The following is a 72089-nucleotide window of genomic DNA, read 5'->3' on the forward strand; positions in this document are numbered from 1 at the left end:
CGGAAGTCAGAACCAGCAACCACCAAAATCAAAATAGACGACTCCTAAACATACGCAATAAATGCATCATTTTATACTGTTAGATGAAAACAATATATGCACTAAGTAGCAATCAAAGGTGTAACCAGTGTAGTCAAAGGCATAGCGCTTTTAAAGCTAAAGACTTTTAGTGCCTCGCCTTGACAAAGGCGAGAGGTAATATATAATGCGCGCTTTTTATGCTTTTTGTCAAATACAAAGGTGGCTTTATCAACTTTTACAGTTTTTTCATTTTTTTTACAATTTTTGCTATACGTGACACATTTACACTCGATCCAATTGTTGTATGATATAAGAAATTGTACAAATTTAGTAAGTTTCATTGTGGAGTACACTTTAAACTTAATTTTGACTAGTTTTTGTTAAGTTGTATGGATTGAGAGAAGACACAAAGATGGATTAGATTTTAAATGAAGTTTTACGGGATTCTAAAATTGAATCACGTGTTCTATTTTATGAAGAACTCATTTGGCTCAATTCGATCGGTTTATTATTTTAGTTTATTGACGTTGAGCTAGATTGTATTGAGAGATACGAGCTTTATTTTGCTCTTTACTTATTGCTTAAGATTTTTCTTTTAAATGACTAAAATGGTTTTATATTTACAATCACATAAAATTAATTTTAAAGTTTGGCTAAGCAAATAAGTGATAATTCATGTCATATTTAATATTTATTTATTTTTTATTTGATATATCTTTTTTTTTTATTACTACGCCTCACTTCAATCAGGCGCGCGTGCCATGCCTGCACCTTGTGCCTAAGGCACAAGAGGGTGTTTCGCCTTAGGTGCACTTTAACGCCTTTACTACACTGGGTGTAACATATATCAATTTATTAATTGTGCCTATATTGGTAGCAGCGTAGCTATCAAGGATCAGGAACAAATGCAACAAAATATAAGTTACTTGGTCAAGCGGTTTGATCTACAAATCGTGTAAAGTTTCACAGCAGTGCAAGAATTTTTTCCAAGCAATACACTATGCCTTAAAGAACAACCAATAATATGCCTCATTTCCATGAATAATTAAAATGAAAAAAATGGGAAAAATAATATTTGCCATGCAAAACAACGCGTCTGAACCTTAGCAAGAAGCAAGAATAACAAAAACCCAGCAATATGCAAAAAAAAATCCTATTAAAGACCATATATGATTCTTACTATGCAAAAATGGAATAACACATCCTTGTTAACCTACACAACTTTCATCTAATCGTTGCGTGTGTAATGTGCTTAGCTAAGATAGTCTTGACTAAAACAGCAATGAAATGCTTATAAATAATCATGCCAAGTATACAGGTGTCTTGGCATCAATAATGTTAATTTGATGAACATAAAATCAGTGCACATTTGCAATTTGGTCAAGAGTGGCTTTGTCATACCACTATAAGTGTACGTTTTTCCTAGGCAGTACAACATTTTTTTATGTATTTACACCTCCATTTTAAAATACAACATGAAAATAAAATAAAATACCCGAATAAGGTGTACCTTTGTAGCACCTCCTAATTGCTTATAGAGCCTACAATACAAACTCCATTCGCCGGTGAAAGAATTATAAAGTACCATACAAATGGAAAATAATAGTAATAGAAACAACAAACATAGCAAGTGCAAAACTTAAAATGAAAACAAAAATTGCGAAAACACACAAATACAAACAAACAACGGTTCCTCGGTTGGGAGGACAAAGAACTAAAATTAAGTACATAGAACTTAGAGTACTTTTAGAATTAGTGTGGAATGATTGTTGGGTCCACTTGGGATTGGCTAAAGAAGTTACACAATTGGATGTAACTAAATGAAAGAAACAAAAACATATAAAAAACCTACAATGTAAAACTATTACAGTGTAAAAACAGAGATGAAGAAACAAAGTGCAAAGTTAAAAGAGAGGCTTTAATAGCGTGAAAAGGATATTACATTGTCGCAGTTAACCCAAATGAAAGAGATGTGACTTCAAAGTTCTGCAATTGGCAATGAAATCATATTCACCTAAGTGGCCTAAAATGAGGGTACAATCCGTTAAGCGCGTGTATAAATTTTAAAGGGATTACATAAAGGTATAATACCTCAAGTGTAATCAGTGTGTACCTCAATGACATAATTGAAAGCCAAACAAAAATATTGACCAAATTGGTATAAATCTTAACACACACGATTGTGCAATAAGAAATTAAGTTTATTACAGTCCAGGGAACAACATGGATTTACGAATTTCTTTTTTAGGAGGGGAAGGTATCAAAAGCTAAAAGAGAACAAAGTGATCGACATGGGTAGTTGGAGAATATTTCAATCCAACAAGAATGTATATGCAATATTAGTATAATTATACCACTTTGTAACGCCCCAAATCTCATGCAATTATATACCTAAGATACGTGACTTTCCTAATAAAATTTCGACAGAGTCTCTTTTGTATATTCGACATTTCATAAATATAAACCCTCATAACCTGAAAATTTAAAAAGAATACATCCAAACCAAATATAAAACCTCATACCTCCTCAGTCGTAAATTCAACTACTAAAAGATATATTGATTTGTAGAACCAGCTACTTAACCATCTCAACTAATGCCAGTTAAGTCAAGTAACCAATCCTCGAATAAGAAGAAAACTATAAATATACAAATATCCCAAAACCCTAATACGACTTATATAGTGCAACTAACACATATACATCTCCACGTTACAGATACATTCAAATCTTACTGAAGCAAAATAAAAAAAATAAAAATAAATAAATCACAAATTACAGATTGCGCTGAGCACATATTACACTTTATCTCACTCGCTAACTAACAATTTTACTATTAAGATTGTGCTAGCAGTATCTGTATAGATTACTCTATAAATTAATTTCAAAGAGGAAGTAGATTTTCAGATAGCAACGGTAGTACTAGCCCCAACACCAACACTACTTCCAATGCCGATTCTAATAACTCCATCGCCAACGGCAATGTGAGAGGTGTAACAGTCAAGTGAATATATTTGATAATAGTATGTCAAAGTACAAAAGTACCTAAGTCAGAACCAGCGACCACCAAAATCAAAACAGACGACTCCTAAACATACGTAATAAATGCATAATTTTAGACTGTTATATGAAAACAATATATGCACTAAGTAGCAGTCAAAGGTGTAACATATATCAATTTATTAACTATGCCTATATTGCTAGCAGCATAGCTATCGAGGATCGGGAACAAATGTAACAAAATATAAGTTACTTGGTTAAGCGGTTTGATCTACAAATCGTGTAAAGTTTCACAGCAGTGCAAGAATTTTTAAGCAACACACTATGCCCCAAAGAACAACCTATAAATATGCCTCATTTCCATGAATAATAAAAATGAAAAAAATGGGAAAAAATATATTTGCCATGCAATACAACGTGTTTGAACCTTAGCAAGAAGCAAAGAGAACAAAAACCCAACAAAATGCTAAAAAATTCTTATTAAAGACCATATATGATTCTTACTATACAAAAATGGAATAAACATCTCTGTTATCCTACACAACTTTTCATCTAATCGTTGCGTGTGTAATGCGCTTCGCTGAGATAGTCTTCAGTAAAAGAGCAATGAAATTCTTATAAATAGTCATGCCAAGTATACATAGATTGGTGTCTTGGCATCAATAATGTAAATTTAATGAACATAAAATCAGTGCACATTTGCAATTTGGTCAAGAGTGGCTTTGCCATACCACTATAAGTGTACGTTTTTCCTAGGCATTACAACCTCTTTTTTTTATGCATTTGCACCTCCATTTTTAAAACACAACATGAAAATAAAATAAAATACCCGAATAAGGCATACCTATGTAGCACCTCCTTATTGCTTATAGAGAATACAATACAAACTCCATTCGCCGGTGAAAGAATTATAAAGTACCATACAAATGGAAGAGAATAGTAATAGAAACAACAAACACAGCAAGTGCAAAACTTAAAACGAAAACAAAAAATAGCGGAAACATACAAACACAAACAAACAACAGTTCCTCAGTTGGGAGGACAAAGAACTAAAATTAAGTACATAGAACTTAGATTACTTTTAGAATTAGTGTGGAATGATTGTTGGGTACGGTCAACTTGGGATTGACTAAAGAAGTTACACAATCGGATGTAACTAAATGAAAGAAACAAAAACAGATGAAAAACCTACAATGTAAAATTATCACCCTCTAAAAACATAAATGAAGGAACAAAGTGCAAGGTTAAGATAAACAAAGTGCAAAGTTAAGAGAAAGGCACTAGAGCGTTAATAGCATGAAAAGGATATTACCTTGGCAGCAGTTGACCCAAATGAAAGAGATGTGACTTCAAAGTTCTGCAATTGACAATGAAATTATATTCACCTAAGTGGCTTAAAATGAGGTTACAATCCGTTAAGCGTGCGTATAAATTTTAAAGGGGTTATAGAAAGGTATAATACCTCAAGTCTAATCAATGTCTACCTCAATGACATAACTGAAAGCCCAACAAAATTTTTTACCAAATTGGTCTAAATCTTAACACACACGATTATGCAGTAAGAAATTAAGTTTAATACAGAGTCCAAAGAACAACATGGATTTATGATTTTCTTTTTTAGGAGGGGAAAGTATTAAAAGCTAAAAGAGAACAAAGTGGTAGACATGGGTAGTTGGAGAATATTTCAATTCAACAGGAATTTATATGCAATATTAGTATAATTACCAAGAAATTCCCGAGAAGATTTAGATGAAATTCAATAAGAAGATACCACCAAGCAAAACCCAAAAAACTCTACCAATTATTAAGCTTTGTAGCCCATTTGGTATGGACTACACACTCAGAAACAGTGTTTAGCCGACTGATTGAAAGGGTCATTAAAAAATGACAAAATAATCAACATATTGGGTTGTTACGTTTGAATGGCACAAATGTTGGAAGCATATCAACATCCTTATGGGTGTTGCTTGTGCCAAAAACTTGTTAAAAAACAGTATGCAATAATTATTCTAGATAGCCTTTTTAATCATTCGTAAATGGACCTTTTTTTTGTGAAAAGGCATTCAATGAGTTGTATCATAAGTACATCCAAGAGGCTAAAAAACTATGTCTTTCATTACCAAATACCAAGGGGAGGTCCCAAAACAACTACGTGAAATGTCATTAACAAAGAATTTGTCCACAAAGTTAAAAATGTGGTCAAAAACAAACAGGAAAATGTGGTATCACCATACGAAGGACCAAACATCAACAAAAAAAGGGCAAAAGAAACCGATTTATAGTAACCACCAACCAAGAAGAAAAGAATCCCTGGTGGCATCAATGTCACATGAAAGGATTGAATTGTTCAAACTAATAACAAAGTAAGGGAAAAAAAATTGCACCGTCTATGGTATACCTTGATTTCAAGAACCTTGTGCCCTTCAATGCTGTACTAAACAGAAAAATGTAATGACAACCGTAAAACACGCTAACAAACAAAGTTGTTTGAACACACAACAAATCTAGGGGGAAAAAACACACTCAAAGGGACACCTAGACTTAAAAGGTAAAGAGAAAGAAATCATAGTTATCCTAAAGTTTTAATAGAATCAAAACGTAATGTAAAGAAATTTGTCCACAAAGTTAGAAATGTGGTAAAAACAAACGGAAAAACGTGGTGTCACCAGATGAAGGACCAAACATCAACAATAAAAAGGCAGAAGAAACTGATTTGTAGTAACCACCAACCAAGAAGAAAAGAATCCTTGGTGGCATCAATGCCACATGAAAAGGATTGATTTGTTAAAACTAATAAGAAAGCAAGGGAAAAAAAATTGCACTGTCTACAATATACCTCGATTTCAAGAACCTTGTGCCCTTTAATGTTGCACTCAACAGAAAAAGGTAATGAGAACCGTAAAACACGCTAACAGACAAAGTTGTCTGAACACACAACAAATCTAGAGAGAAAAAACACACTCAAAAAGACACCTAAACTTTTATGGCCGTGTGCGCTTCCAATCAATCCAGCGTACATCTATGAGGAGTCACAAAATAAGAATGAATGCCAATGAACCAAAAACTGATAAGAGAAAAAAAAATAAGAACGAAGGAAGAAAGAAATGAAAATTGACCGAAGCCCTTAAGTAGCACATAAATTAAATGAAAAGGACATCTAAGAATATGTGGTTTGAAAAAGAACAGAGATCAAAAAACAGTATAATACTTTTTGTTGTCTAGTTAAAGTAGGGTACAGTTGTTTTTTGCATGGTGTGGTACAGCGTCCTAAAACAATAGCTAATGCAAATATCTAATATCAAACTACATATGCAAATAGACCTTAACTTAATTAAACACTCTGATTTGATCTGTGATGTTAAAACTACATGAGGTTAACCCAAAATTGATGAGAGGAGAAAAAAAAGTTTCATAAAGCAGTATGATCAAGCTTTGGTTTCCAATGTCCTTAACAGAATAAATTGACTGCATAGAAACAATAACAAAAAAAGAAAGGGTAAAAATGATAGAATATGAGAGCGACCATACCCGATGTAGTTTTCCTTCTTGCAACTAGAGAGGACGAGAACTGATTAAGATATAATGGTCTCTGCAAGTGATTAGGAGATGGCTAATTTAGAGGAATTGATTGATGAGAGAAAAATAAGTACGAAGATATAAACAATTGTCTGGGAATTGAAAATAAAAAGAAAATACCACAATTGATGAAGCCCTTCTAGATAAATCAGAAATTGACCTGCAAAAGCCACCGTTGTATCATGCTCTTTTTTTTTTTTTTTTCCTTCGTTGAGAACTTCGAGCTTTGGAGAACGAAAGGTTTTTGTGAGCTTTGGAGAATGAAGGGTTCTTTTGTTCATTTTCATGATTAAAGCTTTGGAGAAATTAACCTAGGGGTTCCTTAATTTCACAATTAAGCTCTTTAATTAATTCCTAATCCACACCTTTTATGTAACAAAGAGTGGCCTAAATTCCTATTCGATGCAACAATATAAGCAAAGAATTAGGGAAATAATCATGAAAAGTTTAGGGCAAACAATGTAAGTAGAGAAATAAAAGAAATGCACTGAAGTGAAGGAACTTAATAAATTAGGTGGTCAAGGGCTCTTACTTTTGAACTGTGGCTGGTTAGATGAAGTGCAAGAGATTCCAAGCGGTGCGACACATGCCTGATGATCTGCTCAACAACAAATGAACTATATGTCAGGTCTTCTTGCAACTATGAGCCCTATCGAGCCCATGTGAACAGCCAATCATCTGACTATTTTGAAACTCTGGCCTTTGGCCTTTGTGGCTATTCACCATGCTCTGCTGTTGGGACACGTCTTGATACATTCACTGTACGAAAACTGACACTCAGAGGACCTGCATTGGCATGGACCTCTCGAACATCAATCTATCTTAACTTCGAGGGGTTTGGTTCGCTTTCGTCGGGAGCGGCTATGTTATCACCATCGGAGGAGCAACAAGTACTTCACCTTCTGCATTGGTTGGGTGTTCATCAGATGACTCTTGTGCAGCAAGTTGAGGAACTGGGGACACTTTGCTCAGCATATACTGGTGAATCTGCAAGCAGTCTAGTAAGTTCAAAGCATACAGGTCACAACTTATAAAAGATGTTTATGGAGGATTCAAGTATAGAATTTAAACATACCTCATCAATTAGTCTTTGGCGTTCAGACGTTCCAAATTTTGGCGCTGCCCCACACGATTTAATTGCTAAACAACGCCTTTCTTCTTTCTTGTAATCTTTTTTTTTTTGGTAGGCACCATTTGGATTTGTGGGCATGAATGCAATCAATGCAACTAAAGCTGTTCGAACTGCCATTAAAAGTGGTGGATCAGGATATGAAAAGCATGTCAAACTTTGGCAAGACAGTAACATACTCATTCAATTGGAAATCTTTATCCAACTCAAACATCCTTGTATTTCACAAATTGCAAGGAACCACCACATAACAACTTCTTTACATATTGGTTCCTTTAGAAAACAACCACATACCAACTTCTTTACATATTGGTTCCCTTAGAAATTGAATACCGTTAAGCTCAGCTCTAGCGTGTACCACTTTTGATTCCTTTGCTAAACAAACATTATTATAGCATCGGTTTGAAAATGTATACTGTCGAAAGGTCAAACAATCAACTTTTGCTACAAAATATATGAAAAACTTTGGTCGATCTAATTCTAATTCTTGGTATCTAAAATTCTATGACCCACATATTTTTCAGTTTAAAGCAACTGAATTTGAAGTTTGTGTGATCCTTTGAAAGATAATTCTTGCACCACCCTTCTCAGATTACACGCAAAAGCAAAAGAGAAATATGCCTTAGGAAAACGCTATTTATATTTAAGGCTTCAAATACATAAATATGCACACATGCAAAATAATGAGATCAAATAAAAAGAATGAAGAGATAAAGTAATTAAAATCTACTCTTGGCATAAACAATTGGATAAGTACAGGCATGTATACTTGTAAATTATTGGCGTACATAACATAGACACTTTAGTAGTTGTTTCACAGTCTGAACCCTATTTTGTACCTTTCATATCGGCCTCGAATTATCTATTTTTCCTCTTGGTAGCATGAAGTTGAAATGAAAGAATGATTGCAAACATCAGGCAACCACATACCAGGCTTAAGAGTTCATTACAAAGAGATAAATAACCATGACACCGTGATGTGCTGGTTAGCATCCTAACCTGGCACTTCAATTGTATTCTCTTCCGGGGTGATCCTAAAGAAAGCTTGTTGTTGCATGATCATAAACCATTTCGTTCATGCTCTTTTCATCTCTATATAAAAGCTCCATGTCCATGCTGAGTGCTACATTCTTATCAATTGTCTTGAAGTGCTAAGCAACTTATCAATAGCAGCTTCTTCACTGAATATAAGTATGGCTGCAAATTAAATCACATACAAAAAGAAGAGAGCCATGAATCAGGATGTTTTGCAATATTAATAGAACATCCACCTACAACAAAAACAAAAATTAAAAATGCAACAGACGGAGTACCTCAACAATTTCAGAAAAGATAACATAAAAAAACTTTGTAATTGTTAAGATGAACATGGCAAAGAACGATATTAGGATATTCAACCAAGCAAGAGTAGTATTGAAAGGCAAATCCTTCATTTATGCAAGTACGTTTTGAGTGAATATTGTGTGAGCACAATAGGTCAAAAAATCATCCAACTAAAATACACTGTTCCGCTAATTGCACACAAAGATTTGACCATTTTCCTTAAATGAGTTGGACCTGAAGATCGCCCATTCAGCAGTTTAGTACTTTAGTTCGTTATAATTAAAGGATGTATATCAAATGTCAATACCTTGTAGACATATAGAAAGGAAATACAAACCAATAGATTGTCAAAGATAATAAGCCAAAAAGAAAATTATACATGCAAACAATATAAAAGAAATGCATAAGTTGCCTACTTAAACTGAAATTCTAAGTTCACAAAGACGTCAAGAATCACAGTACCTTGGTACTCCTTCACTGGAAATGAAATATTGTTCTTCCATGGCCGGGAATCTAAAATTTGTTCCTAATAGTATCATTAAGATAGAACACTATAGCGACTTGCCGTAAACTGGTGAGATTAGTATTGCACCATCACCTACTTGTCTTCATTTTGTGACGGTCATGTCGATTTCAGTTGATTTCAGCCGTGTCATAGGCCACCATCATTGGTCATAGTTACAACTACACTACATGAAGTATTTTTTGGGTTTTATATTTCCAACTACGTATAGGTCTGAAACACTGAATTTAGACTCCAAAAGCAACTAATAACTCAGTACATTACGTACCTATCAAAAAATAATATTCTTTACTTCATATCGACTTAAGTAAAACTATTTTCCTGTTTTCCGTTCAACAAAAAAAATTGAAAATGTAAGGGCAATGAAACTCTAAAAAAATCAGATATATACATGCCTCTACTAAATCATGCATTTGCATCCCTTCGTGGATGACCAAGGGATGAGACTATCTAATCATTAGCTATTGAAACAACTTGTGATATCCAAATACACCATTGTAGACTTGAAATGAGTTTTAAATTACATGAACAAAAAAAAAAAGTATACACGCTTTTATGGAATATAATCCTGCACAAACAATTAACCAAGCCTGCCTATTGCTTTGTAATCCATTTTACTACGTATTTTTTTGTGAGAAATATGCATTATAAGGCATACCTCAGATAACCACAGGGTTGACGAACAACACTGAGAGTTTCAAAGAGAGACAACCAAAGTTACCGAGTACTTGTTGAGAATGTGAAGTCCACTGCTGGCAATGTCAATGAGCAAAGTAAGGAGATGAGTGAAACAACCACGCTCAAATTACATAAATTGTTCAGCTTCCTTGGCAAAACCGAAATCCACTTGAGCGGGGGTAGATGGAGGGGCAGAAAGTGGGAGATGGAAAACGAAGAGTTTAGACTGGTTAAATTGGTGGGAAGTTCGGTGGGCATTTTAATAGCTGGCATTTTTAATTCTAAATGGTCAAGGTGCCTATCCAGGTGTCTTAAGTCTTGACCCTCGATTTATAGAGATTTAAACAACAAAGATTTGAATCCCAGCCCTCTCAGAAATTTATAGTAATTTGAGTTCATTCTGCTTTTTTTGGGTATGTTATCAGTACTACATCACCTTAAAGAATACCATTGAAACCTTTTAACAAATCAATTGCAATGGTTTAGATTAGATGAATATCCTAAGGTTAGAATGAAATTCTAATTCTTATGCATTCATAAATAAAAGTTGGCATTCCCACTCTTCCATCTCAATACCATGAAATACTTAACCGGTGAATTAAGCTAAAGACAAATCTATATCCAGAAAAATAGATTAATGATTGAATACCAACACACATCAGGATCCTCAGCCATCCGTGTGCAAATCTGCTCTAGCATCCTTGGCCAATTCATTTATGTTGCATACCATTGTACCCTGGTGATTGTACATTCAAAATAGGAAAATGTATATTAGACTGGGATAAAGAGTTCTAAACGTGTAGCAAGTAGCAACAAACTCAGAAGCTAATACAAAGCTAATAAACATATACGACCAGTTGCCTCTGTAAAACTATGTGACACATTGGTGATATTGAATACAATTGTTCCTAGAACTTGTTCCTAGAAGTTTCTTACATGTGGTTCTTCTGATTTTAAGTGTCGTCGATGCAAATAAGGAAAAATGAAAAAGTGAGAACAATAGCATACACATAACGATAACAGAAAAGACAAACAGAAAATTATCAATTACACCATGTTCGTAAAACTTCACATCTAAAAGGAAGAACCTAAAACTTAAAACTTAATGGCAAGAGAGTCAACTATTAACAGTCTCTCCAATTTAATCTTTAAAATGATGGAAAACATTGTATGAAGCTTACCGCTCCATGATGGCTGCCAATGCTCAGGATGATAATTTGATATGCTAAGACAGATCTTGGTTTGTGTCTCAAAACATCCATTTGGCTGCAAAAAAAATAAATAAAAAAAAATAAGCACACAATATATATAATAGATCAGAAAAGTACTGATCAGAAGATATGTTTTCCATCTCTTGGAGAGAGAGGAATAGGAAAGATGGGAGACCAAAGGATTTTGGAAAGAAAAATGCTAGAGTGAATGACAGCACACCAACACGATGTGGGGAAGAAGAAGAGGTAAGAGGCGAAGGGTTTTTTTCTGTTTAATATTAAAACTCCTAATTAATTTCTAATTAATCTCTCTCATATTGTGGTGCATTGGGGACCATCGATTTATCCACCCTTAGATTGAATCTCAGCCACGAGTCAGGAAAGCGAGCTGTTTTGTTAAGTTGATTGGTAATTTTTTTTTCGACTGCTAGCATTGCGGCTCGACCTGTGTACATGTCTAGCTCTGCCTAGTGCCAACATGAGACAAATGTGTAATTTGGCTCCAAACCATAAGCAATCATTCTGGTCCTTGAATTTTAAAATTGGTAAGGAAAAATCTCTAAAATTGATAAGAATATACAAAATTAATTCTAATCGCATGTGCCTTAAGAACCCTAGAGGTGGATATATATAACACAATTGAAATTGAAGATAACTTTTACATTATATTGCAGTTTGCTCCAACTTATCCTAGCGGTAAGTGACCCGTGCTCCTTTTTTGTGTATGTAGATGGTATATGGATGGTGTAGATAGATGATGGTCGTTGAACAAAATAGAAGCGTATCAAAACCTAATTATCTCTCAATAAGTAAAGGATGAGTAGGGTATCGTTCCACTTTTAAGTGAATGTTTATATGAAGGACAGGACTGGAAAGGGAGTTTGAGGGATTAAAAACTATGATTATAGATATTATAGATTATAATGCTAAACTAAACTAAACTAAACTATTGAGAATTTATAAGAAAGGGAATTCAAGATATTAGAATCCACCAATACTTTTGATTCAATGACATTCTGCTTCATTGTTGTTCTCACAAGTAGACTACAATTAGGCAATCGAGCGAGTGTCGATGCCCTCTTGGACAAAACATCTTTAACAAATAACTCTACTTAATGTTGTTCCTATTTTCATGTTACTAGTATCTTCTTTCCTTTTATGTGAGCTTGGGCTGCTATTCAATGAATCACCATCTAAAGCAAACACAATGAATACTTCTCTTACTCTAAAACACTACACAACCAGAAGAAAAGTAGAGAATAATAGTATAATATTCAATTACAATAAATAAAACCATATTCTAGCATTATATTCAATTGCAATAAATAAAAGCATGTAACTAACAAATATTCAATTGCAATAAATAAAACCCTAAACTAGCATGATATTCGATTACAATAAATAAAACCCTTAATTTATACTTCTATCCCCAGGTCTGGGCAATGGAACTAATAACTAAAAACATAAAGAACTAACCTGATTGAAAAACACCATGAACCAGAAGAATTATTAAATCATAAGCACCGACTTCATCTCCTCCCTTGAAGGAGAAGATTAGCCTTCCATAAAGAAAGAAGAACACGAAGAACGAGAAGAAGAAGAGTTGAAGAACATAAGACTAGAAAAGACTAATTTATTAAGACTAGGCTAGTTAAAACCGAATCTTTTATTATTAATCTCTCTCTGCCTCAAGTTCTGGAGACAAGAATATAAGTGAATTGGCAAATTACATGAGGCACTTAGGTCCTCTATTTATAGGGGTTACAATGAGTTCTAGAAGCATTCCAAACCGCCATTTGTTTCCTAATACAAATAGACTTCTTCTAGAGTCCAACTTCATCTACAAAACTGAGAAGGAATTGGCTACAATGCCATTTCATGCGTCTGGACGCATGATTCATGCATCTCAGACGCAAGCAATGCATCTGGACACACGATCCATGCATCCCAGATGCAAGAAATGCGGCTGGACGCTCGATCCATGCGTCCCAGACGCGAAAATCTATTTTGTCTCTTCTGCTCTATCCTTCTATCCTCTTTTGCGGGCTTTGGTGCAAGCAACGAATCCTTTGTCCTTGGGCTTCCAAATAGGCTTTAAAATAGGTCCAAGTCGCATCTTTAATAGCTTTAATTCCTTGGCCTTCTCTATGATTGTCCACGGGCTTCCCATGTGATCCTTAATGCTCCGAATTGCTCCGTTTTACCCCTTTTTCTCTAATATTCAGGTGATATGCCCACAAAATCAATCAATAGCATGTTCAAGAATGATAGTATTTTTCAGAGAGAGAAATTCCTTACCCACTTAGTGCTTACTCTAACAGACGGTCTCCATTGCTAACTACATTGCTGTAAAAACTCATAGATTATGATGGGAGATAGTAAAAATTGACAAAATTCTCAATCAAAGCTTATGTGTGTACTCAGTCAATCTCATATACTCTCCTATCCAAGAACCGTAATCCCTAGTTCACCTTTAGACAGATAATCTCGACTTTCAATCCTTACTGGTCATACTCTCAGAAAAGAATCTCTCAGAAGATGGTATACTATTACCTCATGTATGTGGGGAAAAGAATAATGAATATGAACATCCCACATACTACCTTAAAAAACAGACTTCTAGATGACAGTAGTCTCATGGAAAGAATGTTAATCATATATGAAGTGTCGGGTCCTTCACTTTAGCATCTTCTCACCTATTCTAGACTTCATATCATACTATAGTGATAAGTCATGGGTTGTAACTTGGCTTGGGTATTGGTTTATGAAGGAAAGGTAAAAAGAATTCTAAGGTTGTTTCTGAAAACACTAAAGGTTTTGCTTCATTCTTTGGAAGATTTCTTCAAATTCTGTATTGCAGAGAAAATTCTTCCTTTGTCTTAGCTTTTCCATCCATTTTGTTCAACTTTTATTTATTTATTTATTTATTTATTTTTTAACTCAGTGGTATATCCTTGATTAGTACTGGATATGCTTGTTTTCCACTAGCTTCTTTCACTTAGAACAGAATGATGGTTTTCATTGTATATCTCTGATATTTCCTTGTAATCTTCCTTTTGTGCTCTTTCTTCCTCCTTGTTCCCCTCGTATTCTCAGAAACATATGGGTATGGCTGATAAAGGTTTTTGGCTATACTCCTTGCCTGGAGTTGGGTAAAGGGTAATGGGTTTTATGAAAGAAAATGGCTTATTGTAAGGCTCAAAAGGGTTTAACATGATGGTCCTACTAGGTGGGATAAAGGCTAAATGGGTTCACTACTTGACTTATCAGTATGATACTCTGTTTCGAATAGACTACAAGACCTAATGGCTATCTCCCCAGTTGATGTCACTTCGTGATTAACCAAATCAACAAATAATGAGACTATATTACAACGACATAAAGAACTGAAAGATGTTGAGTCACTAAGACTCGGATTTTTCGTAAGAACTCTCCAAAGAATGGGTATAAAGCTCAAGTCTCACGGGCTAAGTCTAAAAATTCTACTTCCAGTTTACTAGGGGTTTAAATCTCTCTTCTAGCAAAAGTACACAAAACTGACCAAGTACTATGGTAGTGCCTTTTAAAAAGAATTTTATCAACAAGAACTATGTCCGAGCATAATAAATAGTCTAAGTGGTAATGAAATCAATAATATCAACTATCTATCAAACTCAACACTAAGCAGTATAGAATATATATCCCAGACTCATCATTAAAATTCATTTTTCTCATGTTGCTGATATAGAAACAAAAATATTTTCATTTTTGAAAACTAATTTTCAAAATTCATTTATCAAGTACACCCTCCCCCAACTTAACATATGCATTGTCCTCAATGTATAGAAATTAAGTAAATGAAATAAATGAGAAAAATGGAAGATGTTACCATTGATGCCGAATATCAAGATTAATCCCAAAAATAAGAACATTTCCTTTTACCAATTTTTTTTTTTTTTTAGGTCTTTTTAAGTCAGATCCCTAAGACTATATATCATGCATTATCAATTTAGAGTGAGGAGATTAGATTTTATCTTACCCAAATTTGACGAATGTTTGGAGGACGAGGAGGTCTCACCTTGTGGGTTGTCAAAAATACTCCTTGATATGCTGGAAAGATTGCTGGTGAAGTTGATTCTCTACCTTGAACTATTTCAGGTCTAATGATTGTGTGATAGGCCTTGTGGTTCCTCTGTGTAGAAGATTGATGAAAATCTTTCTTTCTAACAGGACAATAGTATCTGATTTCCCCTTTACCACCACAGTAATGATAATGAATGTCTAGCTGACTGCGCTCAAGGTGGGCGGTAGACTGGTTCACATACTTCTCTTGCTCAGACAATGATGGTGTAGAAGAGGCTTCAACAGTGCAATGCTTCTTATCAAGATGGTCCACTTTCTGCTTCAGAAGACTCATTTCAAGCTTCTAGATTCTGTTGTTTTTCCAAAACTTCTTTAAAAGCCGATTCTATAGTAATCGATTTTTCGGGTAGAAGTCCGTTGTTCATCCTTAAATGTAGAGTTCATCTTCTCAAGATATGATACTCTCTCATCAATTTTCCATTACGCTTCACTTAAATCCTGAATTTTCTGCAAAGATTCCAAGAACATGGCTAGCAATGCCTCTGTGGTGGGGTTCTCAGGTTCATCACAGTTTTCAGTAGATTGAGCACTCTCAATTGTATCTTCGAATGGAAAGGATTCTTGTATCATGCTATCAAGGAAGTACACCTCTCCACCTTCGGTGTCATCACAATCCTTATACAACGGGTGAAAGATATTTATGTCCATGGACATCTTACCAAAGTTGATCTTCATTTCACCATTGTGACAATTTATCAAAGCTTTTGCGGTAGCGAGGAAAGGTCGGCCTAGAAAATTGGAATTTTATCAAAACCGGGTGCCTATCGGGAATCTTGGATAGTAGAAAACGGCTACTTGAACAAGAACATTCTCAACTATTTGAATCTTTGTACTAACTTCTTTAGGCTTTAGGTTCTCCAGGCCCAACGCTTGGTACACATGATATGGCAAGAGATTAACACTAGCACCAAGGTCTAAAAGAGCATTACCTGTGAATTTTTCTCCTATCTTGCATGATATTGTAGGACTTTCTGGATCTTTGAGCTTGACTGGAGCTTGCTGATAGATAATAGATGTTGTTTGTCCAGCTAGAAACGTTCGCTTTGGAACATGAGTACTTCTTTTTATGTTGCATGCATCCTTCAAGAATTTGGCATATGATGGCAACTGTTTGATGGCTGTGAGAAATGGGATATTGATGTTATCTTTCTCAAATGCCTCTTTCATCTCTAAAAATTGCTTGTCCGTTTTGCTTTGAGCATAAAACATAGGAAAAGGTGCCTTTGGTACAAACACATCAACATGTGTCTGCTCTTCTTTCTCTTTGGCATTCTTGCATATCTTGTCTTGGTCATCTTGACAAATGCGAGTGGAAAGGATTTCTCCCACTTCCTTTCGATCTTCATTTGAAATCTTGACTGATTGCTCTGTAGCAATGTCATCATGAGAAGGTAAGTCAACCTTGTTGTCTATCTTCAATCTTGATCTGAGAGTAGTAACTGAGCTGACATAATCATGGAGGTGATCAGTACTAGAAGTTGTCCCAATGTGGCATACATCTTCACTCTTCGATATTGGTTCCAATAAGCTAGGTTGAATGGCTTGTGTCTTTACAGACAAAGCAGTAGTGAGTTGGTCGACCTTAGCCTCTAGAGACTCCATTCTAGAACATTGACTTGCCTGAGATTGCTGGAGATTGAGCTGAGACTGTGTAAGAAGCTCTAAAACACTTTCAAACTTCTGATTTTTCTGTGATAGGAAAGTAATTGCATTCTTCAAGTTGGCAGGTGTGGCATAATTTCTCCTAGGATCAGGCACTAACTCTCCACTTGTATTGGAATTCTGTTAAGAGTATAATTGTTGTTGAGGAACCAACTGCGGAAGCTTGACTTGTCCGTGGAATATAACTTTGATCTTGAGAACACGGGGGTCCAGCCGCATCTCCAATAAGTACCTTGAAAGTTATTACCACCTTGGTTGGGCCTCTGAAATGAGTTTATATTGTACTCTCCAACTGATGCATGTTGATAGAAACCAGGACATTCTAGAGTTGCATGAGAAGTGTCCGAACATACTTCGCAGTATTAGCATGACTGGGAGAGATTTAGCTTGAGAATTGTTGATCTTCGGAGGGATTTATGGAGAATTGGTTGAATTTCTTATTTAGAGTTTCAATGCTAGTGGCCAGGCTTGCCAATGTAGACTTCAGTTCTTGATCTGATTGTTCATGTGCTTGGTAACCAAATTGCTTTGGCTCCCCCTCCATGCTAGCGACATCCTCGTTGCTAGTAGTCCATTGTTGTGTTTCTTCAGCTAAATTCTCGAGAAAGTTGTAAGCTTCTGTTTTGACCCACATACGTGGCAAACGTCCATTATTACGGGTCTCTATTTTATTCATTTAATCGACAGGGCTAAAGCCCAATTTGCAATACCATGGATCAATGTACAGGCCCATTAACACATATGTCTAAGGCTAAACCTTAGCCACATGGCTTGCCACTAATGTACAGTGATTTATGTCTAGATTCATTTCTTATCAAAGAGATAACTATCAGTTGAGAGTTATATTCAACCACAATTACTCAAGCTACAAGATTACTTGAGCTATAAGGACTCTCTACTCTACCTATATAAATACCAATTTATTTTTCATAAGAAACTACGTGGAAACTTGATCCCTAGATAATAGATCTTGGGTACGTAGGCAGCCATTATTTGGTTCAGTTTTATCTCCCCCAATATCAAATTCCTTTGTTTCTTAGTGCATTCTTTATCATTGCTCTCGTTGTGTTGAAGCAGTTTACTGCCGAAACATAATTGGCGTCGTCTATGGGTTTTTTGAATCCATTATCACTTGAAACAATCAAGATGGTAAGCACAAGAACCAGACTGAATAGTCAACATATTCCTCCTGCCAATAGGAATCGCAACCTTTAAAATTCAAGTCAGGCAATGCAAGAACCGTTGAACAATCGAGTTGCTCCTAATGGTAGGATCAATTCTCAACATCCAACTGCAGCAGCACCGCCGCCGCCGCCGCTACCGCAAACGGCGGTACAAACGCCCGAAAGAAGGCGTCACGGAAGAAAGTATAAGGAAAACCTTCATCCCAGACTGGACCGACCTGACAGGGAAGGCCAACCTCGCAGATTTGAGGAAAATCGCCATCCTAGACAGGTCCGACCAGACAGGGAAAGAAGGCATCACGGAAGAAAGTATAAGGAAAACCTTCATCCTAGACTGGACCGACCTAACAGGGAAGGCCGACGTCACAGATTTGAGAAAAATTGTCATCCCAGACAGGTCCGACCAGATAGGGAAAGAAGGCGTCACAGAAGAAAATATAAGGAATACCAATATCCCAAACGAGACTGACCTGACAGGAAAGGCCGACCTCGTTGACCTGAGGAAAATCGTCGTCCTAGACAGGTCTGATCCGATAAGGAAGGAAGGTGTCACAGAAGCAACTAGAGGGAAGACCACAATCCCAGACAAACTACCAACCTAGATAGGTTGGTTACACGCAAAGCAAAAGACAATCTCCAGTCGGACCCGAAAGTGTGTACCGCCTAAAATCTCTAACTCTTGTAAGAGGTAATGGCAGGTGTCATCTTCCACATAGGCTCGATTGGGGGCGTCTGTCTGTTTAAATCTTCTGGATGAAATGGATTTCACCCCACTTAACACGAAGTCCCTTGGATGTAACTTCCCACTCATCATAAAGTTCATCTGAACCTTAACGAAGCTTGTCCGATTCATCCATATCCGTTGCCACGAATTTTTGAATTGGTGGACGCCACTTCAGGCTTCCAACGCATATCTTTCATAGTGTTTCTTCAGGGTACTACCAGATATTTTTGAATGTGGATGACCAAGAGTTCACCGCCTTCATAACCGACCAAGGCATTTTCTGCTACACTGTTATGCCTTTTGGTCTGAAAAATGCCGGTGCAACCTACCAAAAGCTTGTCAATACAATTTTTTCCGATCTGCTGGGAAACATAATGGAGGCTTATATTGATGATATAGTCGTTAAATCGAAGCATACTGGTGATCATCTTTCCGATCTTCAACTTGTTTTTGATAGGCTTAACAAGTATAACATGAGACTCAGTCCCGCCAAATGTTCTTTTGGCCTCTCTTCTGGAAAATTTATGGGATACCTCATGACTCGTAGAGGTATTGAGGCTAATCCTAATCAGATACACGCCGTTATTGATATGCCATCACCAAAAAATAAGAAGGAAATTCAACGACTTATTGGTCGGCTTGCCACTCTTCATAGATTTATTTCTAAATATTCATATCGTTGTCATCCCTGCTTCCATACTTTAAAGGGGCGGCAACTTAGAACGTTGATTGTGAGATGGCATTGCAACAACTGAAAAAATACTTGGTCAGTCCTCCTATATTGACAAGTCCTTCAACGGGTCAACCTATTGGCATATACCTGGCAGCTACAACTCAAGCTATTAGTGTTGTTCTTTTCATTGATGATAGTAGACCCATCTTTTTTATCAGTAAGACTTTAACTAAAGCTGAGTCTCGTTATTCAAAGATGGAAAAAATTGCACTTGCATTGGTTCTTGCCGCTCGCCGATTGAAACCATACTTCCAGGGGAGGTTGGTCATAGTTTATACTGAATATCCCTTACGCAAGATCTTTCGTAATGCACAGGAATCAAGTAGATTAGCCGAATGGGAAAGTTATCTTAGTGCATATAGCATTGTCTTTGAAAGTCGTAATGCTAAAAAAAGACATGATCTGGCTTCTCTGATAGCTGATTTTCCGATTGATGATTCTCCTATTGATGATTTCTTGCGCCAGGAAGAATCTATGGAAGACATTTTTCCGCCAATAAATGGGGGCGATGAAGACCAACATGAAAACGCAATTCCTAATCCCATTGACCTATGGATTGTTTACTCAGATGGCTCCCATAATAAATCTGGGTTTGGAATTGGATGCGTTTTTGTTAAACCCGATAGAGAAAAGATTGAGAAATCTATGCGACTTGGCTTCGCTGCTTCAAATAACGAAGCCGAATATGAGGCTGCCATTTGTGCCTTGAGAACACTCGACCTTTGGATCAATCGGGGCGAAAGCTCCAGTTATACACAGATTCTCGCCTTGTTGCCAATCAGTTTGGTGGGTCTTTTGAAGCAAGAGATGAGCGTATGGCAGCTTATCTTAGTTTGATACATAGCCTTGCTTAACAATTTGATAGCATCTCTATCACTTAAAGCCCCGAAATGGCATACGTCATGCATATTCATTGGCTTATCTCTCCGCCATCATTAGAAGCGAAGGGTCAAGACACATCACTGTAGAGTTCTAGAAAGAGCCAAGCATTGACTTTACCGAAAAAGAATTACATGACTTGTGTGTACATGAAAGCAATTTCTTGTTTTGCTTATACGCAACAGCGAAATACGACCCACATATAATCGCACCAATCATGACTTGGAAGCGGAAAAGGGAGATGGAAAATTCACAACATGACCATACTTTGGATCTTCCATTAGAATATATAGATCCATTTGTTCCTCCTGAATTCGCTCCCGAAATAGATAGTGAGTTAGTACATGAAGCAGATGATAGTCCTGAAGTTCCCGATATGATACTATCAGAGCCAGTGATGATCTCCGATGAGCAAGATTGGCGTCTTCCTTATATCCATTACTTGCAAGTTTCTTTGCTTCCGCCAGAACCAAAACTTGTTTTTACGCTCGCTTGTTTCGTTACTATCACTATGACAAAATCTAATGAAGTTACCACGTTTAATTTCGTCAGTTTAAGTTTGAACACTTTTACGCTTGCTTAGTTCGTTACTATCGCTACGACAAAATCTGACGGAGTTACCACGTTTAGCTTCGTCAGTCTAAGTTTGAACGCTTTTATGCTCGCTTGTTTTGTTATTATCGCTACGACAAAATCTGACGAAGTTACCACGTTTAATTTCGTTAGTCTAAGTTTGAACGCTTTTACGCTCGCTTAGTTCATTACTATCGCTACGACAAAATCTGACGGAGTTACCACGTTTAGCTTCGTCAGTCTAAGTTTGAACGCTTTTTACGCTCGCTTCATCCGTTACTATCGCTACGACAAAATCGTGAAGTTACCATGTTTAGCCTTCGGGCCTAAGTTTGAACGCTTTTACGCTCGCTTAGTTCGTTACTATCGCTACGACAAAATCTGACGGAGTTACCACGTTTAACTTCGTCAGTCTAAGTTTGAACGTTTTTTACGCTCGCTTCGTCCGTTACTATCGCTACGACAAAATCTGACGAAGTTACCATGTTTAGCTTCGTCAGTCTAAGTTTGAACGTTTTTACGCACGCTTAATCCGTTACTATCACTACGACAATATCCGACGAAGTCACCGCGCTTCTTTTCGTCAGTCTAAATTTAAATATTTTACGCTCGCTTAGTCTACTTTTTCCAAGTTAAGTTAGCATTTGGGGCATTTTGTTTTACATGGGGGCGTATCGTTCTATTTCATTTCAACTACATAAATCAACAATATTGTCAATTTTCCACAGGTATGTTATCTGACATCACAACGACATTCAATTACCAACACATACTTTATTTTTATTTTTATCAAAAGAATTTTTGGCTTTATGGTATTACATTCACACAATCACATAATAATTGGTTTGGGAAAATCCAATGGTTCTTTACCAATTTTCCGCTTATACAACTCGTACAAATATTTGTAATTCATCTTTTCACGTTCTAGTTGATCTCCCGTATCTGTTATCGTCTCTGTCAATTGTCTTACGGTCGCTCGATTAAATCTTCGTTTTCTTCTTCGAAATCTGCATTCGCTTCACTAGCGCTTTCGGTTCACTCTCTTCCGACTTCATTATTTTTTAAACATTGTGCCGATCTTTCTACGAGAAACTTGCCGAGCGAAAATTTTCGACAGCTTTGTTATTCTTTCTAAAGCATTGTGCCGATCTTTCTCCGAGAAATTTTTCGAGCAAAAATTTACGTCAACTTTATTATTTTTTCTAAGGCATTGTACCGATCTTTCTACGATAAATTTTCCTAGCGATAATTTTAGTCATCTTCATTATTTTTTCTAAGGCATTGTGCCAATCTTTCTACGAGAATTTTGCCGAGCGAAAATTTTCGACAGCTTCGTTATTTTTTCTAAGGCATTCTGCAGATCTTTCTACGATAAATTTACCGAGCGAAAATTTTCGACAGCTTCATTATTTTTTCTAAGGCATTCTACCGATCTTTCTACGAGAAATTTTCCAAGTGAAATTTTTTGACAGTTTCATTATTTTTTTTCTAAGGCATTGCGCCGCTCTTTCTCAACGAAACTTCTATCAACTTCTTTAATTCTTCTTCAGCATTAATTGACACCTTTCTGTGTGAAACTTTTCTCCGTCGACTCTTTCTGAATATAATTTGCTCGTAATACCGCCGTTTCTTCGTGCAATGAAATTCGCATTACGTCAACTTTCTTAGCGAAAGCTTTCCGACGGCTTTATTATTTTTTCTAAAGCATTAAGCCGATCTTTCTGAGCGAAACTTTCCGAGTTGAAATTTCAGACAACTTTATTATTTTTTCTAAGGCATTCAACCGATCTTTCTGAGTGAACTTTCCGAGTACGTGAAACTTTCCATCCGCTTCATTATTTTTTCTATGACATTGGGCCGATATTTCTGAGAGACACTTTTCGTCGGTTTTTCTGAGCGAATATTTTCTCCAGCTTCTTTATTTCTTATACGGCATTGCAACGCGATCACCCTGAACATAACCTTATTTTTTATAAGGCATTAAGATCTTTCCGCTAGAAATTTTTCGTCAATATCTTTTGCTCGTAATTCCTCCATTTCAACATGCGACAAATATACAAATATTTTCATCAGTCTTTCTGACTTAACCAAAATTTTAAGATAACTGATAAAAAAATATTAACATACCTGTTTTATGCTGTCGAAAATCTTTGACACTGCTTTGTCATATTTTCCGCACTTTTCTCCGTCTTCTTCGGCAACACAAATTCAATTTTGATCGAAACCTTGTCATCTATGGCGGTTTCTTCCCCGAAAGCAATGATACCAGCCGCGGCGACGAGGATGCGATCGAATTTCTTCAGCATTTCTTCCAACCAGTCACAATCTTCCAAGTCAAGATGATTTGAAGGTTCATCAAGGAGAAGTATGGTCGGATTCATGAACAAGGCACGTGCCAATGCAATTCTCATTCGCCTTCCACCAGAGAAATCCCGAGTTTTTTTTAGCTTGCATCTTCTTGTTGAACCCAAGTTCAAACAAAATCTCAGGCGCCCGCTTCTCAGCAGTCATTGCATGCACCTTCTTTACTGCTAGTATGGTAACTTGAATTCCTTCAGTTCGGGATCTTCCACTTGTAAATTGATGAAGAGGTAACACTGATTTTTGGCAGATCGTCCGTGGACCGTGGTTCAGATGAAGGATAACACATTCTTCTTGTGAATTATTCAAATGCTTGAGATATGCATGCGTAAAGTAAGGATAAGATATCAAGTTGGACCAGAGTTTGCATACGTACTTCAATTTGATGATGGCCTTTGGGGGAACTCTTTGTAATATGGTTGAGACGATCTCTTCTGGTATGCCTTGCATATCATCTGCCATTAGATTAACTTCCTCCAAGGTTTTAGGATAAACAAACATGGTCGATGGTAAACTTCAAGGATTGTAATTAAAGATTTTAGGAAACTGCTACTAATAAACAAGGTTTCGGTAATTAAGCAGTCTAACTGAATTAGGAAACTAAAATTTAATTTAAAGAAATAAAGTTGCATGTCGAAACCAACTCAAAAGCTTTGAGCCCCCAGAGATGACTAGACTATGTATGGGGCGAGTATTGGACTTATTGACCTCATCAACATGTTTGTGAGCCAAAGACAACGTTTGGCTTATAGTCACGTAAGTTCTTGCTACCATGTGCGCTCCAAGTCAATTTGCTTATATAACACTCCTCCTGCATGTGCGCTCCAAGTCAATTTGCTATTAAGTATTTTGTTCCCTTATTTACTTATGAGGACTCTTTACTTATTTATTTGTCACTTCATCCTTCATAATTCATTGCTACTATGGTAGATACATCAATTTAGTTATTTTTTTTTTATTCTTTTCTCATTATTTTTTCTTGTTGATTTTCTTTTCTCTTCTTTGCCATATGAACTTCGTTCACATGGCATAGTCCCTATAATTCACGAATTTTTTCCGATTGTCCATTTTCCTATCGTTTACGTTCACGCGACACTTTGTTATATATTCCGCTTACTCTTTTCTTATTCAATTTTTTTCTTGCTTTTTCTTCTCTTCTTTGCCATGTGATCTTTGTCCGCATGACAAAGAAGGGGCAGTGTTTCGACCCACACATACGTGGCAAACATCCATTATTAGGGGTCTCTATTTTATTCATTTAATCAACAGGACTAAAGCCCAATTTGCAATACCATGGATCAATGTACACGCCCATTAACTCATGTGTCTAAGGCTAAACCTTAGCCACATGGCTTGCCACTAATGTACACTGATTTATGTCCAGATTCATTTCTTATCAAAGAGATAACTATCAGTTGAGAGTTATATTCAACCACAATTACTCAAGCTATAAAATTACTTGAGCTACAAGGACTCTCTACTCTACCTATATAAATACCAAATTATTTTTCATAAGAAACTACGTGGAAACGTGATCCCTAGAGAATAGATCTTGAGTACTTAGGCAGCCATTATTTAGTTCAGTTTCATCTCCCCCAACATCAAATTCCTCTGTTTTTTAGTGCGTTCTTTACCATTTCTCTCGTTGTGTTGAAGCAGTTTACTGCCGAAACAACTTCCTGTCCATCCATCGATGTAAACTTGCCTTTGTGCATTGATTGTATCGTCTGCTTGTTCATCATCGAGAGTCCTTGATAGAAAAAATGAGCCAGTGTGCTCTTATCATAACCATGATGTGGACATGAGACTAGCAGATTATTGAATTTCTCCCAGCTTTGATGATATTCTTCAGCCACCTTCCCTTTGAAATTGATGATGGCTTGCTGCATGGCATCTGTCTTCTGGGGTGGGTAGAACTTGTTCATAAACTTTGTTCTCAACTTCTCCCAGTTATCTATTGAATTGATCGACTGTGCAGTTAACCATTCAGAGGCTTTACCTTCGAGTGAGAGCGGAAAAAGAATTAACTTGATACTCTCATCTTTGATATTCTGGTTCTTGAAAGTTCTGAGGACTGATAGAAATTTGTTCATGTGAACATATGGTTGAGCATTGTCTGAACCATTGAACTTTGGAAGCATGGAGATTACTGATGCTCTAAGTTCAAACTGGTTAGCTTTTGTCTCTGGAAAAACAATACTGCTAGGTGGGTCTCCAATGATTGGCGAATAAAAATCGCTCAGCTTTTTCCTTTGTGGTGTTTGCATGGGTGGGATAGCTTCAGGATTATTCAGGTCCACAACACCTCCATCATTGCATGTGGCCATTGTATCAATCTTGTCTAGTATTCTTGATATGCGAAAATGATGAAAAACTATCTTACTATGCTTGAATGCAATTAAACTAATATGCAACTATTCTAAATTATATTAATATGCAAAACTACTTTTCTTCAACTGGGTTGGGCTTTGCAGCTAGTATCTCGCTTGTTGTCTAAAGTTGTCTCTTCTAGGGTTATGGTGAATCACTTGAATTGCTTAAGTACCACGGCCCACAGACGATAGTCTGTTTGTCAAGATTCAGACAAGAAACACTAGAGTTTGATGTTTCGCTGTATTGGCTTACAACTTCAATTGTTGAAAAGGTCCTAAATGCAATTATACTATAAAGCAATAAAACTAAACTACGATGCAACTATACTAAGAATAAAATAAAAAGAATGAAGATTCGACTAACCTGGATGGTAGATCTTGTCTTCGAGATGTCTTTCAAGCTTCTCTCTTTCTCAAAAGGATGGATGATGTGGCTAAAATTACCTCAAGATCCAAAGTTTTAATCTTGAAAGAAAACGTTAAACATGAACAACTTAAACCGGCAGCGGCACCATTTGACCCGCGCTCCTTTTTTGTGTATGTAGATGGTATATGGATGATGTAGATAGATGATGGTCATTGAACAAAATAGAAGTGTATCAAAACCAAATTATCCCTCAATAAGTAAAGGATGAGTAGGATATCGTTCCACTTTTAAGTGTTTGTTTATATGAATGACAGGACTGGAAAGGGGGTTTGAGGGATTAAAAACTATGATTATAGATATTATATATTCTACTGCTAAACTAAACTAAACTAAACTAAACTAAACTATTGAAAATTTATAAGAGGGAGAATTCAAGAGATTAGAATCCACCAATACTTTTGATTCAATGACCTTCTGCTTCATGGTTGTTCTCACAAGTAGACTACAATTAGGCAATCGAGCGAGTGTCGATGCCCTTTTGGACAAAACATCGTTAACAAATAACTCTACTAAAGGTTGTTCCTATGTTCATGTTACTAGTATCTTCTTTCCTTTTATGTGAGCTTAGACATCTATTCAATGAATCACCATCTAAGGCAAACACAAGGAATACTTCCCTTACTCTAAAACACTACACAACTAAAAGAAAAGTAGAGAATAATAGTATAATATTCAATTACAATAAATAAAAGCATGTCACTAGTAAATATTCAATTGCAATAAATAAAACCCTAAACTAGCATGATATTCAATTGCAATAAATAAAAACCTTAGTCTATACTTCCATCCCCTGGCCTGGGCAATGGAACTAATAACTAAAAACATAAAGAACTAACCTGATTGAAGAACACCATGAACCAGAAGAATCATTAAATCCTAAGCACCGACTTCATCTCCTCCCTTAAAGGAGAATATTAGCCTTCCATAAAGAAGAAAGAACACGAAGAATGAGAAGAAGAAGAGTTAAAGAATATAAGACTAGAAAAGACTAATTTATTAAGACTAGGCTAGTTAAAACCGAATCTTTTATTATTAATCTCTCTCTGCCTCAAGTTCTGGAGACAAGAATATAAGTGAATTGGCAAATTACATGAGGCACTTAGGTCCTCTATTTATAGGGGTTACAATGAGTTCTAGAAGCATTCCAAACCGCCATTTGTTTTCTAATACAAATAGACTTCTTTTAGAGTCTAACTTTGTCTCCAAAACTGAGAAGGAATTGGCTACAGTGTCATTTCATGCGTCTGGATGCACGATTCATGCGTCTCGGACACAAGCAATGCATCTGAACACACGATCCATGCATCCCAGATGCAAGAAATGCGGCTGGACGCTCGATCCATGCGTCCCAGACGCGAAAGTCTATTTTGTCTCTTCTGCTCTATCCTTCTATCCTCTTTTGTGGGCTTTGGTGCAAGCAACGAATCCTTTGGCCTTGGGCTTCCAAATAGGCTTTAAAATAGGTCCAAGTTACATCTTTATTAGCTTCAATTCATCGGCCTTCTCAATGATTGTCCACGGGAATCCCATGTGATCATTAATGCTCCGAATTGCTCCGTTTTACCCCTTTTTCTATAATATTATACTAAACTCTCTCTTTCACCTGTAGAATCATAAAACATAACTTAAAAACACTATTAATCTACTAAGACGGCTAAACAAGAGGCATAATCGAGGGTTAAATTGTATTTTTTGAACACTTATCAGTAAGGTAGTATTAAATGAACGCAAGAAAGAAACAAGTTTAGTAATGGAATTATCTTTTATCGAACAATAAAAACACAACTAATTAAAACTCAACATGTGTTTGAAGAAACCACTTGAGGTTTTACAAAACCACTTTTGAATTCTAAATCTAGGCCTATTTTCAGACAAGAAAAATATCTTGGCATTGATCCTAGGCACTACTAAAAAATTGACATTTCTTGACAGATCCAAAATAGATATGCCTACGGATCCAGTCCATACTTCTATTTCTGATGCACAATATCCGCCAGCAAAAAAGCCCAAGCCCGTCACAGCCAACTTTTTACATATTCCAACCCAGTGACGGTTTTCTTGGGAATCTAATCCGTAGCAAAACTCAACCCTAAAATCCCAAATTTCTTCTCGGTGGCTCTATTGTTATTTAGGCAAAAACAAATTTCAGTAAACCGTCGGCTTACATTTAGGTGCCAAGGTGAAAATCTCCCCCCAAAAGTTTTGTACTTAAAGAAAAGAAAGTTTTTTAAGACGGTGGTTCCTTTGTGAGCTTGAAGACGGTACTTTTCAAAGCTTCAATCACAAACACAAAATTTCCTTTTTGTTTGTAATTTGGTTTTGCCATTCTAATATTCCGCAACTTATTTTCTATCTAGGTTCGAGTGATTATTCAATTGACCAGGACCTTCTCTCTCTGCAATTGTGATAACCTTCTCACTTCTTAATTTGGTTTAGCATAATAAAATCGATTATTTGTTTTTCCTTGGCATGTTTTAATTTATCGCTTCAGTTATAATCTATGTGCTTGATTTTACTAGTTATAATCTATGTGCTTGATTTTAATGGTTTCTTTCCCGTTAATAATGGGTCAAAATCTTGTGTTTCTCAAGTCTCGCTTTTCTAAAGAAAGAGGGGGATGGGTATTTCCTTAGCTTCAAATAACAAACCATGTACAAGCTAGCCAAGTAAACAAAAGGTAAAGATTTTTAAAGCATCCCCTTCACATGAACACCTCTCAAGGCCTCAATAATGTATTTTGTTTCTCTTATATATCAAATTCAGAACATAAATAACCGAAAAAAAAAAGTGGTTTAGAAATAGACCGTTTATCAAACTGATGTTGATTCTTTAGCGTTGATGTTGTAAATATCACCTTCGTAACGGATTTCATACTTTAATGTTCTACTAATTAAACATACTATATAAGACTTTGCTGAATCAGCATCAGATCTAGGTGAGTATGTTGCCATGTTTGTTGTTTTATGAATCTCTGCTGTTTTTTAGTTTAGGAAGAAAAGAGAACAAGTCTATTTCTTTTTCTTTGAAGTTTGAACAAGCTTCTTGGCTCTAGTTTTTATTTTTGATTTTAACCCATACTTAAATAGTTTTTTATAATTAAATGTAAGTTTGTCATAACAACTTATAGTTAAGGATGTTGGGATAACTTAATATATTGCTCAAGTCTCTTAATATATTGCTCAAGTCTATTAATATATAATAAGAGTAACTTAATATTTCCAAAAGCTTGTTTTTGTTGCAAATAAGCTACTCTCGTGATTTTCGTCTATATAAATTGATTTTTAGCAACTGGTTCATCTGATTCTCTTGTGAATGTTCCTAGAATTTTTAATATATTTGAATTGATTTTTTACCTTGGTATTAATTGCTTGGTTTTCTAGCAATTGGTTTCTTTGGTGGTGTTTGACAAGTGGTTTTATTAGGATTTGATTTATCTACAAATGGTTCTTAGTTTGAGGTTCAGTTCATTGACTATATTCACTTAGATATGTATGTTGTCCATGAGGCAAGTTTAGATATAGCTAGACCAGTTATAGATGTCTTATCCTAATCTGCACTAGGTTTGGCTACAAGTAATTGAAAGGATTGGTCAATGCTTTGTCACTGCAAGGTTGGATTTTGATTGGGTAAAAATCCAACCTTTAGTTTACTCCAATTGTCAATACTTGTATTAACTAGTTAAACATGTCATGTAGTTAGCTACTTCTTAAGGAGATCTTTGATGAGTAGTAATTTGATATAGAAATAATTTTATTTATTTATTGTTACTTATGAATTAGGATGCTTTCAATTGTTAACTCATTCTTCTTTTGCTTCAACTTTAGAAAATAGATTAGTCAATACTAGTTATCTTTTTTCATGATATTGATTATTGATATAGCTATGACTTTAGTAGTCACGTTTAAAACCTTCAACTTTACTGTGCTATTCAACAAGTCCATTTTTACTAAATGTAGGCATGTCTATAGATTAACATTCCCACGTACTGAGCTCGGTAATTTTTGTGCTACATGATATGTCTTCCTCGTGCTTGTTTTTTTTTTTTTTTTTTTTTTTGTTATGTATGCCTTACTTGGTGCTAAATCATGGGTAGATTGTTGTTGGAAAATGAAGCTATTCTAGTTCTCCATCTATTGAATTCTTAGCATAGATGCATTGCGTTGTATGGTGAGGTGCTTAGTATTGAATTCTAGAATGCTAAATCATGGATTTATTTGATGCCTAATTATCTGATTTGGTTGATGCTTCTTACATACTAGCTTTTCTTTGTTATATATAGTGGTATGGATGCTTTCGCTTCATCGATAGATAAGAGTTGGATTTCCTTAAAATATCCAAATAAGCGTTTTGTAGCTAGTTTAGAGAAATTTGTGGAGTTCACGAAGATACACCATCATAATAAAAAGGTCATACCCTGCCTATATGGCAAATGCCTAAACCAAGGCCCGACCAAGACCCATGATGACGTCAAAGTAGATTGTTTTAGGCATGGCTTTGACGAAACATATAATGTGTGGTTCGTGCATGGTGAAGTAGCACAAAATCAGTATGTTGAACAACGATCAGGTTTTCGTGATAATTGATAAATGTAAAAAGTCGTTTTTACTCCTACTTAACTAATTAAACTTAAACAGAAGTGAGGCATACAAATTTACGCTACTATATCAAAGTTCTACTCTCGTTATCATTCAATATGTGGAGTAGAGAATTTGTTCCACTCCTAGCTCGTTTAGATGTAACGTTTCCTAGTTTAATTAATTCTTACAAAAACAATGAGAGTAATAAAATGAAAATATACTAATGTGGTGATTGAATACTAATAGAAATGATGTAATTTATACTACGGCAATTCAATACTAAGTTGTGAATATCGAGAAAGAATTAGGGGAATTTGATTTCACTCTGATTTATTCCTAATATGCTAGTGTAGATTATTGTAATCCTAATCTTTATGTTTTCACATAAAGATTAGGTCTTTCTAATCCTTAATTATTCAAGGCAATCTCTACCAACTAATAATTAGCATGTGAGGCAATTTAAACCCATTCTCATGGCGAATTAACTACCTTCTAGAGTAGAATAGATTATTACAACTATTTCTACACTAACACAATCAAGTTTTCATCGAAGCTTTCTAAAACCCCTCTAATGGAGGTTTTAGCTTTGATTCATCAAACTATCATTAATAAATGAATAATAAGAATACATCTTTGAAGAAATGTAAAATTACTTTATTAATCTAATGAAAAAGAGTCTAATGATTCAAAACTATATTAAAACTAAGTACTGACTAATTAATTAAATCTAATCTAGGAGAGATTAAGAGTTTGGCCTTAGTCCTCTTTATATAGAAAAGGCTAGGTCTACAAATTCGTGCATGGGCTTTGGAGCCATGTTTTGGGCCATAAAATCGAGCCTAAAACTTGATTACTTCGGTCCAAAAAGGGTTTCTCTGCTGGAAATTACTGAAACAGACTTTTCGTCCACTTTTGCTTCTTTGATTGGGTCAAGGCTTGGACCATTAGAAAGCTCTTTCCGAGCCGGTCGTTTTAACATATGGTAAGCCCAATTCCGAGGTATGAGTCCAAAGATACGACCTTTGGAAATTCTATTGACTTTTATGCGCTATTTCTGCCCACGTTGACTTTGATTTTTCAGCTTTGACCGTGCTTTAAAAAGGCTTTTTCTCCTTGAATCTTGGCCTTTAATCATATAACTTCTTAGCAACCAACCTCTGCTCTTTTATCTCGTAAAAGGGACATATTTCTTCACATAATTGACTCAATGCCTAAAATACATAAAAACATGTAAACATCACTAACTCTTATTTATTAATCACATAATTGGTCTAAAAGTAATATTGTTAAGGGGTTAAAACTAAAGTTTTTGGCTCTTATCAATAATACATATAATGAAATGGACATGGCTAATGCCCTTAACACTGTGGTGGGGGAACTTGGTGGTGATAATTTGGACACACTAATAATGGGAGAACATAGTGAACAAAATGACTTAGTTGAAGATGTTAAGTTTAGTTCTAATTTGCATAAGGCGATGAGTGAATTGTATGTTGGAAATAAGGACTTTATTGTTCTTAGATTTGTAGTGAAATTATTTAATTTGAAGATCACACATGGGTGGACTGACCAAAGTTTTATTGCATTGCTTCAACTATTCCAGTTGGTGCTTCCAAGTGGGAATAACACACCAAAAAATATGTATCATGCGGATAAGATAATCAAAGATTTAGGATTGAAGTATGATAAAATCGATGCGTGCAAAAATGATTGTATATTATACTGGGGAGACTACAAATCTAAGGTTTCTTGTCATATTTGTGAGGTCTCGAGGTTTAAAATTTTAAGTATTGATGAAAGAAAGAAAGGGGTCAGGTCTAGTGCTGCGAAGATCATAAGATATTTTCCACTAGCAGATAGGTTAAAGAGATTATATAGAGTCGATTGGGTAGCACAGGTTATGCATTGGCATTCAACCGGAAAGTCCCTTCCAGGTACTTTGGGGCATCCAGTTGACTCTGGGGTGTGGAAGCTAATTGATACACATTACCCAGATTTTACTGCCGAGCCTCGAAATGTCCGCTTGGGGCTAGCAACTGATGGCTTCAATCCTTTTGGGTCATTAAGCTCATTGCATAGTTCATGGCATGTGATGTGTGTGACTTACAACCTTCCTTGGTTGTGCATGAAACCCCAATTCACCATGCTCACAGTACTCATCGAAGGTCCAAACAACCAGGTAAAGATATTCATGTGTTTTTTCAACCATTGGTCAAGGAGTTGAATGACTTGTGGCATGAAGGGGTAATAGTAAAAGATGCATCAAAAGGAGACGTGTTTAAAATGCGGGTTGTTTTGATGTGGACAATACATGACCTTCCAACTTTTGGAAATATCTCCGGTTGTAAGACTAAAGGAAAACTTGGTTGTCCAGCTTGTGGTCCAAAGACTACTTCTTTTTGGCTTCGCAATGGAGGCAAGCATGTGTACATAAGAAGCAGACGTTGGTTGTCTCTGTTAGATGAAGCTAGAAATGATACAAGAGAAAGCACCTATGATAAAACTCAAGAGCTAGAGGAACCACCAGCTAGGCTAACTGGGATCGAGGTTGATACTATGACAAAGAACTTAAAAGCAAAAGTTTGGAAAGGCAAACAAAAACACAATGTTATCAAGTGCGGTGATGACCGAGAAAATGAAGGTGAATCGTGTTTTACCAATAGGTCGGGATTCTTTGGGTTGGATTATTGGAAGTACATTCCAGTCCCTCATAACTTTGATGTCATGCATATCGAGAAGAATTTTTGTGAAATCTTGATTGCAATGATACTTAATTCAAAAGAGAAGACGAAGGATAATGACAAAGCACGCAAAGACTTGAAGCTTTTGAAAATTAAAAGGAGGTATTGGTTATCCCAGGTGAATGGTAAAACTGTTATGAAGCCGGGAATTTTTTGGCTTAACAAAGTGGAAAAGAAATGCTTTCTTGATACATTGCGCAATCTGAGTGTGCCCGTTGGTTTTAGTAGTAATTGGTCTAATATTGTCAAGGCTGATTTAGTAGATTTAAAGGGATTGAAGTCACATGGCTATCACATCTTGATGCAGCACTTGCTAGCTCCCGGTAGCTATTCAACATGCCTATAGAGATGGCAGCAGAAAGGAAGCTCGATCCATCATCAAAAGCATTTGTACTTTTTTTGGTGCTTTATGTGCTAGAACAATAGATGTCAAAACATTCAATGTACTCGAAAAAAATATGATTAAGACATTGTGCGCACTCGAGAGACATTGCCCTCCATCACTTTTTGTTATCATGATGCATTTGCCCATTCACCTTGCTCAGGAGGCTCGTGAATGTGGTCCTGTTTGGGCGAGATCGATGTATACATTCGAAAGGTATTAGTTTTGTAATTGCTGTCTTGCAAATTATATTTCCTATTACTGTTATTCCTCTAATGCGTTCCTTGTCATTTAAAGGATGATGAAGACTTATAAGGGATCTGTCTCAAACAAAGCACGTCCCGAGGGTTGTATTGCGGAGCTCTACTTGAAAGAAAGAGACCTTCATTCATTGTGCAGGCTATAAAGGAGGGGGTAGTATTCTAGAGAAACTTGATAGGATGGCTGAAAATGAAGCTCCACTTGTACCTGATTTGTTTGATAAGATTCATGATCATACTATCAAGGAGGTTGGGCCAATTGGTGTGGGTCTTGGTTATGGATTAGGAGGTGTTGAGTATGAACAGGCACGTAATTGGTTATTAGAAAGCCATTCCAAATATGATTATTAGGAGGATAATATACTTTTACATTTCTAGAGGTTTGGTGTTTTGGGGTGAACGACCTAATTTTCTGTTTGATAGGGAATGGTTGTACTCTTCTTGGGACAAGAGTTGCCTACGTATCAAGTTTCTAGGGGTAAACTTGAATCAAGTCTTACGTAGTTCATCTCTCTCTACTTATAGATATTTGAGTTGACCTTCCATATTTGCTCTAGGTCATTTGTCAAGTGTAGATCCATATTGTGTGCTATCTTGATGATTCGCTATTACTCATGATGTTACAAAGTTAATGTCTCCTTGATTGGTGCGTTGACTGAGCTCCAGGATTGCGCTGGATGATTTGCTTCCATATATGGATGTACTTGAGATTTGGGATGACTTGAGTCTGGGTCATTACGACGTACTGGCAATGTGGTACGAGCTGATGGAGATACGACCTGGGTTGTGGACACGTGTGTTGTAGTGATATGAAATGTAGAATAAAGAGTACTTACACATCCCCCCCTTTGTTTTATTTCTTGTTTGGACAGCTGGGGTGTGAAACTAAAAGTTAAAACAAAGCTTTTTAACACGTGTCCGTCTGGTGGGTTTTTTGTATTTTGGAAAAATGTGCGGGAACAGTTAGATCTAACCCATAGGCCCAAAATCGTATCGGTTTGTGGGCGAGTTATGATTGTGTTTTTGGGAATACAAAACATTTGTCTCTTCTTGATGTTTGGGCAACTCAGGGGTTTTGGTGTGTGAAAGGCATTTCACCTCTTCATTCTATCAACCAAGGAAAGGCAGAGTGAAAGAAAGAAAGAAAAAGAGAAAAAAAAAAACTTTTCCGTTCTTTGTTATCAGGTGCGTGCCTTCGAACTTAAAAATTTGATCTTTTTGCTTTTTTGTTTTCACAATGTCTATGACCAGTGATAGTTTGAGTGGTGAAGTGGAGATTGATCAGTGGAGAGAGAGAACTGTAAGTGAAAAAGATGTTGAAGTTAGGGTTCGTAGTGGAGTTGGGGCATCATCGTCTTCTCCATTAGAGACGATGGCTGAGGAGGTAAAGTCTAAGTCGGTAGGTTGTTATGCTACTTTGAGGGAGGAGTTTGGTTGGGTAGAGTACGACCTGAGTGAGGAGAGGAGATTATATAACAATGATTATGTTCCTCGGGATGGGGGAGTGGTGGTTTGTTATGGGCAGTTGAAGGCTGGGATGAGGTTATCGTTTTCCCGTCTTACTGTTGAGGTTTTGAAATTTTATGGAAAAGCCCCTTGTCAATTCGTTGGGAATAGTTGGAGGGTTTTCCATGTGTTGGATTTGTTGAATGAGAAGGGTTATAACATCCGCTTATCAGATGTGTTGGAGCATTTCTCTGTGAAGAGATCGTTTGCAATGAACTTTAGTTTGTAGGTCGTAAGGGGGAAGTCTGTTGTGATTGTGGGGGTGAGTACAGAGGAATGGGGGCGTAGGTCTTTGTTGGTTGTGGGTAATTACACCCCCTCTGGGTGTATAAGCTGAATACCCGTTTCTGTAAAGTGGGATGGTAGGTAGTTATTTTGTAGGTCGTATGTAAGTATTGTATTTGATATGTTGTGCATTCTAATATTTTTGTTTCCTTTTGTGCAGAGGTTGCCATTCAGGGCCGTCCCCAGCTTGATGTTATAGAAAAGTTTGCTCTTTTGAGTTGGGAGGAGAAACGAGCTATCTTGGGGGAGGCTGCCCACTACTTTAAGAAGCGTGGAGGGGAGAAGATCAATCGGAAGAAGGTGGAGCAAAAGAAGAGAGCTCGTAAGCTCGTTTTTGACATCTCTGATTCGAGTTCGAACATTGAGATGGAGAGGGAGAGCCAAAGGAGGCAATCTGTTTCTAGAGTGAGAACGGTTGGAGGAGCTGCTGATAGCCGTTCTGCTCCTAGACGTGTTGAGGGGGGTGATGGTGACCGATTTGGTTTTTTGGTGATGCTCCCCGCTCCTTTCCTGAGGCCTCACCAAGAGGCCCGAGGTGGCCGAGTCGAGGGGAAGAGGTCCCGAATTGAGTCTGAAGAACGACCTAGTGTTGGGGACGGTCATACCTCTTCAGGTCGGGCTCCTTTGAAGAAGATGAATGTAATGCCCGTATTTTTAAAATACGTTTTTATCTATTTATTAATTAATTTAATTAATTATTTTCAAAATTCGTCGGATTGGATTCGGGATACGTGGGCCTGGTTTTGGGCCCGAGTCGGTGTTGGGCTTGGGTTTCGGACCCAAGTATATAAACACATTGTTCTAGAGAATAGGGTTTTTAAAAATAATAAAATAATGAAAATGGAGGCAGAGCTAGAAGCTTGATTTTGGAGGGTGACGACTTCGAACTTCGGAGGAATTCGGGAGTTGTTAAGGCAATTGAGTAGCTATTTTTGCTATTTCACCGATTTATCGCTTTTTTTGTATCGGGGATACCGTCTAAGATTCCCGCCTATTGATAACGCCTCTTATCATGTTTTATTTGACGTCCGGCATGTCGCTTTATTAACCTTTGTTAAAAATCGAAATTTGTATTTGCAATCGTTGAATCTCGACAGACGCCAATGGCGCCGCCAAGCCACGAGGGACAAATCGCCCGATGGTTTTGTTTAAACTTTTTTTTTTTTGTTATACACCGCGGATGTTAAAATTTAATGGGTTGTGGATGTACGTTGACGCCGGGATGGAAAACTTGGGGAACTTTGGAGCTTTGTAGAGGTCGTTAACGGCGCATGTAAATCGCCCCGTTCTTTTTGTTTAAACTATGTTTTTGGTGATGTTTGTTGTGTGTGTTATGGGATTGATTGATGATTTGGAGAGTTGGGAGGGGCATTTGGAGCTTGGAGAAAGCTTCGAGCCGCCGTTAACGGCGTTATTCGCCATTATCGCGGATAATGGGACTTGGGTTTGTATCGTTTTTTTGTTGATATTGTTGTTGTTTGGGTTTGATGATGATGGGGTAGTGTAGTGTGGGTGTGGGGTTGGGATTGAGCTTGAAGCACCATTAATGGTGGTAAATTCCTAGATCCGGTTTTGGGAGTATATGAATTGTATGATTTGGGGTTTTGTTTTAATTAATTTTGTTTGGTTGGTGATGAGGAGGAAACCGCGGGTTGTATTGGGTGGTCGAGTGGAGATGGTGGTGGTCGATTTTGGGGGTGGTGGTGGTCGTTTGAGGACGAGTTTGGAGAAGATGAACAAATGATTCGATTTGGGCTTTGAGCCTAATTAGTTTCGATTATGTTCTAAAGTGTTGGGCAGTTCATTTCTATTTTGTTTGGGCCCTTTTCCTATTTCTTGTTAACTTGTTATGGGCCGCTTCTAATTTTTGTAATTGTGGGCGGTTTTTCTTTATTTTGTGGACCGGTTTAATTTAAAGTTTTGGGCAGTTTTAATATTGCTTGGGGCCAGTCCATAGGACTTAATATAGATCCCCATTGGGTCAGGTAGAATAAATAAGTTGGTTTTAGACTTTCGGGTTCTAAGGTTTGGGCTTGGCAGTTGGGTCCGAACCATTACCTTATTTTATGAGCCCATGGAGCCATGCATTGACTTTAGCCATGAACTATGGCTATAACCCTGAACTTGTCGAACATGGAAACGACAGTTTGACTTTGACCATGATGTGTTGACTTTGACCATGATGTGTTGACTTTGACCTTTGACCATGACATGTTGACTTTGACCTTGACCATGATGTGTTGACTTTGACTTTGACCGTTGACCGTGGAATGTTGACTTTTCCAGTTTTTCACCTATTTGATCTGTATGGACAAATCTAGTAATAAAATATTGTCGATATTATATAACTTGGTTGGTCATTATCTAATTTAGATTTGACGTGAGAGTAGTGTAAAAAGCATATATATATTGGGCTTTGATTGTGGATTGTGGACCGGCCTAATTGTGTTACGTTTTATGTTGTATATTATATGGACACATATAGTAATAAAATGCTGTGGAAGCTTGTATAAATTTGGTTGTCATTATCTAAGAAATATTTGACATTGATGTTGTGTATTTTTTGACCGTGACGATATTGAGATGTTAGGAGACATTATATTCCTAATAACGCTATAATAAAAAATGTATGCGATATACGTTGAAGCATTATGACATGATATCATATGTTGGGATATATATATTAATGTAATATCTTGGAGAAATTTATATAAACGCCCATTATTATATATGTGAGATGCTACTATGAGGTAGCATAGTATTGGTGAATATTTGCCCAACGGAGTGTGGTGTAGTGCAATAATATATTGGCACGTGAAAATATGAAAATGGTTATGAGATATATTGAGATATTTCTATATATTGTGGCTTAGTGCAATAAAGGCAATTGACCGCACGTGATATAGTGGATTTATTATGAGTCATTAATGTATGACACTTGAATAAATTACGAACGAAAATCCTAGAACCTAGCTACCACAACTCATGTGATTGGCCCTTCCGGGCGCTTTGATTAATCTGAATGGCCTTCGTAAGTAATGTGATTGGCCCTCCCGGCGTTTCAAGTAAAGTTTTGAATGGCCCTCCTGGCGAGCGAATAGTGGCTTGATTATTCCGTTCGCAAAAATAGAACGATGATGCATAATATTTTATGCCGAATAGTGGCATTACTTACATAATTGCTTCCGTGTGAGGATTTACGGTGTCGCGCATCCCGCCGTGGTGGTTACGCACGGAGTGGTTCATTATGTAAGGGGAGGCATGTGGATGTACATGTTCGGCGTTGGGTAGCGATTGGTAGCCAGGGAAACTAGGTAAGACATAGATCTGACGTGATTTTAGGGACACATAAAAAAGCCTTAAATAATCTAATTATGGTAACATGCTTGGTTGGTTATTAGTTTAGTTAGAATCTAAGGCTTCAATGGAGGAACTACATGCCTTATTTATTATGAGTATAGTTTGTTGTGTGGTTAGTGGGAAGTTAAAGGCCCGGTGGAGGAACTACCTGCCTTTAATTATTATGCGTGAAGGATGTTATATTAGTCGTTGAAAGTTAAAGGTCTCGATGGAGGAACTAACTGCATGATGATTTGTGTATATATTGGTATAAGTATATGTTGTATTTTAGTATTACTCACACCAGCATTTTTTATAATGTCGACCGATTTGCATGTTTGCTTATCGGGTGTGTTCATTCAATGAACATAGTTGATAAGTTTTGACAGGTTTAGTGTTGAAAAAGGTTGGCTGCTGCTTGTGGTTTGCGTTAGCATTGCATTTCAGGATGTATTTTGTTTTCCCTTAAGGTGATATAGATTTTCAGTCTAGACAATGTATTTGTACTTTCATTTGTAATTTTAAATAAGGAGTTATTGAAAAGAGATTTGTAACCTAATCTTATTTGTTAATTTTTGTAATGAAAAGGACTTTTGTTTAAGTTTAAATTTTTATTGATTTTTAATTATCCGCATATTTAAAACTGTTTATGGGTTTTTGGAAGTGGAGAGTGCGTCACACCTCGGAAATCGAAGAGTCGGGAACAAATAATGTTTTTCCGAATTCTGTCGAAATTCGGGGTGTGACAATGAACCTGAAGGAGCTGGAAGTTAATGTAGGGGTAGTGATAACCGTTAAATGTATAGTTTACCTACGAAATGAACGATGAATTCACAACGTAAGTAAACTAAAACTATCTTTTACTATCTCAATTATCAAATCTTCTTCTCTCAATGCGAATTGCACTAAGTGGAGTAGGAAGTTCGTTCCACTCCTAGTTCCCTAGCATGGATTGTTTTCTAAGTCTAAGAAATCGGTCTTAAGTCAATGAGAGCTTTTGAAGGGAATTATACTACGATGCAATACCCATTTAAATGCAACTAGTCGATTATCGGACAACCAAGGGAATGCTACGTTGATTCGATGATAAGGAGAGTTAGGGGATTGATTCCACCTTAACTCAACTTAATCCACTAGCGACGAAGTTAAATCAGTAAATCGAATTGAATTTACGAGAAACAATCGGTTCTTCCTAATCCCTAATTACACATGGCATTTCTACCAATTAATAATTAGCATGTGAGCGATTAAACCCATTCTCATGGTGAACTAAACGTTTCTAGAATGGAAAGGAAATTACGACAATCTCCAGATAATTGGAATCAAGCTTTCATCAAGGTTTCTCACCCCCTCTAATGGAGGTTTAGCCTTGAATCATTCCAATCATTTCCATTAAAATTAAATCTAAACATAATATAAAGCATTGAAATTTACTTAATTTAAACAATAATGAAATCTAAATTAATGACTAAAATGAAATAAGGACAGGAATTGAAATTAGATCTAGAATTGGAAATGACAAAATCGAAATTGATAAAGAATACTACTTTATTGATCTAATCAAATGAAGAACAAGATTCAAAGGTTTAATCTAATACAATGAATTGAAACTAATTAAACTAAGTTCTAAAACTAATTAATGGAGGCTAACTAATCTAGGTCTAACTATCTACCTAACCTAACTGCCCCTGACTGCCCCTGACTGCTATTAACAATGAGGCAAGCTTTGGTTTTTATACATCCAGATCCAAAAATCGTGCATGGGCTTGGAGCCATGTTTCTGAGAATCGTGCCCAAAACCCAGAATTCTTTCGATCCAAAAGGCCTCTTCAGCTGCAGTTGGCTTCCATAGACTTTTCGTCCACTTCTGCTCCTCTGATTGGGTCAAGGCTTGGACCATTGCGAAGCTCTTCCGAGCCGGTCGTTTTGACATAAGGTAGGCCTCAATCCGGAGGTCCGAGTCCAAAGATATGGCATTCGAAGTTCTGCTGACTTTTGCTCCTTTATCTCGCTAAAGTGGCACATTTCGCACATAATGGACTTTGAAGCCCGAAATGCATAAAACACGTAATCAGTATTAACTCTTACTTATTATTCACATAATTGGTCTAACAAGATGATTATTAAGGGGTTAAAACTACAGTTTTGGGCTCTTATCAGATAGCTGATGCCCGGTGCAAGAAGAAGGCTAGAGCCTGCAGCCCAAAAGTGAAAGGGTCAGGGAGTGCGGCCCCAAGTGACAAGGCTACTGAGTTTGACATCCTGGACTGGCTGGTCAACTACTACGACCCCGTGAGTGGGTTGACCAAGCTAGTGAAGAACTTGGATTGTAGTTTCAAGTCTTCATTAGTTGCTGGAGAGTATTGCCCTGGATGGGGACAGGCTCCAGCTGGAGACTAGGAAGGATTTGTTGGTGAACCTGACAAATATGGATCGCTCCTTGTGCTTTGTAAGTGTCCATCCGATCTGTGTTTGTACTTTGCTAGTATCTTTCTGATCTGACTTATTTTCTTTTGGTTTGTCAGGTTCTGGCCACGTACAGGAAGTTGAAGGAGATGACTACTATCTCCGACCTGTACAAGAAGGAGATGGATGCGGCCAAGGAGGCTTATGACAAGTTGGTAGCTATGCAAGAGGTAGAAAAGGCTGAAGTGATGGGGCTGAGGTTGCAGGTCGGGGACCTGGCTGAGAAGGTGGCTTTGCTGCAACCAACACTTGATGCTTCTAAGGTGGAGGTTCAACACTAGGTTAATGAGACCAAACAAGCGTAGGACATTACTGAAAGAGCTCAAAAAGAATACAATGACCTGGTTGATTTGGTAGAGAGTGGGGATGTTTACGTTCTAGTGGATGACTACATGAAACTAAAACATAAATACAAAACCCTTAAGAGGTCGGTCGAAAGTGGGGCTGCAACAGTAGCTGTAGATAATGTTGTTGTAGATGCTAGTAGACGACCTGATCTACTGTCCGACCTTGGTGATGCTCCTACTGCTCAGCCCATTGAAGATGTTGCCACCGAAGTGTTGAACGCAAGTGGTGATCCAGCTAGCAGCTCTGTTAGTGAAGAAGGCTGCCAACTGGAGCCCTTGAATGTGGAGAATCTTTCTTGTGTTAACTAATCTTGTTCTTCTTGTAAGTTGTTTTGAGTAATGGTGGATAAAGTATTTAAACAATATTCCCTTTTGTTATTGATACTGATACTTCTATTTTTTTATTTGATGGGGATGCTGAGGTCATTTTCCTGGGATAACCCGGGGGCCTCTAGTATCTAACCAAACTTGTAAGTAGAAATATTTAAATTACTTACTTGTTGAGATTTTGTTTGAAGTTTGCATGCATATGATTGCTTTTATTGCTATTTGATTTGTTGTTCGACGACTTGTGCTGCATGGTAGTGGACTCGATGTCCTGTTGAACTATGGTAGATCGTTTAATGTTCGAAGGTTGTTATTGTTTGGTTCGCGACCTAATAGATGAGCGAAGCTGTCACCTAGGTCTCCTCGTGTGTGTTGATTGGGTCATTCCTTTTGGGGGAACTTCTTATTGACTGATAACTAGCCTTTGAATGGTAGTTATAGTTGAACCAAACTTAACCCTTTTCAAAGGCCTTAAGTTGGCTTTGGGTCCTTTTGGGGGTCCCTTATGTTTGTATTTGACTGATGATTGTATGGCAATTACAGTTGAATCATGTTTAACCCTAAGCGTTGGTGTTAAGTTGATTTAGGGTCCTTTTGGGGGACCTTGGGTTGGATTTGATTAGTAATTAACCACTGCGTGGTAATTGTAGTTGAGTCGTTCTTAACTCCGGCTTTGGTATACGACCTGACATTGTGATGTCCCAGATCGGGTAGCTTAGTGCAAGATGTGTGGTACTCATGTAATGCAAAGATGACATTTGTACACGAAATGCTGATGAAATTTTATTTATATTGACTGATACATCTGGAGAAAGATTATTGATAAAATTGCTTGAGGAGAGCTGTGTTCCAAGGTCGAGGAAGCACATCACCGAGTTGAGTTTTAATCCAGTATGCTCTATTTCCAACGACTTTGTTGACAATGTAGGGGCCCTCCCATGTTGGGTCGAGTTTGGCTGGAGCTAATATCTTTTTGAGGACTAGGTCGCCATCTTGGAAAGATCTTGGGATGACCTTCTTGTTGTAAGATCGTTGGATTGTTTGGTGGTACCGAGCTAGGGATATTGCAGTTGTTTCCTTTTGCCTTTCAAGGAGATCGACTTCTTTTACCAAGATGTTCTCATTTTCTCCTGATTCGATGATGTCAGATCGTGTGGTTGTGATTGTGAGCTCTGATGGTATGACTGCTTCTATTCTGAAGCATAGTGTGAACGGAGACTCATTGGTACTGGCTCTGGCTGTTGTTCTGTATGTCTATAGAATGTTCTCAAGTTGTTCTGACCATTGGCTTTTCTTGCTCTCCAACTTCTTTTGGAGATTTTCTTTGATTGATTTGTTGGTAGCTTATGCCTGACCATTGTTTTGTGCATATCTAGGTGTAGAAAATGCTTGAATGATGGGCCATTTTTGTAAAAATGCCTTGACTTGTGAGCCAACAAATTGGGCTCCGTTGTCCATGACAAGGGTGTGGGGTAGACCAAATCTTGTTATGATATTGGTTCATATGAAGTTTATGACATGGACTTCTTTAACTTAAACTAGTGGGATTGCTTCAACCCATTTGGTGAAGTAATATGTGGCTACTAGGACGTATTTGAGTCCTGTTTTCTTTTGTGGGATGAATGGTCCCATGATGTCTAGCCCACACATATGAAAGGGCCATGGGCTGGCTATGTTGATCAACTCTCGTGCTGGACTTAGATTGTTATGTCTAAATATTTGACATTGGTGGCATCTGAGAATGTACCTCTTTGCCTCGATGTGCATGCCTGGCCAATAATACCCTTGGGCGATTGCTTTATGAGCCAGAGATCGTGCTTCTGCGTGGTTTCTACATTCACCTTTGTGAATTTCGTCAAAGATGAGTTGGCATTCACGTAAAGTTATGCACCTTGGGTGGGGTCCTCCTACGGATTTATGGAACAATCGTTCGTTGATCACGGCTTATCTGGGAGCTCGGAATTGTATTGCACGAGCACTTTTTGCCTCAGCTGGGAACTCGCCATGTATAATGAATTTCATAAATGGGCCTATCCAAGATTGAGTGATCTCTTCTTCGGATGACGGCTGGAAGTCTGTGAGGCTGTTGATACTTTCGTGATGGTAAGCGGGCCTGTCCATGATGTTAATGTAGATTGTGGTTAGACATGTCTCTTGGGTTTTTTAGGCTAAGAAAACTAAACTATCTACATGTCTGTTGTCTTCTCGGGGAATGTGTTCCAAGGAGAATGTTTTGAACGAGCTGATGATGTCATTGATGACCTGAGCATATTTGGCTATGTTTGCTCCGTTTGTGACATACTCCTTGGTGATTTGCTTGATGATTAGCTGTGAGTTACTGTGAGCTGTTAGCTTTTGGACTTGCAGCTGTTGTGCCATGCAGAGACCTATGATTAACTCTTCATATTCTGCTTCATTGTTTGATGTTACGAAATCAATCTTGATTGACTTTTGTAACTGTGTTCCTTCTGGTGAAGTTAACACAGCCCCCAGTCCACTACCACTATTGTTGCATGCTCCATCTACGTAGAGGTGTCATGTGTCTAGGATGGGTGGTTGATGAAATGAAGTAATTAGCTCGGGTTCCCAGTTGACATCTTCGACGGGGAAGTCCACCAAGAAATCAGCAACGACCTGACCTTTGCGAAACGTTCTGGGAATGAAGTCGATGTGATGCTCTCCTAGTTCTTCATCCCATTTGGCCATGCAGGATGTTTTGTTGCTAGAACTCAAGACCTATTTGATGGGTACATCTATGATGACCTTGATGTTGTGAGCCTGGAAGTAAGTTCGAGAATGTTTTAGCAGAATACAGCAAAGACAGCATTGTTTTCTCTAATGTTGAGTAATGCTTTTCTGCATCTACCAACGTCTTGCTGGTGAAGTAGATTGGCTTTTCGATTTCTTCACTTTCTCGAAAGAGGACCGAGCTGATGGCAAAGTTGGTAGTTGCAATGTAAAGCCCCAGCGTTGGTCCTTCAGTTGGTTTGGACAGGACGGGCGGAGTTTATAGGTAAGATTTTAGGTCGTTGAAAGCTTTGTGGCATTCGTCTGTCTATGTGAATGTTGCGCCTTTTTCAGTATTTGCAGGAATGGTATGCACTTGTCAGATGCAAGTGAGATGAATCTGTTGAGGGCTGAAACCATGCCAGATAACTTGTAGATTTGTTGTTTGGAAGTTGGTTCTGGCATTTCAAGGAGAGCTCGTATCTGTTATGGGTTGGCTTCGATGCGCCTTTGTGAAACTAGGTATCCTAGGAATTTCCCTGAAGCTACCCCAAATACACATTTTGCTGGATTGAGCTTCATTTTGTTTTGGCGCAATATTTCAAATGCTTCTTGTAGGTAGGAAATGTGATCTTTAGCCTTTTCGCTTTTGACTACCATGTCATCTATGTAGACTTCCATAGTGCCACCCACCAAGTCTTTGAACATCTTTGTGACAAGTCTTTGGTAGGTTGCACCTGCGTTCTTCAAGCCGAATGGTAGGACATTGTAGCAAAACGTTCCTTGTTCGGTTAAGAAGGACGTCTTTTCCTGGTATTTGATTATACCCACTATATGCGTCCATGAACAATAAGAGTTCGTGTCCACAAGTTTGATCTACCAATATGTCAATTCTTGGTAGGGGGAAGCTGTCCTTGGGGCAATGTTTGTTGATGTTTGTGAAGTATATGTAGAGTCGTACCTGGCCATTCTTCTTAGGAACGGCTACGATGTTAGCTATCTAGATCGGGTACTCGACTTCTCTGATGAATCCCATATTTTTTAGCTTTTCTATCTCTTCATTGATGGCTTTCTGAAATTTGAGTGCCAGTTTCCGAGGTCATTGTTTGATAGGCTTTACATTTGGATTGACATTTGATTTGTGGCAAACGATCTATGGGTCGATTCCAGGCATATCGATATACGACCAAGCAAAAACATCTTTATTGAGAGATAGAAATTTGACAAGTTGCTATTTAAGCTTGGGGTCTAGATCAGCCCCTACATAAACAAACTTTGGGTCATCATTTGTGCCCAAATTGACTTTTTCTCCTGTTTCAATTTGTGCTTGCTTCTCTTTTAGCTTGCCCGTAGCTGGCGCTTGTGAGCTAGATGCTTAAGGTTCTTGCAGCTTTGGGCTTTCTTTTACTTGGACAACTTGAGGTTTGGTCGTGGTTGTTGTGCTGACTTGATTGCATCGATGAGCCTCTAGTTGGTTGCTCCTGAGCTCCATGATGCCTTAAGGTTTGGGGAACCGCAACACTTGTTGCAAGGTGGATGAAACTGCTTGGATCTTGTGGATCTACATGCGCCTTAGGATGGTAGTGTAGGACGACTTAACATCAATCACGCTGAAACGTGTTGAGGTTTTGACCATGTCCTCTTTTTCTCCAATTGAGACTGGTAGGATGACTTCTCCAATGGCATCTGTGCGTTCTCCATTGAACCCATAGAGTGGTGCGTTTGATTCTATCATCACCGAGTTTGGCAAGTGCATGTCTTTGTACGTTTGATAGAAAAGGAGGTCGCAGGAGCTACCTAGATCAATGAGGACTTTTTGACTATCCACCCATTGATTTTGACGTGCACTACTAGGGCATCATTGTGGGGTAAGCACACCTTGTCTAGATTGTCCTCCACGAATGCTATGGAGGTCATTGATTAAGAGCTGGTAGGAGTGATGACTTCAGCTTTGTGGGAGAGGTGGTAGATTTCTTGCAGCGCGCCTACATGTCTGCGCTTTTCCCGACCTGAGGTTTCATCTTTGGAGGTGTCTGTAATCATGTTGATTACCTTTTCCTCATCATGGCCGGAGGAGTGCTGTCTCCTATTGTGCCTCGACCGACCTGGAGATTTAGATCGTCAGTCCGTTTCTACTCCGCTTCCTATGGTTTAGCGTCGTTCTCATGGCTTCGCTCCTCGCTTACGTGGTGATTATTGGCATTCGGCAAATTTTATGCCCGAGGAGGTCTACGGCGGCAGGAAATCTTTTAGCTTACCCTCTTCGACTAAGTCTTGGAGGTAGTGCTTGAGGCTCCAACACTCATCTGTGTCATGGTGTTGGAGTTTGTGGAAGTGGCAGTATGGACGTCCTTGGATTACTATTACTTTGTTGATGTTGGGCTTGAAGTACGGTGTTGTATAAATCTTCTTCAGGATCTGGCTTGGTGTCCTGGAAAAGTTGGAGAATTCTCATTTTGTGTGGGAGGACTTGTGGGAGATGGAGCCCTTGTTGTTGTTGTTGTTGTTGTTGTTGTTGTTGCCTGAGTAGTGATTGTTTTCTTTAGGTCCTCGCTTGTCGCTTCCTGCGAGGACTTCTTTGCCCTTGGGTTGGGCCAACCATTCTTCGTACTTGATGTACTTGTCTATTCTGTGGTACAGGTCGTCTAAGCGTTTTGGCTTGTTGCGCATTAGAGACCCTGCTAGGTCGGAGTCGTCTAGGAGGACGTTGGTGAATGCAAAAGTGGCAGAACTGTCCTTTAGTCCTGGCTCCATTGATAAGAGTTCCTTCTTGAAATGTCCTTGGAAAGCGGATCGTTTCGCCATGTGCTTGCTTGAGTTGAAATAAGGAGTCCAGGTCGGCTTGTTTCTTCCTGTTGTGGACGAACTTTACTGCGAACGTCTCAGCTAGCTTGTCAAATTTGCTAATTGAATCAGGAGTGAGCGTGTAGAACCATTCTAAGTCTTCGTCCTTCAGGCTGGTTGGAAAGAGTTTGCACTTCAGGTAGTCGTACTTTGGAGCGTTGTATAGTGTGAGGATCCGGGTAGAACGAGCTATGTGCTGGCCTGGACATGAGCTACCGTCGTACAGTGAGAAATTTGGTTGGATGAATTCTGAGGGAGGTTGTTTGTCCCTGATTTCAATGGTGAATGATGACGCCTTGTATGTCTAGAGTATCTTCTGAGCGATCTGGATCGCGCTGGCTTTGTTGTTTGACTTCTCCAACCTTTGGGCGAAGTTTTCTAGTCTTTGATTGGTGGTGGTGGTGAGGTTTATGACGACGTTGTTCTCCAATGCTTCTGGAGTGTCGTTGTTGGCGTTGGAGGTGGCTTGCTCACTTATCGTTTGGTTTTCTTGTTGCAGGGTAACGAAGGCCTCCTGGAGCATCTTCATCTGGTCTGCTAACATTTAAAGTGATGGGTCCATGGTGGTTTTTCTGACCAGCTTCGTGGGCTTGAGAAAAAGTGTGTGTTCTTTTCTTAAGAAACTAACCAACAGACGGCGCCAATGTAGAGGTTTGGGGTGAACGACATGATGTTCTATTTGATAGGGAATGGTTGTACTCTTCTTAGGACAAGAGTTGCCTACGTATCAAGTTTCTAGGGATAAACTTGAATCAAGCCTTATGTAGTTTATTTCTCTCTACTTATAGATATTTGAGCTGACCTTCCATAATTGCTCCAGGCCGTTTGTCAAGTGTAGATCCACATTGTGTGTTATCTTGATGATTCGCTATTACTCCTGATGTTGCAAAGTTAATGTCTCCTTGATTGTTGTGTTGACTGAGCTCCAGGATTACGCTGGATGATTTGCTTCCATATGTGGTTGTAGCTGAGATTTGGGACGACCTGAGTCTGGGTCGTTACGACGTACTGGCAATGTGGTACGAGCTAATGGAGATACAACCTGGGTTGTGGACACGTGTGCTATAGTGATATGAAATGTAGAACGGAAGGTACTTACAACATTATTGTTTGGAATTACATACTAGTTTAATCAAATGCAATTTCTAACATGTTAAATAATGTGTAGGAAGTACACCAAATTTCTTGAGGACCGGAGAAGAACCAGGAGGAAGAGGGCAGGCCAGTTAAGGATACCTTTGTGTGATAATTTCACATCATGGTTAAAAACATAGGTTGAGTACATAGAGTCAAATGATGTCCAGTTCAAAGATATTGTGAGAGGACCTATAGGTTTTACAACAACATACACAATGTATTGTGTAAATGGTTTTCTTTTTGTCACCAAGGATCATGTACAAGCATCGAAGGAACCAAAACAGCAGCGTTAGCACAAGATGCATGACTACTTTTCGGTCTAGTGCTAAGGACAAAAATCTAGTTGAAGACTATGTCGAATACTATAGTGTTCTTCGGAAATTGTCCAGTTACAGTATCGAGAAGGGTACAAGCCTGTTTTGTTCAAGTGTGATTGGGTAAAATGCTCCCAAACTGGTGTGAAAATGGATCTAGAAGCAAACCTCAAATTAGTGAACTTGTCTAACTTAATGAGTTCAGACCGCATGGATGATGAACCGTTTATTTTCACCGAGTGTGCTGCACAGGTTTTTTATTCGAGCGATCCAATGGATCCTGATTGGCATGTAGTCATAGAGGTTCCAAAAAAGTTGTATTCTGATCATGATGAAGTGTGTCTGCTATCAGATGATAGACCAATAAATATTAATATTGATATAGGAGGGCCTTCCAATGTGGAAACCATGGAGGATGATCTGGAACCTAATGACCTAGAAGATGTGTTTGTGGTTGTTGAGAGTAGGAGAAATAAAAAGAGAGAAGAGATCTAAATAGACCCTAGACCATGACTTGGTTGTTGTCTTTTTTTATTTTATTTTTTGGACTATTTTGTTTCCATGCTATATATATTTTTTGTTGGTTGCAATGACTTGTGTATTTCTTTGCTGGTTATTGCATTATATAAAATTAAACTATTTGGTTATGTCCTTATGTCATTGGTTATGCTCTTTTGTTTGTTAATCTATATGTGATGCTTATTATAATTGATTGTGAAAAGTCACCTTGGGACCAGAAAATCAGCATAAGTATAAGATTAATAACTTCTTTGCTCCCTATGTTATGTTCTTAGAATCTTTTAATTTGGCTATATGCTCTCTTTGAAATGTCACTGTTTTCTTTATTTTCTTTTGCTCTTTGCTTCATGAAATTCCACATTTTATTTAGTGAACATGGACTCTCACTACTCACCTGGTGATTCAAACTCACTGGATGATGATCAGCTCAATGAAGACATGGGTAATGAATTTCAGTTTAACATTTAAGATTTCTTTTAATAATTATGATATGGTACAAGCTTAATCATGGCATGTTGTTTGTTTGTGCAAGTGATGATGCCACAAACATTCCGGGTTCATCCACATCTGCAGCTTCTAAAAAAAAGAGGCCCTTCAATTGGCATTGAAGAAATTAAGGGTCAACCACGTCCGAAACTCATAATGCAGACTAACCGAAAAGGCCAACCAGTCACACCCATAGAAAATGTTAGTGAATTTGGCACAAGATTGGGATACATTGCTTGTTGAGACATTCCAATATGCTATGATGATTGGCGACATATTAATAAGGGTATCAAAGACAAAGTTATTAAGACTTTGGGACGCCAATTTGTGTTTGAATATGAGAAGACGATAGATACTGACTGCACAAGGCAGAAACTGAATGAAGCATGGAGGAACTACAAGCACAAGTTGTACAAAACTTTTGTCAAAGATGAAGATCCTTCCTTGTTAAAAGAAGTTGCGCCGCGTAATATTCCCTTGGAGGATTGGCACAAATTTGTTGATTATTGCAATACAGATAAGTTTAAGGTATGTGTCAATGTTTTAATAGATAGTGTTTCATGTTAGTTTGATTTGACATTGCTTTAAATATATAGGTCATGAGTGAAAGGAACAAAATGAATCGCGAGCAATAGATCATGCCTTCATCTCTTGGCAAAACTTCAGTTGCTATAGCTCGGAACGTACTAGCTTTGGAGAAAGGTATTCCTGAATCAGAGATTACAAGGGCAGACTCCTATATGCTTATTCACAAACCAAAGGAAATTGTTCCGCAAAGCCAGGAAGTATTGGTTAGTGTTTTAGTATGTATTTAGCTTATATACACATCTTTAGTTTAATATGAATAACTTTAATCTTATTTTTGTAATATTAACAGAATTTGATTAAGAATCACATCTTTGAGCATCCAGAGTTACAATATGATTTGTCTGAAGACACAATTGCTACAGTATAGTTGTTTTAATATCATGATAAATATTTATTTTAGTTTTTGTACATGTTATAAATTGCTCAATGAAAACAGGTGGTTGGGCCAGATAAAAGAGATCGTTACCGAGGTCTAGGTACAGGGGTTTGTAAAACTGTACTGCGATTTAGGGATACTCTTTAATGAAAAAGAATGATGGCTTGATGGAGGCAAATACTCTCCTTGAGAGGAGGATTGAGACTATGGATGCTAAAATGTCGAGGCACATTGGAAGAGATTAGAGGCATGTTTATGAGCCAAAGGGGAACTTTCAACGACAATGTTCCATCACCACATTCTCGTGCCAGTCATCATATTAACCCTCCGGTAACTATCAAGTTGGTTTTCTTTTTAGTTAATAACTTTCTAGAGTACCTCTGAATGGTTATCAATCATTTTACCTTTGAATATATGATTTTTGTTTTTTTATACTTTCTAGTAACAATATATTTGGAGAAAAACCCTTCAAGTGGATTAGAGAGAAGGCAGTACATAACAAGTGTCTTGTACCTTCCACCACCTCGATTTTAACATCCATTGTTAGATTCGTTAGAACAACTAAACTGACTGCGGTCGTAGAATTTGATTTGTGCTAGTTCCATGCACTCTAAGATTTTCAAACACCACCTGGTAGTTAGTAGCAACCACTTAAAGAGATAAATTAATTGAAACGCAACGGAAATTCCAGCTTCAACCCTTCTGCAGCCAACCTCATACAATATTTATATCATTATTAACCTCTTTCAAAGAGGCAGCCACTAACTCAGCAATATATCCAGATGGAAATACAGTGGTAGCTTTTGGTACCATGTCCTTCCTACTGATTGATTTCGGAAGCCAGGAAGTTTCCTCTGACACAGTTATTTCTCTAACAACAGGTTTCAAAAAAATTCATGGATCTTCTAGCATGGATTTGTTGTAAAACAGCTCAGGGTTGGGACTGTTGCTGTATTGAACACTGTCGCCTCTTCCAAAATTAGGACCATTTCCCCGTCCAAAACTAGGGTTGGAACTGTTGCTGTATTGAACACTGTTGCCTCTTCCAGGATTAGGACTATCTCCCCGTCCAAAACCAGGGTTGGGACTTTTGCTGTATTAAACGCCATTGCCTCTTCCAAGATTAAGACTATCTCTTTGTCCAAAACCAGGGCTAGGGAAACCACCACCGATAGGTGAGTTGGGTGGGAAACTACAACCACCTGTGTCACCTGGTCTGTTCCAGACAGCAGGAGGAGTTCCAAGTTGTTGCGGAACGGTCTGGCCATTCGGATTGAACTTCTCCATGGACCAGGGTTGCTATAAGGGAATAGCCCTTCATACGTTCTTTGATTAGAGGAATTCCAGACAGCAGGAGGAGTTCCAAGTTGTTGCGGAAACGGTCTAGCCATTCCGATTGGACTTCTCCATGGACTAGGGTTGCTATAAGGTAATGGCCCTTCATACGTTCTTTGATTAGAGGAATAACTCTGATTAAACTGATGACTAGGTGGAGTTGTATCAAGGTTCCTTGGTCCTGGTAATGGGCCGTAATTTGGCTCTAAAAGCTGACTCTTCCTTTTATTCCTAGAAAAAGCAGCCATTAGGAACTTCTAGAACATAGATATGTGTTGATTAACTTGATTGGGTTTTGGTACGTTTGAGGAAGTAGTTGGAATTTTTGATATTCAAGTGTTTGACGTTTTGTGCCCAAATTGATATTATTATCTCTATTTTTTTTTTCTTTGTTTTTTTATTGCTGGCTGTGTTAATCTGTTTCTAATTCTCATTATTATTAGTTCTTCGTTTTGTGATTTTTGAGTTACTTCGATTACGTGTTTGGGAAAATGTTGAAACTAACTGCCCCTACTGTCCAAATGCTTTGAATGAGATTTTTGGCATTGAACAAAGTAAGCAGTTTTGCAATGGAGTGAAACCCTTGTTGTTGCTTCAGTAGACCTGTCACTGCCACTGATTTCTTTGTGAGAGACTTTTGGGCCTACAAACATTTATGTGCGCATTTATACATGTTGATTGAGTAAGGAAACGGGTTTGCAGACCTGCCTAGGACATGCAGTACATTTGTACCCATGTACTTTCTAGATATATACTATTTTGTAGTCCTGCGGCTGATTAGAGCATTATGAGCATTATGAGCTTCATCAGTTTGATAACTTGAGCTGTGGGTGGGTGGTCTAGTGTAATATGTTTTTGCATCTCTATTGTTTAAACGTGAAATCTTTATTAATTAAAATGTTTTCTTTTCAGCTGGAAAATACCTATTATATTGGCAAAGCCTGTGAGTTGCGTGGAGGTTGGCCGCTTGAACTTGTTGCTAGAAGCGTTGTGCAAGACGTCGACCCTAACACAGAGTATGGTGAAAGGACTTTAGAAGAAGGAAACTTCAAAGTTTATGTCCAGGTCGTGCGTAGGCCTGATGCTGATGCTATCCCGTCTTTCCCTCACAATGCATGGCAAAGAACGCTTGGTCAAATTGTGCAAGGAGTTGTCATATGGCCTAAAGAGTTCTTGGTGTTTGCATCTCGCAATTCGTCTTCTTGAAGTGTTTATTCAACTAGCTTCTCTTTTGTCTAAAACTAGTAGTTAGCATGAATATGGTTTTATTTGCTAGATTGAATTCGATCTCTTTTAAGTTCAGGACGTGAACTTATTTTGTAAGTTGAAAATGAGAATTGAATTGAACATCTTTTTTGTGTTCTGAACACAAGTTTTACATATATATTGATGCCCATGAGTTCATTCTAGACAGTTGTATATGGATTCAAATGTAGGATTTTGTAAACATTGATTGAATTAGTAAAATATGAACATTTAAAAAAATAAATAAATAAATCCGACGGACACAATCCCTAGTTGACATCAAGTGTGATTCATATTGTTCCGTCATCATAGGTACTATACAACGACAGATAAAATCCCACACACAACCATCGCCGAAGGTGACCTATAACGACAGATAACATCCCACACATAACCGTTGCCAAAGGTCACCTACAATGACGGATCCAATCCCACACATAACCGTCGGCATAGATAATTTATATCGACGGACTCTCTCAACGGATTTTGTCCATAACTAAAGCAATGGCGACAGAGGAAATTAGGACAGCCTACGGACGGATTTTATCCGTCGGTGTAGGTCTACCACGACGGGTTTTGTCTGTCGGCATATGTCGATTATTTTGTAGTGAGGGGTGTCAACGGTCCAGTTCTTAGTGTTGTAAGAACTAAAAACTATTTAAGTTTACGGCTCCGGTTTTGGTTCCGGTTTTTCACGGTTCTTAAAATTGTTGAACCATACCCATAACTATTGGTTCCTAGCGGATATTCCCAGTTCTGATTCTTCATTTCGTTTCTTAAGAGATTCATTATTTACACACATTTTTTAATGGTCTTATTAAAAAAAATGTATTAAAAATACAAAAATACCGCATGAACGAGTCGCTTTTTAAATATTGATATAAGTAATGATGTCATTCAATAATAAGTTAAATAAAACCATATATTTTATTTTGTAAACTATATTTTTATATTATTTATAACATTAAATACTATGAAAATTACATATTATACTAATAAATAAATTTTAGTAATATATAAATGAACGTTTTGGTTTTTATATTCTTTATTTCAATATTTTTTATGTTAAAAGTACACTAACGTTCGGTTCCGGTTCTGGTCCAGTTTTTTTGTTTAAAAAATCATTTGGTTCCGGTTCTATATAGTCCGGTTTTTTTATTATCCATTTTTAAATTCCTAAAATATAGGAACTGTAAGTTTGTAACCATGATTTTTTCTACAGTTCCGATTCTAGTTAAACGGGCACCCATCGACACCTTTAATTGAGCCAATGACCCAACTATAAATGACCAATGCAAAGGGGTGATCTTGGACACACCCATAAAAACACTCCCGTACCTCAACTTTAAAATAAATAAATAAAATTATTTTAGATACATTTAGGTTCCTAAATTACTATTTTTTTATTAGGCGTACCCAATACAAAACAAGTCAATTATTAGAATATACATTATTGGACTATTAAGTAGCCCATACTAAATCCTAGATACTTTACGAAAAAAACATGTTCTTCTTCTTCCTAAAAAAAAATGCTCATGATTTATTTTCTAATAATTTACCTCTCTAACAATATTTCTCTCACCAATAAGTATGAGCATCTGCTTTTGATTTTGATTTTGATTTTTTTGTGTTTTAACACGACTTGATCCCATGACCAAACTAGCTTTTGATTTGAATCAACTTTACCAAAGTAATGATGATTAATACCAACCTAATGAAGATGAAAAAAAATCAAAATCAAAATTTGACGAATGAGATAACTCAAAAAATTATTATACTTTGGATTACTACAATATATGGACAAGTACAAATACCCACATTTTTTGTCTAGCCTAGCTAAGTCTCGATCAACAACTAATGATTTTGAATTCTGAAGTGCAGTGCAAGATTACAAGGTCGTGTGTTGTTTCATTTTTTTTTTACCCCTATTGGAAATACCCTAAATAAATTTGGGAGATATTATTGGATTGAGGCCAGTGGCGGAGCCGGGGGGGTCCCAGGTTACGCCCTGGGGCACCCTCAAATTTTCTTGAAATTTTTTATATACTTCTGAACGTGCTCATTGTCTCGTTAAAGAGGAAGATGATGGTGAGTTCATCTTTCTTTAAATCAAGTCTTACGTCCATACATTTTAAGTCTAAGCCCATACATTTGTTAAAAGTACATAGACCCTACACCGGCCCACGTAACTTTAGATCATATGAGGCTTATTTCTCCTCGACTAATAACACTCAAGTCTATTAACTGTCCAACCTATTAATTAACTAGGCCAAGGGGTAAAAAAAAAAAAAATAATAATAATAATAATAAAAAGGCCAAAGTCAAAACCCTCACATACTCTCTCCTTTTTAGTGATCTAGTCTCAACTAATTCTTTGCCAATAAGGAGAAAATTAAAAGAAAAAAAAAACTAATTACTAATTACTCTACTTAAAGATATACCATGGATGGAGTATAAAAGCATATATGTATTGTATTGAACTATCGCGAGACCAGAAGTTGTACGCTAAGTTCAACAAATGTCACTTATATATGGGAGAATCAGGTACAATCTCACCTCATGCTTCTAGATTTGTAGGATCTGAATAATGTGGAAATAGAGTAAAATTTGTTTGTTGTCAATTTGGATTTTATAAAAAATCGGAGCGTGACATTTACTCCTACGAAGTTCAGTAGATGTGAGTTTTCATCTAACACTTTCAAATTTAAATTTTTTGTTACCTAAGCTATAATATTAATTTTGATTTTCGAAAAATTGAAAACATACACTAAAAAATCATTGTTTGCTTGTATAACAGTATTTAATAAAAAATAAAACGATAGACTTAAATTTTAAACTTAAGAAAAAAAAAAACAACAACAACAACAAGTGTAAGTGTTAAATTCTATGTTAGTGGTGATGCTAGGAGAGTTGTGACATTGATATATTGAGAGAAACCAAGAAGAAGAACTTAACAATGGAGAAGAATAGAGATTGATTGATTGATTAGGGTTATAATTCAGAGTGAGTTATTGTTCTCTACCCAGAGTTACATATTTATACTAACCTATCTTGGGCGTGAAGTAACCCAAAATATGATAATGAAAACTACTAGATATAGATGTCCACACTTATATAAACGTAGGACTTTACATATAGGACATATTCTAATATTCCCCCTCAAGCTGTAATGCCGCAAACTATGCAAATTATACCTTGAATGACATAAAGAAAAGATAAGAATACATCTCCCTCTTTCGCATAGAACTGCTTTTAGTTGAAGAACTCAAACAACTGTTGAGACGAGACATTCTGAAAAGTGAAATTGTCGGTGTAGACAATGGCCTAACCTGAAAACCGAAGTTGTACCACAGGCACAAACTGGAAACATAACACCTGTGTGATGACTGCAAGCAACTGAGAGATGAATTTGAATAGCGCAGTGATGATGTGACTGCAACCTAAAGATCGATGAAAACTGAATAGGTCAGTGATGATGTGACTGCAACCTAAGAGATTAATACTGAGTATCTAGCACCATTTGTCACACCCCGAATTTCGATAGAATTCGGAAAAACAATATTTGTTCTCGACTCTTCTATTTTCGAGGTGTGACGCACTCTCCACTTCCAAAAACCCATAAACAGTTTAAATATGCAGATAATTAAAAACCAATAAAAATTTCACTTAAACAAAAGTCTTCTTCATTACAAAAATTCACAAATAAGATTAGGTTACAAATCTCTTTTCAATAACTCTTTATTTAAAATTACAAATGAAAATACAAATAACATTGTCTCAACTGAAAATGTATATCACCTCAAGGGAAAACAAAACATATCCTGAAATGCAACGCTAACGCAAACCACAAGCAGCCAACCTTCTTCAACACTAAACCTGTCAAGACTTATCAACTATGTTCATTTAATGAACACACCCGATAAGCAAACATGGAAATCGGGTCAGCATTATAACAATACTGGTGTGAGTAGCCTTAAAATAAAACATATACTTATACATATAGATACACAATCCATAAGGCAGTTAGTTCCTCCACCGAGGCGCCTTAACTTCCAACAACTAATACGACATTTTTAAGTACCATAATTAAGGCAGGTAGTTCATCCACTGAGGCGCCTTAGCTTTCCGACAATAATACAAAGGCATTTAGTTCCTCCACGAGGCGCCTTAGGTTCTAACTAAACTAATAACCAGCCAAGCATATTCTATACTTACCGCATTTCATGCTCAATTACAGAGTGGGTCGTCTCTACACAAGTAATTAGTTTGACCCACCCTTATGCAAAACCATATACAATCATCTGTCTAAAGATATATCACTAACCAACATATTACCATAATTATATTATTTAAGGTTTTCTTTGCGTGTCCCTAAAATCACGTCGTATATATATCTTACCTAGTTTCCCTGGCTACCACAATCGCTTCCCAACGCTGAACATGTACATCCACATACCTCCCCTTACCTAATGAACCACTCCGTGCGTAACTACCCTGAGCGGGATGCCGCACACCAGGTAACTCTCACACGAAAGTCATTATGTAAGTACTGCCATTATACGACATAAAATATCGTGCATCTCGTTCTAAATTTGCGAACGGAATAATCAAGCCACTATTCGGCTACGCCAGAAGGGCCATTCAGATTCACTGAAATGCCAGAAGGGCCAATCACATTACTTACGCCATAAGGGCCATTCAGATTCACTGAAACGCCCGAAGGGTCAATCATATCACATACGCCCTTCACATGGGCCAATCACATGAGATGTGATAGCTAGGTTCTAGGATTTTCGTTACGTAATTTATTCAGGTGTCATACATTTATATCTCATAATAATTCTTATTCTATCTCATGCCAGTATACTTAATTGTACTGAAGTTCAATGTTTCTCGTTATAATACAATCCACATTATCACGTGCCAATACTATTCATTGCATGATATCCAAATATCTCTATATCAAATCTCGAAACTTATTATTTCACGTGCCAATATATTATTGTACTAAGCCACAATCCCGTAGGAAATACCCACAAATACTATACTGCCTCCTAGTAGCATCTCACAGATAAAATAATGGAGCATTTATATATTTATTTATCTAAAACTATTGTATATATATATTATATATATATATATATATATATATATATATATATATATATATATATATATATATATATAATGTCACAATTGCTTCAAACGTATTGCATACATTTTTATAGTGTTTTAGGAATATTATATCTCCTAAAGTTTCTATCTCGTCACGTATCAAAAATACACAACCTCAACGTCAAATCTTTCTTAGATAATGACTAACCAATTATGCAGGCTTCCGCACTATTTTAACATTTGATTTGTCCATACAATTTACAACATAAAACGTATCACAATTAAACAGTCCACAGTCAAAGCCCAAAAATCTAAAGTCCATGAATCTAAGTCCGTATGTAGTTTAATACTCATAAAAACATATATATTTAAGTCTTATTATCATAATTTCTCTCTTGTTACGTGCCAATCTTATATGTTTTACATACTATTTACGTCAAATCTTAATTAGATAATGACAAACAAAGATATACAATATCGATAATATTTTATTATTACATTTGTCCATATTCTTAAATATGTGAAAATCTAGAAAAAGTCAACATTCCACAGTCAATGGTCAACGGTCAAAGTCAAAGTCAAAGTCAACATGTCATAGTAAAAGTCAAACTGTCGTTTCCATGTTCAACAGGTTTAGGGTCATAGCCATGGTTCATGGCTAAGGTCAAAGGTGCATGGCTCATGGGCTCATGACTAAGGAAACGGTTCGGACCCAACAATAGATTTAGCCCAACTAGAAATATCTAGAGGGAACAGATCCACTTAAAACAATAATGGCCCAGCCCACAAAAATAAAAGAGAGCCGGTCCATGTACACAAAAAAATTAGAACAGGCCCAACCAAAATAGAACCGGCCCAACTCAAAAGATTAATATCGGCCCAAAATAGAAAATAGAAATGAATCTGGCCTAACAACCACCTAAGGCCCAATCCCCAGCCCACAAACCAAACAGTCTTCTTCCTCATCTCCCACAGCTCCAGCAGCCACCAAAATCGACCACCACTTCTCCACTCGTCCGCCCATTTCAACCCAGCGGTTGGACTCCAAATGAAAAACCCAACATCTTTAATACATGAAAAAGTCGAGTTCCTCTCCCTCCACTCACCAAGTAGCGACTTCTGACCAAATCGCACCGACCATTGGATGGAAATACAAAGCTTTCAACAGCCCCACCAATCCCCTATCAACCAATCACATACCACAACCCAAACAACAAAATTTAATTATACATTGGGCGATTTCTGGTCGCCGCCATTAACGACCTCTTCGAGCTTTGGCAGCCCCTTTCCAGCACCCATTCCCATTCCATTGACAATAACCAAACTTCAATCCCTTACTACCACCAATCTTCAATCAACAAATTATAACACAATAACAGTTCAAGCATAAATTTTTACTGGCGATTTGTTACTGTTGGACTCACGACGCCGCCATTGACGCTCTGTAGAGCTTCAACAGTTCAAACAAACATACCAACACAACCACATAACAATTCAGAATAACTATATAGGACCGATTTTTAATGGGGCTGGCGCCTCCATTCCAACAGTTAATTTTTTTTTTAGAGTTTCCGTGATTACGTAATAACGATACCAACATCCACCCAGTCCAGTAATTCCACATGATGAGAAAAACAATGCAAAACAGACAAATTGAGCGAGAACAAAAACGCGAGAAGAAAAAAACTCTGACAGTAAAGCTTTTGTGGAAAAGAGTAAAAATATAACTACTCACCTATATTAAAACTCGACAAATCCCTCATCGTCCGAATCGTCGCGCTCCAGCGCTCGAGCAAACAAGCCGCCTCCATTTTTATTATTTTATTCTCTCAGAACTCTATTCTCCGGGACAATACGAATATATATATGGGTTTGAAACCTAACCCCAACACAGACTCGGGCCCAGAAACTAGGCCCACATATCCCAAATCCAATCCAATCAAATTTTAAATAAATAATTTAATTAATTAATTAATAAATAAATAAATTATTTTAAATACGGGCGTTACACCATTGTGGCATAAAAGGAATCAAAACCTGAAAAGCTGAACCATTAACGACAGCAGCATATGAGAACCTCCTCAATAAGAAGGCTAAAACAGAAAGTTGGTGAAAACACCATAGAACTCAGAACCATGACATGAAAGGGAGTCAAACTCTTACAAACGAAAGAACATATCAACCAACCAATAATCAGGAATTTTACCAAATCATATTAGTTGAGATGAGAAAAAACTGCTAAAGAATATGGAAAACTGGACTGAGATACAGAGACGAACAGTCCAGAGCACGTACGCACTTAGCAAAAGGCTGAAACCGAGCGCGTACGCGCTAGCTTCCACTAAACAAACTTTGAATACTGAAGAGTCGTGCATGTACGAAGACAATCTTGAGTGCGTGCGCGCCTTGATCAATTCGGAGACAGAGAGATTACGGAACCTTGAAACATGACTTCGTACCATGGAGAATAATGAGACAGAGAGATTGTGGAATCTTGAACAATGCCTTGAACATGACGATGAACAGTACTATGAACAGTATCTGTGTACATTAACGATGAATAGTAGTTATGAACGGTACCGTGAACATGAGCGATGAATAGTATTGGTGAATAGTGCTAATGAACAGTAAATTCATCAATAGAAAGATTGAAACTTGACTTGAATTAAACACTGAAAATTGAAAATAAATTGATTTTGAGAGATTCCTCTCATAGCATACCACTAAACTTTGATTTGAACCTAACATTCTGATACCATGTTAAATTTCATATTAGTGGTGATGCTAGGAGAGTTGTGACATTAATATATAAAGATTGATTGATTGATTAGAGTTAAAGTTCAGAGTGAGTTATTGTTCTCTACCCAGAGTTATATTTATACTAACTTACCTTGAGTGTAAAGTAACCTAAAATATGCTAATGGAAACTACTATATATGGATGTCCACACTTATAGAAACGTAAGACTTTACATATATAACATATTCTAATAGTATGTGCTAATTGAGTTTGCGCTGAAAGCTTGTAGTCATAATCGGCTCACCTTAAAATAAATTTCTGGCTCCGCCACTGATTGAGACAATTATTGGGGTATGACAAAAAATTTAGTTAGTTATGGAAGTATGAGAGTGTTTTTATGGGTGGGTCCAAGATAGGGGTGGGCAATTAAACATTTAAAGCCCTCAGGATATTAGGGCCGGTTCGGCCGCCCTAAAAGTCGACATAGTAGGGGCCTACCGGTCACAAGTCTCTAAAAGTTTGTCTAGCCCTCTTTAAGGGCTTTTATAATCGCCTATATATTTTCTTTTTTTACTACATCCCGTTTTAAAACTCATTTATATTACAAAATGTCTGATAATCTACAAACTCAAAGTCCAACCAATCTAGTAATAATCTGTATAAGTCCAAAAATTTAAAATGCGATCCACAATAATGAACTCAAGATCGAGAGTTGAATTTGTTCTTCCTTGTACTCAAACCTCATTTGAAATTACATTTAACATTGAAATACATAGACAAATAATTATATTATCATTTTAAAGAAAGAAGTAATAGATATAGAAGAAACATAATAGTTTTGGTTAAGGGTCATGGAAGTTGTTAAACTATTTTAATATCATAAATTATTTCTATAATAGATTCAAACAAATATAATAATCTTTCTTCTAATTTAAAAGTGATTCAAGCTTTGTATATGGAAATGAAAATATTGGCTTTTGAGCAATTGATGGAGAAAGGTTTGAGATTATATGAAGAGTTTTAGACTTTGGCTTGGATGTGAATAAAAATATAATTTATTTAATAAGTTATGGACTTTGACTTGATGATCAAAGGAATTTTATTAACACTGAGTCGGCCTATGTTTTAAATATAAGCCCAATTTTAGTTGCTAGGGCCAAATTTCCACCCCTAGTCCAAGATCACCCATGCAAAATATGAAGATATTTATTTTATTAACACTGAGAAAGTATAAGCCCAATAGTTGCTCACAATGCTTCGGACAACTCTTCCACGTTTCACTCTTTCATTGGTTTAAAATGTACTCCTGTGTACCCAATCAAAACTAGACAAACATAGAGAGAGAAAAAGGCTAACCAGAAATAGAAAACTTAAGGAATAGCCAAAACTTTGGAATCTATCTTTATATGCTTTCTCATACCCTCATTTAGAAAATCTTCATTTCCTTGTTCTACTTCCACTTTTGTCAAGTCTTCTTTTATAGTTTTGCTTGCAAGATAATTTTAGTTTTATCCCTTCAAGAAATAATGGGGAGAGGTAGAGTTCAGCTGAAAAGGATTGAAAACAAAATCAATCAACAAGTTACGTTCTCGAAAAGAAGGTCAGGGCTGTTGAAGAAAGCTCATGAAATTTCTGTTCTTTGTGACGCTGATGTCGCGCTGATTGTTTTCTCAATCAAAGGGAAATTGGTTGAGTATAGCACTAATGACAGGTACTAATTATGTCCGACTTTTGGTTTTCAGTAGTTGTAAATATTTGTTTCCAATTTGAGTACAATGATTCAAATGACAAAATTTGTTGAATTCTCTGATGTTTTCTGGTTTACTTCTGTTTTGGGTAAAAATACGTTTTTTCCATTTTTGGGAATCGGTTGTTCCGTACTATTAATGATGAAGGTAAGGGTGATAGTAAGTGTGGGGGTACAGCGCGTGTTTTAAGGTGCGGTCCTTTCACTATCGGGGATTAAGTCGACTAGATTCGGTGATATGCATAGTAAACCGTGCGTACGTTAAGGTTTAATTGTTTTCTATTCAACACAAATAATGACCACGTTAATATTGTATGTACTATGTAATATAGTGACAATATTATACTTAATAAATAAATAAATTAGTTACTATTAGTAATAATAATAGTTATAATATGTTTTTTAAATTTCATTTATTTTAATTAATTAATTATTTCTTTTTAATGTGAAATTGCTACCATATTTATTTTTATTTTGACCATTGTCATATCTTATCCACTAGGGCTTTGTCAGTACATTTTATCTCATAGCTGGGTTGGCCTATGCTACTATCGTTTTATATATATATATATTTGACCATAAATGTAATGCACCGTGTTGTTCTGTTTGCAACATCAACATAGATATAGTAGAAAATTATTAGTTTAAAAGAATTGATTAAGAATTGTTTGAACTTTAAAACTATAGGCATAATATTTTTAGTTTCTACACTAAAACCATAATAATTTGACACATATTAACCCATTTTCAATAGTTATTGACAAAAATACGTTCTTTTAATTATTTGCACCCATTGAATAACTATATTTCCTCTCCCATAATTTATAAAATTTCATAAATTTTAAAATGCATTTAAATTTCATAAATTTTAAAATGTATTTGAAAGCATAGTTCAGGATTTTGAAATTATCAGAATTTCGACAAATCTAAAAATCGAAATTTATAATATTTCGATCCATGTTATATTCGGAATTCCGACAAATTTCAAAATTATCAATATTTAGATTCTATACTGTTTTTTCTGGTTTTTTGGAAAACCGAAATATTGGGCAGAATTCCGATATTCCGTTCGGAATAATGAACATTGTTTGAAAGTAAACATTTAGTATTGTAATTTAACTCAACGTTTTAAAATTTACTAAGTTATTTTGATCTCAATGTTTTACAATGTATTTTAAAGTATTAGAATTCAGTTATAACCAACCACCTGCTTTGCATTTTAAAATATATATAGTGTATCACAAATTAAACTTGTCGACACTAGACCCTAAGTCTAAACCCTAAACCTCTACACACTAAATCCTAAATCCATATAAACTAGACTCTAAGAATAAAATTTAAACCCCAATAGACTAGACCCTAAGTATGAACCCTAAAAACCTCTAGACACTAAGCCTGAAGTGCGTAAATCCTAAACTTCAAGACACCGAATCCTAAACTCCTATAAACTAGACCCTAAACTTAAATCCTAAACCTCTAGACACTAAACCCTAAACCAACTCATTGCATTTCATAGTAGTTGGTCGAAATTACTAAATAATAAAATACATTTTGTGTATGTACTTTAAAATAGTGGCGGAGCCAGAAAATTGAGTGAGGGTGAGCCAACCCCGACCCGCCCCATTTACATCCCATGTCCAACACAATCACACCTAGAGAACCATATATATATGACTAATAAGAAACAAAAAATGGGAATTCTAATATGATCAATATTATCAGCCCTTTAAAAAAATGATATTATTACTTTTCAAGACCAAATAAACTTAATTTGTTATACACGGATGCACGAAATCCTAATCTCAAAAGTTAAGTTTCTGATCATTGCATGTAATATCTAATATGCTTCACTTGCCTACACAAGCAACAATAATGAAATTCAGTTCCGTTTCACTTTAAATGAAAACAACTTCAGTGTTTAAGTTGTATAATAAGTACTTTGGAGGAATCTAAGTATCCAACTGGAAAAAATAAGCTGACAGCAAGTAAGCTTGGATTAATACAAGCTAAGGTTATATACACCAAACTTTAGATCACCTGAGAATAATAATCATGCATATGGATTAAAAAATTTTACATATGAAACGCCACGACCAACATATCCAAATAAAATTGATTCTCATTAAAACAGACTTCAAAACCTGAAACCGTTTTCACAAATATAGTATATATACTAATAGATTGTGGCTATATTAGTTACTACGTGTTGTAATGACTTCTTCAGTAATAATATAATTCATGTCAGGAAATCTTGACTAAGATGAAAGAAAACTGAAAATAAAACCATGTAAGGATGTTAATTGTTTGAAAAAAAACACCCGAGTAGGCTAGTGGCTTAGTGGGAAAATCTAGAGTGATCAATGACAAATTGTTGTGTGTGTGTGTGTATGTGTGTTTGTATTAAGTCTTAAGTAGTGATAATAACTATTTATATTTTTTTGTATAGAATGTTGAGGGTACGCCAGGGTGTACTCTAGGACCCCCTAGCTCCGCCATTGATTATGCATATACATTTTAAAATGCATTAGTATTTTAAAATAAGTTTACTACGTTGGTGGTTTATATTTGTGCATATGTATTTAAAAATACAAAACAGGTGGTTATAATTGAATTATATTGTTTTTAGTGAAAATATTTAATTTGGTAGTTATATAAAGATAAAAAAGATAATAAAATGGTTATAAATCTCAATAACTAAATTGTCCTTCTTTGAATCTTGTTTTTTTCCCATGTACAAGTAGTTTTCACTATATAAAAAAAATAAATAGTAGTAAATCTACAAAATAATATTTTTCAATCTTTTAATCTTTTAAGTGTAAGCTTTTCTAAAAGAGACTCCCTAACCCAATTTCTTGATAAATATATATACTGTTACTTCATTGTCTTCCTCCTTGTTCTTTCAATGTTTTAGCAACTCTTTGAGGGTGGCCCAGGTACTCTACCTTCTCCTTTAGATTTTGGAGTGGGATGTTCCCACAGTTTGTAGAAGCTTGTGCGCGGGGTGTGATATATAGTGACTCCCCGACCTGCTTGTGGAATCTTGTGCGCGGGGTGGATATATTGACTCCCCGACCTGTGTTGTTAGAATGTATTTTGATCTCCATTCTTGGTGTGGCTGCAACCAAGTGCGAAGGTGATGCCAGCTAGAGTACTTCCTAAGCGTCATGGTACTGTACACGTCCTTAATTAGAATCTTTTCTCGTGCTTTTTGCTAGTGTAAGGGTTGGAGCCCCTGAAGTTTCTGTATAAATGTTACAATTAAGTTAATTAAAAGAAATCTCAATTTTTTCCACCTCTCTTCTTGTTTATTATACAATAGTTTTCATAATTTTGTTGAACTGCTTTCTCGAGCATCATCCATGCATCCCATATTCTCATGTATAGGTCCATTCTAACATGTTTAACCTTAGTTTCGGACTGTACCTCTAAAAATCTCTAGTATCTCAACTTGGAAGGCCAGTCTAGACTCTAGATAGATGTCAACCCAAGAGTACTTCAACCAAATGCACAGTACAGTGCGAATTTTGAGATTTTCCGACTTAAGTTGGATCTAAACTTTTCTGAAGGGTCTGGTTCTCCTCTAATTGTTTTTTAGGCTTTATCCCCTTGATTGTGACTTGACTCTGTTGACTTGTTTAATTTTTTTTTTCTTAAAGGCCAAATGCCCTTCACGTGCATGATTAGGAAGGATGGGCCAAAGCCTGAAATACTGAAATACTGAAATACTGAAAGAGCTTAAAGGTAAGTTTCGCTGGTTTTTGTGGCCATTATAGATCTCAAAACTTCCTCGAGTCCTACAATTGTTTTACCTTTAAGAGCAAGTCCAATGGGAAGCTATATGGGCTGCTAAAGACAAATATAACACCCTAACCACAAAAATATCATTCCGATGGGACTGTTAAAAGGGTCTTAAATTTGAAAAGAGTAAAAAATTCAGCTAAAATTAAGACTTTAAAGTTTGATTTGCTATAATAAGTTCGGGAGATTAAGGACAACATAGTTTTACGACCCATCCAGGTGTGTTAAATTCGACCGGACGTAAACTATGCCGTCCCGGTCAAAAAAAAAAATTCAACCCAAATTACAAAATAATGGACGGACGGCAGAAACTATGCCGTCCGTATAATTTAGGACTTCAAAACAGAAAACGCGATTAGATTGGTTTTTATTTGGGGTGCCAAATTTGGCTGGGCAAGCTAAAAGGCCTATGTTGCACCTTTTAGCAGCCCAATTTAACTGCTCTCCATTGGATTTGCTCTAATGTGTTTTTTCACACAACCGGCCAGTAGCAAAAATTAACTCGAGAAGACAGAATTAGATCTCTATTTTCTATTATTATTACATTTTATAATTAAAACTAAAATCATTAACTCAAGCACTACATAGTTCTAGCTCGAAGAATCCATAGTAGCACTTATTGTGAAGTATATAACTTAGTGTATTTTTCATCTAATTTGAGAACAATTAGATTCAAAACTCCTAAAAGCAGATATGGAGATATCTGAATCTTTATTAAAACTCAGACTAACCAACAGACCAAGCTCAAGCCCCAAATTAGCATAGCTACTTCCCCCAACTAGGAGATGAGCTTAGGCCTAAGCGACTGTAGGCACCCTGGGCACGAGCCTAGGAGGCATTACTCGTGAGGCTAGAGGTGAGCCTTTGAATGCATAATATAGCATGTTAGCACTCTCAAGTAGTAAATATATAAGAAAAATCAACATAACATCTTTGATCAAAAGAAGAAATCAGCCCAAAAAAAAGAAAAAGAAAAGTGAGCTTTAAAAAAAAAAGTTGAGTTTGATGAGTTCTGTTGTGTATCCATTTGTGTTTCATCAAGCCCGTGGATCAAGCCCAATACTTTGGTCAATCCCAAGTTAGATAAATTCATCTAATTAGCCCATTTGACAGTGTCCATGTTTATCATTGAAATCAATAGAAACATAATCAGATAGAAGTTCTAAATTAAACATTAAATCTCTTGTGTGATTCAAGCACACAACTCTACTCTCCCCATATTCATATAAAAACTAGTTTCTTCCACAAAACGGAATTACATGGAGTCTTGATCCTGATGAAAATTGATCTTGGGCATAGAGGTCGTTCTTAGTTCAGTCTCATCTCCCACAGTCTTCTACTCTCCTGTGATTCCCAATTTGCTACCCTTATTTGTGATGAAGCAGATTATTGCCAAACCTGCATGTATTTTTTTTATTGATAAAGAATTTTATTAAGATCAATCAAGGATGGACATATTGTTACTACTAATTAAAAGAGGGAGGCCGGTCCTCTCATCCACCATAAAACATCCAAATACATGCAACTTAGCTCTTACATTGTGTTACCTTGTATAACAGTAGCCTAATTAATTTTAAGCTCCTCGAATCTTCTATAGCTTTCTCCAAAAAGTTGCTTCTCTCCAGAAAGTTAGAAACCCAATATGCACCATAAGCATGCCTTTATAATTAGATGTCTCGTTATAGCTATTTGTAGCTAGGGTGTCATGTTATTTTAAGGACCACTAAATAAGTGACATGTGGTCTGCGCAAATGTTTATCTTAATATTGTTCAGTGAAACACATGAGTTGTTGTGTGAGGGGCATTTTGGCTTTTAAGAAAGAAGAAATGAGTCAACTACAGTCGACTAATGGTAGAGCTACAACCTAATAGACGATTGGAGAACTTAACTTAGAACTTAGAACATCCCCCCCTCTGAAGTGTAGCTCACTTTTTTTGATTGAGTAGGACATCTTTTTGTGTTTGAGGACATAAAGCTTAAAAATGAGTAAATAAAATGCTTATATTAAATGATTTTGGTTTTTCAAAAAAATTGTGCATTTTGGTGAAATCCCTAGATTGAGATTTCTTGCTTATTCGCTTAAATATGTCTAATGAGTGTAAAATCAGATAGTATGCATGGTTTTTAAGGAATTTATACCAAAAGAAATAGTCTGTTAGTAGATTTTCAGAATACAGCTCGGCTCCTAAAATGACCTTAAATAAGTATCAAATCTAAAACACCCACAATTTCACCCTACAAAATAATTTAAAATATAATCTTTTGTGCATATGATCTACTAACCATAAAGAACATCTCTATAAAAATTCAACTCATTTGACAATTTTTATTTCATTCATAATTATATATTATGTTGTTTCATTCATGATTATATGCATACAAATTAGTCCAAGATAAAAGTCGATAGCATTGCGCAAATATTTATCTTAATATTGTTTAGTGAAATGCACGAGTTGCTGTGTGAGGGGTATTTTAGTCAACTAATGATAGAGCTAAATCCTAATATATGATTATAGAACTAACTTAACTTAGAATGTAGAAATACCCTGTTTTTTTTTTTGAAGTGTTGATCACTTTTTTTATTTAGTAGGATCTCTTTTTGTGTTTGAGTACAAAAACTTAAAAAAGTTTACGCAAGTCTTCTTCAGATTAATAAAATGCTTATATTAAAAGATTTTGGTCCATAAATAAATTTGTGCATTTTCTAACTCGAGTGAATTCCCTATATAGAAATTTCTTGCTTATTCACTTAAATATGTCGTAATTAAGTGTAAAATGAGATAGTATGCATGATCTTTAAGGGATTAATACCGAAAGGAAGAGTATGTTAGTTGATTTTTAGAACTATTTGAAGAAAAATATTATATGCTATTGTTTCATTCATGATTATATACGTACAAATTTGTCCAAGATAAAAGTCAATAGCGTATATGCATGGAGCATGTTTGAGGATATGTATTTAGTGTAACAGGAGCATAGCTAGTAATATTCCTAATATTTCTTGTTTAATTCATGTATTGACCATTTTAGATGCCAAACAAATAAGAAATAAAGATCATAGTTTTAAAAAACAGATCGAATAATTCACGTTTTCTATGACCAGCCAATAGTTTACGTTTAATAAGGATAGTAAATTCGAATTATTAAAGCAATAAATCATGTTTTATTATAAATAGAATATAGGTTTTAGTGTGTGCATGGGCAGTATGGTCTCAAATTATATACGACTGTTTGTGCAGGATCTCAAATTATACACGAATACTTTCCGCATCAAATTTATCGATTTTTTCATGCCGCATGTTTAATGAATGTTTGTGCATAACCTTGAATTATGCACGAATGCATTCTCTTACCGAATTTTTGCCGTAACACGGATTGCCAACTATGAACAGGAGATGAGTTGGAGGCCCGTGGATCTTTTAGTATCTTACTATTGAAGAGCAAGAGCCTCGGGGAGTTTTATGCAATAACGAAAAATAAAATAAAAGAGTAATTTTGCCCTTTCATCAAACATTACTATACGATTGTTTTTCTTTCAAAATAAGAAAAATACCCCCTTAGATTTTCTATTTCATTTCTCAATTCATATCTCTAATCGGCTAAGGACATAGAATGAAATTGTTTTTTCCAGAAAATTACCTATGAGCTAAAATTTTGAAATTCTATGACCAAAAACCAGGTGGTCTAACTTTTAGAACCAGTTAAATGGTAATCTACAATTTTCATTACCAAAAATTAGACTAACCAAGGAGCTAAGCCCAGTTATATTAACGCTAATAAAGTGTTTTAATACATTTTTTTTCTCAAATTTTATAACGGTGCATGATTCTCTCCCTTCTATTCTCTGTCTTTGCCACCATTAAGCCACTTCATTTGAAATAAGAGATTAGAATAAAAGTGCTCTCTCCAGCTAACTTTCCATATATTTTAATTCAGTTCTTCAAATCTACACGTACCTACTACATTGTTTCTAGTTTCTACATACATGTAAAGGGTAAGGTTGTTTGTTGTTACCAAAATAAAATAAAAGAAAGATTGGGAAAAAAACTTGGAGAAGGATATTTATGGAAAACATAGTGAATTTACGCCTCCTCGAGTTAGTCTTACCTAGCTTCCCCTAGTTACGTACTCTAGTTGGTTTTTGGTAACAAAAATTGTAGATTACCATTTGATTGGTCCTAAAAGTTAGACCACCTGGTTTTTGGTCATAGACATTCGAAAGTTACAACCCATAGGTAATTTTCCGCTGTTTTTTACAACTCATAGTAGATAACTATGTTTTCAAATCGTTAAAATAATCGATTTAAATAGTTAGTTGATTATGATTCTTTCTATTTGTTATATTTTTTTTCAAAGTGGCGGCCATTTTTTTTTATTGGTAAAATACATGAGT

The 72089-nt window shown here is 36.6% G+C and overlaps 1 protein-coding gene, 2 long non-coding RNA genes and 1 pseudogene across 3 annotated transcripts in view; 3 read left to right on the forward strand and 1 right to left on the reverse strand.

Moving 5' to 3' along the window:
* Positions 1 to 7309: 7309 nt before the first annotated feature.
* LOC147480151 (ubiquitin-conjugating enzyme E2 32-like) lies at positions 7310 to 29446 on the reverse strand (annotated as a pseudogene).
* Positions 29447 to 52469: 23023 nt separating this feature from the next.
* LOC147480152 (uncharacterized) lies at positions 52470 to 54460 on the forward strand. The gene is made up of 2 exons (XR_015205600.1): positions 52470 to 53145; positions 53964 to 54460. It is a non-coding gene; the product is annotated as an uncharacterized LOC147480152 (long non-coding RNA).
* Positions 54461 to 63476: 9016 nt separating this feature from the next.
* Positions 63477 to 72089, forward strand: part of LOC147480153 (floral homeotic protein APETALA 1 C-like) — a 17378-nt gene continuing 8765 nt past the window's right edge. Inside the window, exon 1 of the mRNA XM_086575547.1 lies at positions 63477 to 63861. Within this exon, the coding sequence (XP_086431673.1) occupies positions 63855 to 63861 (7 nt within the window). The 5' untranslated portion in view covers positions 63477 to 63854. The remainder of the gene's footprint in view (positions 63862 to 72089) is intronic.
* LOC147480154 (uncharacterized) lies at positions 66926 to 71206 on the forward strand. The gene is made up of 3 exons (XR_015203558.1): positions 66926 to 67064; positions 67554 to 67638; positions 71089 to 71206. It is a non-coding gene; the product is annotated as an uncharacterized LOC147480154 (long non-coding RNA).

This window comes from Coptis chinensis, chromosome 8, assembly GCF_015680905.1.
Source record: "Coptis chinensis isolate HL-2020 chromosome 8, ASM1568090v1, whole genome shotgun sequence".
Lineage (NCBI taxonomy): Eukaryota > Viridiplantae > Streptophyta > Magnoliopsida > Ranunculales > Ranunculaceae > Coptis > Coptis chinensis.